This window comes from Salvelinus alpinus, chromosome 1 (assembly GCF_045679555.1).
Source record: "Salvelinus alpinus chromosome 1, SLU_Salpinus.1, whole genome shotgun sequence".
NCBI lineage: Eukaryota > Metazoa > Chordata > Actinopteri > Salmoniformes > Salmonidae > Salvelinus > Salvelinus alpinus.
This window is the reverse complement of record NC_092086.1, coordinates 43381784-43453470: the sequence shown is the minus strand read 5'-3', so window position 1 is coordinate 43453470 and position 71687 is coordinate 43381784. Positions and strand designations below refer to the sequence as shown.

Sequence of the window (71687 nt, the reverse complement as noted above, 5' to 3'; positions counted from 1 at the left end):
ATTAACGATTAGCTGCAATTCAATTAAGAGGCTGATTAGTCGTCTGCGACGGTAGCGTGTGAGTGGCAGGGAGGAGGGACGGTCGATGCTGGCTGGTTGCCTGTTGCGTCAAAACCAATCTGTTGAAAGGGATGCCTGTCCCTGGCTAGTTGCCACTCCTATCGTTTACAATGGGTGTCTCTGTCTCTTATAGCACCTCTACAAGCTCTCCTAATTTCACACTAAATGGCTCCCTCCTTCTCCTACCCTGACATTTTACACGGTCCCATCTCTCCCTCTCTTTTTCAGTATTTCCACAACTTTCTGTGAGCTTTAAGATGCCTCTGTGCTCATAAACCCTATACTGCAGATCAGGAATCCACTGCAGGCTCTGTATACAGTACATGGACTGGTTAAAGACGCACAGGGAGATACATGGCTCTGCTAAACATTATATTTATTATTTAATTGTACCGGCACACATCCGTAAACAAGATGAGTTATGCCGCAAGGCTGGCGAGGGCAGCCTGTCTGATTATATCTAAACTATGGAGGGGGAGAGGGAGGGAGGGAGACATGGCGATCTGAAACTGTAATGGGAGCAGTGTGTGAGGGGAAGACAGCCGAACGCGCTTCATTATGGCAGTCAAATAAAGGACCTAAAGCTCTGAATGGAAACACTTTTAATCTCCCTTTCTTGTCAATTTTTTCATTCTCTGTCTCCCTTTACTCTTTTTTCTCTCTCGTCACTCTTTCCTTGCCTCTCTCTCTCTTTCTTTCTTTCTTTCTTTCTTTTCTTCTTTCCACTCTCTGTGTCCTGCTTGCCCAGTAAATGGGTTTAAGTCTTCAGAGGAACAGCTGGTACCACAAAGCCCGCAAATTGCAGAACTGAGCTCTGCACTGGGACGGTTCTGCCACAGTGGGTCAGCTCTGAGGCTGCTTCCACTGGAGAGTCCTGGTCCCTTTCAACCGCACCCGTGGGTTTTCACCCCCCCCAAGATTTATGAAGAAAAAATAATAATTGATTGACATAAAAAAGGAGGAAATCAGCTCCAAGTGATTTTAATTTTGGAAATCTGTTTGCAGGTATTCCCACACATTATAGAGAGACACGTGATCATATACAAATGTAAGCAACGTTTGAAATGATTTTGTTTTATTCAAAAAATATACATCTGCTCAAGAAAAAATCGTCCCACAGCAGAATCTAGTTGATTATCCCGGTGTTAGAGCATTGCATCACCAGGCTGTGGGTTAAGACGCATGACTCCAAATACTGTCACTTAGTTTACGAGGATCTACTTTTGCGACGTGGCTATAGAAGGTCTGCCAGGACCCCTAGTGGTGTGGTGACTGTGTGTGTGACTGTGTGTGTGTGTGTGTGTGTGTGTGTGTGTGTGTGTGTGTGTGTGTGTGTGTGTGTGTGTGTGTGTGTGTGTGTGTGTGTGTGTGTGTGTGTGTGTGTGTGTGTGTGTATAGTCCTCCCTCCCCATAATTCCCTTGATGCAGTAGATTGCAACATTTCAACACTGCATTGCCTAATGCTCAAATAAATCTCCAAAGATGTTCATTTCCCAACACTTTCTCTCGTCATTAACCAGTGTCTTCTTGACCATATGTTAACACAAGAGAGGGGCAATAAGTCAGAACAACAGTGGAGTGTAAATACATCCCTATTCCATTTCAATTAGCATGTTAGACCACCAGACCAGAGTGTTTGCTCTCTAAACTTTCACATAGCAAATATAAGTAGAGGCCATTTACAGAAATACCATCAGAAATGTCGCTATAAGGGAACCTCTTATGATGAGTGTTTTGCTGTTGCTCCCTTCTTGCTGCTCTCAGATCAGTTATTAGCAGAGTGATTGTGTGAGGTAAGCCTCACTATTCACTGGCCTGTGATGCTGGCATCTCAGTACAGTTGTGCCATGACACACCAGCAGTAGCCAATTGATTTCACTGTTTCGAAGTATTGGGTTTCTTGAGGTCCAATTGAAAGCCGCAGAGATTTTAAGACACCTGTTTGTGAAATAATTAACCCCTGTAGAATTTATATGAGAGAGCATTGAGTTAGAATTACATATTCAAAGCGTTACAGGACAAAGAATTAGGCTTTTGGTTACTCTTGTTCTATTTACACATTATGCTGAATACTGGCAGTGGCTAGTCATTTCCTGATGTAGAGGTGCACACATTCAGAGGAAATCAATCAATGTTAATCAACTTGGACCTCATTTTGTAAGTTAACCCTGATTTACAGTTTCTTAAACATGTACATGCAGCCAAGATGAGTGGTCTGGTTTTAGGTTCATTCTACAGTATGCACCTGGGGATGTTGAGAATGTATGTAAGGGGCCAGAAATTGGATTTGAGAAAGAAAATATCAAAACACAAACACAACTTTATCTCCCGCAGAGATTGGATTTCCAGAGCTTCCCTTGTTGGTGACACACACGCGCACACAAACACTCACAATGAAACATTGATGCATAAGAGATGACTTATGACTCCAAAATAATTAGCCTACCTTCCTGTAGCCTACTTGAAATTATAATCACCGAAACACAATAACAATGTGAATTTCTAATGATATTTTGCTAACTGGACTGAGAACATTCACTAAGTGGCGGTTGCTGTCACCTTGTGCACTGGTCCCCCTGTCCCCAGCTATGCGCCACTGTCAGCTCTCTCTCTCTACGCACAATTATGCGCTCCATGCACACAACGGATCCCGACTCCTGTCTAGAATATCCGACAGTCTACCTTGTCTCGATGTAGAAAATTACTATACGTTACAGATTTGATACAAAATTTAAGGGACTGATCAACGTGACTTATACCAGTACATTACGCCCACCATCAGCAACTAAATTGAAAACAAATTGTTTCAATTTGTCTTTACTTTACAGTTTATTTATGCATTAGCCTACAATAATAATGTATCAGCAGTTAGGATAAAGATATATGAATAAAGTAATTTCCATACGAAGTACAGACAGTGAAATAATTTATTCCGATGTAATCTTACCATAAAATCCGCTGAAAGTTCGCTTTCGCTCCATGAGCTATGAAGGGAAGGGTACATAGAAAATAGTATTTTCAATGTGTGCCACCCTTGTCTTCTTTGATATGTTTCGATGTATTAAAATGTTTCCAGTAAAGTCCATAATGTGCTGTGCAGAGGTGTAGCGATGCTGCTTAGAAATTGTTTCGCTGGAAGATGAGAAGGAGATACAGGGTTGCGCCGCAGGAACGTGAGCGACAAAACAGTTGTAAAATCAGGATTTGAATGACGCCTTCAACAAACGTTCACCGTAAGAAATAAATTGGGAGGGGACTTGGAAGTCTTGTAACATTTATGCACAGTAATCGCTGTACTGTTGCAGCAGCAAACGCCTTTATGATGCATAAATGAATTGTATTTTCTTTTCTCATTAACAAATACAATGTGGTTGTTAATCAACTCCGGCTTTTAAATTCAATTGATACGTTCTCTTTATTTTAGTTCCTGAAGTTAGGATGTTTTTTAGGCCAATACAAAAACGTGCCACTAATTATTTGTACACTCTTGAAAAAGGTGCTATCTAGAACCTAAAATGGTTATTTGACTCTCCCCATACGAGAAACATTTGAAGAACCCTTTTCGGTTCCAGGTAGAACACTTTTGGGTTCCATGTAGAAAGAACCCTTTCCACAGAGGTTTCTACATGGAATCCAAAAGGGTTCTACATGGAATCAAAAAGGATTCTTCCTGGAACCGAAAAGGGTTCTCCTATGAGGACACCCAAAGAACCATTTTGGAACCCTTGTTTCCCTAGATTGTAGGTCTTGATGTCTACATAGCATTGCCATCCATCCCAGCCAGCAAGAGCTTGGAACAGGGAGTTAGATGGAGGGAGTTAGGGGGGTGGGCAGGGGGTTGCACTGCTGGACACTCCAAAAGGATACAGCCTCGTCAGGAATGCCCAAGAATTGACAAAGCCTTGATGTGCCAGCAAATAGTTTCCAAATTCCAAAGTGGTTAGTGATTGGGCTAATCTTGTAAAACTCCTTGAGCCCTGGTGACCTGGGCTGTTGGCTGTTTCTCAAACCATCAGGCGATCCGCAGGAAGGCAAGCAGCTCTGGAGTGTCTGGGGGTCAATGTGCTGCATTTCATGTCTGTCCCCAAAACACAAAACCACATACCACTGGGCTGAAGTTAGAAGGCAGAAAGAAGAGGGGGTGTAAGGATATCAGACACCGAAGACACTCTGAGACCAGAACGATGAGGCATAGTTTGGAACCTTGATTTACCTTACTCATACAACCCTCTCTCAGTCAGCTCCCTCCCTCCCTCTCTCCCTCTTTTCCTTATTTTTTCTCCCTCACAATTACCCACTCCACTCTATCCCAAGGAAAACAGTCTTGGGCTGAGTATGCCGGTTCTTCAACAAAAAAGAGCATGACAGTTTTGGACCCTGGACAGACATTGGTCCCTAAAGGAAGGCTTTTACTCTTTCTCCCTCTCACACTTTCTCATACATAGAATTAATTCCTCACACACTATTTGCCATTTTCCATCGCTCTTCTCTCTTTTTGTACCCTCTCAACTTTCTAATCCTCACCTTTTTAATCACCTTTTCTCATCCTCTCCCCTCCATGCTCTCATTCAGAATTAGAGATACTGATGTTCTGCAGCTGTTGTCAACAGGACCTGGTAGTCCTCATACATTTACAGAAGTCTGTCTGACCTCATCAGCCCCCAAATCCATCCTTTACACCCACTCCTCCTCCTCTCCCTCCCTCTCTCCATCCCTCCCTGGGAAATGGATTTCTCCACTGATCACTTATTTCCCAGGCAACTATGAAAGCCTCTCCTGCCATTAGTCTCTATTTCTTCAATTCTCCAGCTGCCAGGCCTTCCTGAAGTGGGCGTCAGTGAAACCACAGGCACATCCACGAACCCCAGAAGCCTTGGTGCAAAGTTGAAGTAAAATATTAACTGATGATCTGAGGGTGAGAACAAACAATATCCACATCGTTGGGATGTTCAGAATCACCCAGGATATCTTTGTACAGTGGCAAAGTCTGGCAAACTTATAGGACCGTTTTTATGGGATGCCCTGTATGCTGGTTTAGGCATTGGCACATACAGCACTGTTGTTTTAAAGTTTTGAGTGTAGACTTGACTGTCACAGAGTGAGGTCTGACTGATTCTGTGTAGTTTTTGGTGGCTGTGAAGTTTCTATCCCCATGGTCTTCAGGTCCTGATCCCTCATGATGATATCGGTGCTCCCACTTCACTCATAAACCAGTCAGCAGGCCAGAATCCAATCAACCACTTACAGAAGCAACTGAAGTCAGTCACGGGTCAGTCAAGTTTAATAATGCATAACACATACAGTAGTAACACATGGTAAATGGACACATAGATCAGTCAAATTATACAGATTAAAGGGTCTTGGTCTGCATGTCTATGCATTCTTTTTGCATTTCTATCTATTCCTTCCTTTTCCTGTTTTAGGAAGTGCTATTCTCTTGGACTTCTTGTTTAGTCATTTATCCATACATCTATGCTTTTCTTCATACACTCTCTGTGATGTTGTGGCTCATTAGATCTGCCTCAGAGTAGCCTACAGTGGCTGGGTACTAATGGAGTATGATCTCCACAGTTCACACTCGCACTCGCACTCACACACACACACGCACACAGACACACACACACTGTTTACACAGTGGGAATGAGAGAGGAGTTGAAAAGGACTGATGGCTCCTTTGTGACCACTTATGGGATCATATATTTTTAAGCTCCACTGGCGGCTTTTGAGTGTGGGAATGTGTGTGTGTGCTTGTTTGTGTGCATGCATGGATGCATGTGTTTCCTTTCAATTGGACATGAGTTCTGTGCCAATATGTTTTATTGTGCAAAATATGTTTTGATGAGGTATCTATGCAATACCAGTTGTCTTGTCATGATTTACAGTAATGAGATGAGTGTGCATTTGCATGCATCCCCTAAACAAACCACCTGAAGTGTGACAGACCCTAGAATCGAAGGTATTGAAGGGGATTGCTGGTGACAAATGAGCAATGTGATGTCATCTGACTCCCTGATGCAGAGAGTACAGATGCAGCCTGGGAACAGCAGGCCCTCTTCACACCAGAAGCTCCGAGGTTAAGACGGGAATCTGCCGAGTTCAGAGACTGGGGGGCTTTTCACTTTCATAGGCTGATAAAATATACACACGTGCACACAAATGCACAAATGCACAAGCATATACACGCACGCACACACACTGGCCTGGGAACAGTCACAACTGCTTATTATTATAGGATCCTCTTGTAGTCATATACACCCACAGTCGCCACTGCGTACACAGCACTCACACATGGGAATGTATACAGTGTTGAGTATCTCTGTTTGTAAGAGTGATTTGCTTTGATGGCCTCAAGCTGACACTGTTGTTGTTTTCCTGTTGAGATTTAGCCATTTTAGATTGAAACTAGAGGGGGTTTAGAGCTGGACCCATGCCAGTCACACAGACAGAAAGAGAGAGAGAGAGCTGGAGCTGAGCAGAAATTTAACATCCAAAAGAAAGCTCGGAATTCTGTCAACCAGTGTTTCATTTCTTTTAAGGGGAGCCACATGAGCTAAATAAAATGAGGGAAACAAGGGAGGGAAAGGAAGAAAAAGATGAGAGAGAAACAAGAAGAGCCAAGAGACATGCATAAAAAGAGGATGAACGGACATAGAGACGTGGAGAGCAAAAGATGAAGGAAGATAGAGCAAGGAGGAGGGGAGGCCTTGGGTATGCATGAGAGGAGGAAAGTGAGGGAGGTAGAGGGGAAGGTGGGCTAGTAAAACAGGATGAGAAGTCTCTCAGACAGAAAAAAGATTTCTCCTCAGGAAATTACTTTCACACAGTTTTTACAGTCTGCCAAGAAACACTTTCACTAGCTTACTGTATATGGTTTTACTACAGTAGAAATACGCTAAATTGTAAGATATGAACGTTTTGTTAGTTGATTGTAATAGGAACAACTACTCGGACTTAATTTGGCTTGTCATACTAAAGTTATTGTTTAATGTGTGATGCTGTATTGCTCATTTCTACCACACATGTTTCCAATTGAGTGCCCACTGTTGCAAGTACATCAAAATACTTGTGGACATTAAAAACTGCTTTCCCACTAGGCACAAACTGGTTGAATCCACATTGTTTCCACATCATTTCAACAAAATTCAATGCAGTGACGTTGAATCAACATGTAAAACTGATAAAACTGATTGAATTTGGAAAAAGTCATAAACGCAAAGACATTTTGGGAATGTTTGTATTTTTCCCTAAACTTTTAACCTAAATCCAATTACATATTTAACAGTTTTGTTGATATCACATTGAATTCACATTAGATGACAATTCAATTAAATGTTAATCAAAACTAAACTTTGAACTGACGTCTATGTCTAGTGGGTTATCTTTAATAAAGTCATATTGTAGAGTAGTTGTGCTGATGCTGCACTATGTTCATACAATCATCTATCCCCTGCACCCAGAGCATAAATCGAAGTTGCAGACCAGTATGCATCAGTCACCCCTGCAGACCACATCCCTCAGTTAAGATGAATTATTTGTGTGTGATCACCGGAATGAAAACAGTTTTGAATTATGTTGCATCGACCATCTCTTTAGCCGGCCAAACAAAGCAATACCAAGAATATACTTTAGTACAGCATGGGCCAAGAGCAGCATGGTCAAGGGCAGGGGGCATAATGTGTGTCTATGCATGCTTTCCAGTCCTCTACTGGTCTGTTCAAAGCCTCTTCAGCCCTTTCTAAAACTAGCCACTAACCTGTATCTCGAACAGTCAATCAAACATACGGTACAAAGCTGGTGGGATATGGAAAAATACATCAACATATTTTTCAAATACAAATGGTTAATTTCTGTATTTTCCTCTGCCACTCTTCCAGAGCTACCTTGCCAGGCGTGCTATTAAAGTGCATTAGGAGAGCTGTGGAGAGCAGGGCTGGAGTCAGAATCCCTTATGAAACCCAGATGTTCTCCGGGAACGTAGGGGACAGCCAGGGAGGGGAGGGGAGGGATGTACGAGGGGGATTCAGGGAGACCATGGTGGTGCCATTGGGGCAACGTCTCTTCGGACCCAGAGTCAAGGGTTTCCCTGCAGGGTCTGAGAATTATGCAGCTACCGCTCTGCCATAACCACACTGTGGATGGGATGGCATTGTACGTCTGTGGTAAAATAGGAAGAGGGGGATCATAGCTCTGACAGACTCAATTGGTCTCTGGTATACTGAAGGTTCCTAGTACTAGCGTATATGAACCCATTCACTGTGTCACATACATTTCCCCTTCAGATTTATTTGTCCTCTTTGTGTAGGAGGAAGAGGATCTCCTCAGTTTGACTCCCATCCAGACAGAGACAATGTGTGTGCATGTGTGTGTGTGTGTGTTTGGTTTTACTATCTTTATGGTGACCAGAAGTCCTCACAAGGATAGTAAAACAAGGAAAATTGTGGGGGCATTTCACCGGTCCCCACAAAGAACAAGGCTATTTTAGGCTCAGGGGTTAGGGTTAGAGTTAAGGTTAGAATTAAAGTTAGAATTAGGGTTAGGGTATAGGCTTAGGTTTAGGGTTAAGTTTAGTTTTAGGGGTTAATGTTAGGGTTAAGGTTAAGGCTAAGGCTAAGGGTTAGGTTTAGTGTTAGGGATTAGGGTTAGGGTTAGGGTTAAGGGTACGGTTTAGGATTAGGTTTAGGGGTTAGGGAAAATATAACTTTGAAAGGGAATCAATTGTTTGGTCCCCACAAGGATAGTAAAACAAATGTGTGTGTGTGCATGTGTGTGTGTGTGTGTGTGTCTGTGGTTGAAAGCGTCATGTATGGAAAGGTTGGGTTAGGGGGTACATACTAAGGGACTGTGGGTCAAAGTCTCCGCCCTTTGTTTTTGTTTGGACTGCACCCCTATTTCCGTGAATTCTGACCGGTCAGGAAGTCATGCTTGGCTCAGAGACAATGGATCATTGTGCTGTCCAGCCACCGCTTCTGTCAGGCTAAAACAGGAAGACTGACTTGAGTGTGCACAAATACACATATACTCAGACATGCACACTCATGCAGAGACACACATTGAAAAATTCAATCACACACACTGAGAGGCTGTGAGACTCTGAAATTCACCTCTGTGTTTTTACGAGCCAGGCTATATATAGCCCTGTGTGTCTCCGGGGTCAGATGATACACTGAACATGACTTAACAGCTGATCAGTATCGAGTCCTCAAGGTATCCTGCAATCCTTCCCCTTCCACTACTTTTCCTTCTTCCAGTACATCTTCCTTCCAGACAATTCTTCCAGGGAAATTCAGCCATAATTTAGGCATATCTTGTAGTCAGGGCTCCTCAAAGAACCAAACAGGGGGTTTCTAAAAGTTATAACTCTTTCAAAGACATATTCTCTATCAAAGGTAAATAGTCTCATATGCACTTATAGTATGAAATGCTCACTTTAACACACCAATCAACAGATACAGTACCGTTCAAAAGTTTGTGGTCACTTAGAAATGTCCTTGTTTTTGAAAGAAAAGCAAAAGAAATTGTCCATTAAAATAACATCAAATTGATCAGAAATGCAGTGTAGACATTGTTAATGTTGTAAATGACTATTGTAGCTGGAAACAGCTGATTTTTAAAGGAATATCTACATAGGCGTACAGAGGCCCATTATCAGCAACCATCACTCCTGTATTCCAATGGCACGTTGTGTTAGCTAATCCAAGTTTATCATTTTAAAAGGCTAATTGATTATTATAAAACCCTTTTGCAATTATGTTAGCACAGCTGAAAACTGTTGTTCTGATTAAAGAAGCAATAAAACTGGCCTTCTTTAGACTAGTTGAGTATTTGGAGCATCAGCATTTGTGGGTTTGATTACAGGCTCAATGTGGCCAGAAACAAAGAACTTTCGTCTGAAACTCGTCAGTCTATCCTTGTTCTGAGAAATTAAGGCTATTCCATGCGAGAAATTGCCAAGAAACTGAAGATCTCGTACAACGCTGTGTACTACTCCCTTCACAGAACAGCGCCAACCAGAATAGAAAGAGGAGTGGGAGGCCCCAGTGCACAACTGAGCAAGAGGACAAGAACATTAGAGTGTCTAGTTTGAGAAACAGACACTTCACAAGTCCTCAACTGGCAGCTTCATTTAATAGTACCCACAAAACACCAGTCTCAACGTCAACAGTGAAGAGGCGACTCCAGGATGCTGGCCTTCAAGGCAGAGTTGCAAATAAAAAGCCATATCTCAGACTGGCCAATAAAAATAAAAGATTAAGATGGGCAAAAGAATACAGACACTGGACAGAGGAACTCTGCCTAAAAGGCCAGCATCCCGGAGTCACCTCTTCACTGTTGACGTTAAGACTGGTGTTTTGCAGGTACTATTTAATGAATCTGCCAGTTGAGGACTTGTGAGGCGTCTATTTCTCAAACTAGACACTCTAATGTTCTTGTCCTCTTGCTCAGTTGTGCACTGGGGCCTCCCACTCCTCTTTCTATTCTGGTTAGAGACAGTTTGCGCTATTCGCTGAAGGGAGTAGTACACAGCGTTGTACGAGATCTTCAGTTCCTTGGCAGTTTCTCCCATGGAATAGCCTTCATTTCTCAGAACAAGAATAGACTGACGAGTTTTAGAAGAAAGTCCTTTGTTTCTGGCCATTTTGAGCCTGTAAACGAACACACAAATGCTGATGCTCCAGATACCCAACTAGTCTAAAGAAGGCCAGTTGTATTGCTTCTTTAATCAGAACAACAGTTTTCAGCTGTGCTAAAATAATTGCAAAAGGGTTTTATAATGATCAATTGGCCTTTTAATATGATACACTTGGATTACACAACTAACACAACGTGCCATTTGAACACAGGAGTGATGATTGCTGATTGCTGATGATTGCCTATGTAGATATTCCATTAAAAATCAGCTATTTCCAGCTACAAGTCATTTACAACATTAACAATGTCTACACTGTATTTCTGATCAATTTGAGGTTATTTTAATGAACAAAATATTTGCTTTTCTTTCAAAAACAAGGACACTTCTAAGTGACCTCAAACTTTTGAACGGTACTGTATGTTTTACTGACACACCACAGAAACTACAGAACCAGGTTTCACCAGTCAAAGGTGGAAGAAGAGGGGGGGATTGAACGGACGGGGTCAGAGGAACCCAGTTGAAAAGAGGGGACAATAGTGGAGTGGAGTCTTCCAGTTTGAGTCATGGGTGAGTCATAGAGACACAGGGGTTGATACCCTCTCCCTTTCTCTATATTTGGAGGTCTGGTCGAGACAGTCCATTGTATGAAACAGCCCATTGTGCGCCTAAACATGCACACATTCATGGTCCAGACACGCACACATCAAAACAGTCCTTCAACCGTTGTGCTGGATGCATTAGTGCACTGTGGTTCATTGTGTGAGACATTCACCTACACAGTATACCGAAGTATGAAAAGATGTCTGTCTAAAACAGTAACGTACAAACACAATTCCTAAATAGTGTCACTCACCTAATTATAACAGATAAAATGCACACACCACTAATACAACAGTATGTCCTGCTGTTACCCTGCAACCTCCCATCCCGTCCCCACCACACTCTTCCCATTGTTATGATCCTCATGAGAGATGACACTTCTGTGCCTGCTTGCTGACTTTATTACAGATTTAGGGGGAATCTCTTGGGCTTGTGAGGAGGGGGATGTTTGCTGCCAAGAGTCGTGAAAAATGTCCCTGTGTGACCTTTAACTGTTGACCTGTGACTGAGGGTCTAGACCACTCGGAGACATTTCTATGTCTTGCTTCTCTAATAGGCACGCGCAAATGCGTGTGTATGCCCGTGCTCACACACAGTAACAGACACACACTCATTGGCATATTATCTCTGATAAAGAGATTACCCCCCTAGATAAAGATGAGCAGAAAAAGACTATATAAAATAAATAATACAAATACTGAGCAATATTGTATGCTCCAAAAATATATATAGAGTTGAAGTCGGAAGTTTACATACACCTTAGACAAAAACATTTAAACTCAGTTTTTCACAATTCCTGACATTTAATCCCAGTACAAATTCCCTGTTTTAGCTCAGTTAGGATCACCACTTTATTTTAAGAATGTGAAATGTCAGAATAATAGTAGAGAGAATGATTTATTTCAGCTTCTATTTCTTTCATCACATTCGGGTCTTGGGTGACTTGGGTCAAACGTTTCGGGTAGCCTTCCACAAGCTTCCCACAATAAGTTGGGTGAATTTTGGCCCATTCCTCCTGACAGAGCTGGTGTAACTGAGTCAGGTTTGTAGGCCTCCTTGCTCGCACACGCTTTTTCAGTTCTGCCCACAAATGTTCTATGAGATTGAGGTCAGGGCTTAGTGATGGCCACTCCAATACCTTGACTTTGTTGTCTTGTATGCTTGGGGTCATTGTCCATTTGGAAGACCCATTTGCGACCAAGCTTTAACTTCCTGACTGATGTCTTGAGATGTTGCTTCAATATATCCACATAATTTTCCGTCCTCCTGATGCCATCTATTTTGTGAAGTGCACCAGTCCCTCCTGCAGCAAAGCACCCCCACAACATGATGCTGCCACCCCCATGCTTCACGGTTGGGATGGTGTTCTTCGGCTTGCAAGCATCCCCCTTTTTCCTCCAAACATAACAATGGTCATTATGGCCAAACAGTTCTATTTTTGTTTCATCAGACCAGAGGACATTTCTACAAAAAGTACGATCTTTGTCCCCATATGCAGTTACAAACCGTAGTCTGGCTTTTTTTATGGCGGTTTTGGAGTAGTGGCTTCTTCCTTGCTGAGTGGCCTTTCAGGTTATGTCGATATAGGACTCGTTTTACTGTGGATATAGATACTTTTGTACCTGTTTCCTTCAGCGTCTTCACAAGGTCCTTTGATGTTGTTCTGGGATTGATTTGCACTTTTCGCACCAAAGTACATTCATCTCTAGGAGACAGAACGTGTCTCTTTCCTGAGCAGTATGACGGCTGCATGGTCCCATGGTGTTTATATTTGCGTACTATTGTTTGTACAGATGAACGTGGTACCTTCAGGCGTTTGGAAATTGCTCCCAAGGATGAACCAGACTTGTGGAGGTCTACAATTTATTTTCTGAGGTCTTGGCTGATTTCTTTTGATTTTCCCATGATGTCAAGCAAAGAGGCACTGAGTTTGAAGGTAGGCCTTTAAATACATTCACAGGTACACCTCCAATTGACTCAAATGATGTCAATTAGCCTATCAGAAGCTTCTAAAGCCATGACATAATTTTCTGGAATTTTCCAAGCCACAGTCAATTTAGTGTATGTAAACTTCTGACCCACTGGAATTGTGATTCAATGATTATAAGTGAAATAATCTGTCTGTAAACAATTGTTGGAAAAATTCCTTGTGTCATGCACAAAGTAGATGTCCTAACTGACTTGCCAAAACTATAGTTTGTTTACAAGAAATTTGTGGAGTGGTTGAAAAACGAGTTTTATTGACTCCAACCTTAGTGTATGTAAACTTCCGACTTCAACTGTAGCTAGGTTGGACAACCACATATCTCAGTCATAGTAAGTACATTTTTCCTCAATAAAGCAGCTGTCAGCAAAGTCAGCGCTAGTACGGAGTGAAAAAGTTAAGTGTGTGTGTTAGTTCACTGCTGTGGGCTTATTTATGACACTTTGAGTACTGTGTGTAACGATCGTCTGTGGTGGTAGAAGGATTGGACCAAAGTGCAGCATGGTAAGTGTTCATGTCTTTAATATATATCCAAAACTGAACACAGGAACAAAAACAATAAACGATGACCAAACGAAACAGTACCATGTGGCAAAAAACACTGACACAGAAACAAACACCCACAAACCAAAAGTGAAACCCAGGCTACCTAAGTATGATTCTCAATCAGGGACAACGATTGACAGCTGCCTCTGATTGAGAATCATACCAGGCCGAACACAGAACGCCAACATAGAAAAACACACATAGACTGCCCACCCCAACTCACGCCCTGACCATACTAAATAAAGACAAAACAAAGGAAATAAAGGTCAGAAACGTGACACTGTGGTCATGTCTATGTTAATGCAGATAAAACAAAATTTTATCTGCATTAACGTTCTACTTTTTAAAATTAATCTTAGTTTAAGGAACTGTATAGTGCCATTTCATGGCATCCTTTTTCACTGGTGTATTAAAATGAGGTAACATGCATGTAAAATACATTTGTCATCCATCACCATTAGGAAAGGCAAAGAACTCACAAATGAAAAGAGACAAATGGTAGTTATTTTTCATAAACCAGGCAATGGGTACAAAAAAATACTGTGCCTTCAGAAAGTATTCACACCCCTTTACTTTTTCCACATGTTGTTGTGTTACAGCCTGAATTTAAAATGTATTACATTTAGATTGTTTGTCACTGGCTTACACACAATATCCCATAATGTCAAAGTGGAATTATGTTTTTAGAAATGTTTACAAATTAATAAAAAATTAAAAGCTGAAATGTCTTGAGTCAATAAGTATTCAACCCTGTTGTTATGTTAAGCCTAAATAAGTTCAGGAATAAAAATGTGCTTAACAAGTCATGTAATAAGTTGTATGGACTCACTCTGTGTGCAATAATAGTGTTTAACATGATTTTTGAATGACTACCTCATCTCTGTACCCCAGATATACAATTATCTGTAAGATCCCTCAGTCAAGCAATATATTTCAAGCACAGATTCAACCGCAAAGACCAGGAAGGTTTTCCAATGCGTTGCAAAGAAAGGCACCTATTGGTAGATGGGTAAAAAAGGCATTGAATATCCTTTTGAGCATGGTGAAGTTATCAATTACACTTTGGACAGTGTAACAATACCCTCAGTCACTACAAAGATACAGGTGTCCTTCCTAACTCAGTTGCTGGAGAGGAAGGAAACTGCTCAAGGCTTTTATCATGAGGCCAATGGTGACTTGAAAGCAGTTACAGAGTTTAATGGCTGTGATAGGAGAAAACTGTGGATGGATCAACATCATTGTAGTTACTCCACAATACTAACCTAAATGACCGAGTGAAAAGAAGTAAGCCTGTAAAGAATAAAAAATATTCCAAAATATGCATCATGTTTGCAATAAGGCTCTAAAGTAAAACTGCAAAAAAATGTGGCAAAGAAATTAACTTCATGTCCTGAATACAAAGCGTTATGTTTTGGGCAATTCCAACACAACACATCTCTGAGTACTACTCTTCATATTTTAAAGCATGGTGGTGGCTGCATCATGTTATGGGTATGCTTGTCATCGGCAAGGACTAAGGAGTTTTTTATTATAAAACAAAACAGAATAGAGCTAAGCACAGGCAAAATCCTAGAGGAAAACCTGTTGAGTCTCCTTTCCAACAGACACTGTGAGACAAATTCACCTTTCAGCAGGACAATAACCTAAAACACAAGGCGAAATATACACTGGAGTTGCTTACCAAGATGACATTGAATGTTCCTGAGTGGCTTAGTTACAGTTTTGACTTAAATTGCCTTGAAAATCTATGGCAAGACTTGAAAATGGCTGCCTAGCAATGACCAACAACCAACTTGACAGAGCTTGAAGAATTTTAAAAAGAATAATGTGCAAGAATTGTGCAATCCAGGTGTGCAAAGGTCTTAGAGACTTACCCAGAAAGACCCACAGCTGTAATGGCTGCCAAAGATGATTCTAACATGTATTGACTTAGGGGTGTGAATACTTTTGCAAATAAGATTTGTCTGTATTTTTATTTTTTATTTTTTCTAAAATGTCCAAAAATATGTTAACTTTGTCATTATGGGGTATTGTGTGTAAAAATCAATTTAATCAATTTTGAATTCAGACTGTAACACAACAAAATGTGGAATAAGTCAAGGGGTATGAATACTTTCTGAAGCCACTGTATACCACTTACCACAATTAGGGCAACAATTAAGTTTAAAACTACTGGAACAGTGGTGAACTTGCCTGGTATTGGACCCAAGTGTATCTTGTCCCCATGCACAGTGAGGTAGATGGTTCAGGAAGAAAATAAATGTCAGAGAGCCACAGTTGGAGAATTACAGAACTTGGTCGCATTTTGGGGTCGCCAATTCTCCAAATCTACAATTAGACGCCACCTTCATGCCAATAGGCTATTTGGAAGGGTTGCCATAAAAAGCCTTTATTGACACACATACACACACGCACACAAATGTGAACAACTGGAGTTTTCTAAACAGCATTGGTACTTGGATTGGAATTGGGTGCTATGGCCAGATGAGATGAAAACAGAGCTCTTTGGCCATGCCAAAGGAGGATGCATATGCAGGACAGAACCTCATACCTACTGTAAAATATGGTTGTAGATGTTTGATGTTATGTGGCTGTTTTGTTTTAACTGGTGCTGGGGACTTTTTTAAGGTCAATGGCATCATAAACTATACCAAGTACCTGGACATTTTAGCCAAAGAACCCGGTTGCCTCTGCCACGAGACAAAACCTGGCCACAATTGGATCTTCCAGCAAGACAATGACCCTAAGCACATATCAAAATCCACAAAGAAATGATTAATTGACCACAAAATCCACATTTTGCAATGGCCATCTCAGTCTCTGGACTTGAACACCAATCCTGAGGTTTGAATTGAAGAGGACAGTACATAATTGCAAACTGTTGGATATCAAAAATCTGGAAAGATTCTGTATGGAGGAATGGTCTAAGATTCCTCCCAATGTGTTCTTCAATCTCATGCAATTTTTTTTGAAAAAGGCTAAGTGCAGTTGTCCTCGCAAGGGGAGGGGGCACAAAGTATTGAAAACAAGGGTGCTAATAATTTTGACACTTCTCTTTTTGGGAGAAACTGAAAACTAGCTGTCATTGGTAGAGGTTTGGAACTCTCTTTCTTAATGGTCTATTAATGATGATGTCACCAAAACTCCATCCCACCAACAGGGAAAATTTTCAAGCGGTCTTTTCAAACAGCTCTTACACTAAAAGGGCATTATCATAATTTTCACAATTTCACTGTATTATGCCAACCTCAGTGTGGAGATATATATAAAACCTGGGAAATCGTGTTTTTGACTGTACTGGGCCTTTAAACAAAATGTTTTTCTCAATTGTATAAGTACCAAATAAAATATATAGCTCAGTATATGTATTATTTATTTTATAGTCTTTTTTTGTTCATCTTTATCAAATGTGCCAATAATTTCAGATGCGACTGTAACTGGTCAGCCAAGTATTGCTGTTCCATTTTCAACATTACTGGGAGTCCCTCTAATAGGAAAGAGAACATTTTCAGTATTTATTGTATGTGGCCTTGCCACAACTTTCCATTTCTGTTTGTATGCTTTTTCTCAAATGTGCCTAAACCCATTTAACACAACACTAAACATGAAAACATGAAAAGGCACATTCTAAAATCAAAATGTTTTATGAAGTCTGAGTGGTCAACAAAGCTGTCTATAAATGCAGTTCATATGTGTGGCAGTGCTTACATTTAGATAGCCATGCCTGCTACATACATCCTATAATTTAAAGGTTAATGACAACCACATGTTTTTGGAAAGAAAGTGATAAAGATATGGCTGGCATGAGGCTAATATTGAAGAAGGTGATGTTGGGTGATGCATTTGTGTGCATGTGCAAGGTGTGTACATTTTGGGTAGAGGGTTGTTTTCTTTTAGGTGTGTCTCTAAGTGTGAGTGAGGGAGTTATTAAGACAAATAAGGTCTCGAATTTCAACCCATGACCCCTCCGCAAATTCTCTAACTATACAAACTGAACCGCTAATGCTAACATGCTCCATTCTTAACTGGGCTTCATGTTACAGTCTGCGTTCTGCGCTACACAGGGCCTGATGGAAAACACAGGCAGGTCTGTGGATGTGGCTGCTCTGCTACCCATGGCTCTGTGCCCAGATCCCAGTATAGTGTTCTGTGGTTAGCAGAGAGGGAATGTCCAGGAATGGTTACTAGATCTACAAAACACAATGGGCTGAGTTGTATGGTGTTGTATGGTTTTTCTGACTGAAAAATACATTTATAGTGAGGAGAACCATGGAAGGAGAGTGAGAGAAGTTGTTCTTATATAAAGAACCTTTCTCAAACCTTTCTTCTCTCACTCAGTTGCCAGTAGTGGGACATATACAGATTACCTTTGGTCTTCACTGAAATGTTTTAGATTAATTGCATCCTTTCATCCATTTTTGTTTTTTAAACAATGTGACATTGGCTGGCTCAAAGTCTCTGATCCGTGGCCAGTTCCTTTATATTTCAGTTGGCAGCTATCAGCTTCTTAATAGTGCTTTGGTGATTAGAACAGTGTTTGAATGAACTCTGTCAAAGGAGCCACTGTTCTAATGGAAGTTCTATGACCTACACACAAAGCGGATCCCTTTTTGGTGGTATATAGAACCTTTTTTTTAAGGTTCTATAAAGAACCATACTCATATACAGTGGGGCAAAAAAGTATTTAGTCAGCCACCAATTGTGCAAGTTCTCCCACTTAAAAAGATGAGAGAGGCCTGTAATTTTCATCATAGGTACACTTCAACTATGACAGACAAAATGAGAAAAAAAATCCAGAAAATCCCATTGTAGGATTTTTAATGAATTTATTTGCAAATTATGGTGGAAAATAAGTATTTGGTCAATAACAAAAGTTTATCTCAATACTTTGTTATATACCCTTTGTTGGCAATGACAGAGGTCAAACGTTTTCTGTAAGTCTTCACAAGGTTTTCACACACTGTTGCTGGTATTTTGGTCCATTCCTCCATGCAGATCTCCTCTAGAGCAGTGATGTTTTGGGGCTGTTGCTGGGCATCACGGACTTTCAACTCCCTCCAAAGATTTTCTATGGGGTTGAGATCTGGAGACTGGCTAGGCCACTCCAGGACCTTGAAATGCTTCTTACGAAGCCACTCCTTCGTTGCCCGGGCGGTGTGTTTGGGATCATTGTCATGCTGAAAGACCCAGCCACGTTTCATCTTCAATGCCCTTGCTGATGGAAGGAGGTTTTCACTCAAAATCTCACGATACATGGCCCCATTCATTCTTTCCTTTACACGGATCAGTCGTCCTGGTCCCTTTGCAGAAAAACAGCCCCAAAGCATGATGTTTTCACCCCCATGCTTCACAGTAGGTATGGTGTTCATTGGATGCAACTCAGCATTCTTTGTCCTCCAAACACGACGAGTTGAGTTTTTACCAAAAAGTTCTATTTTGGTTTCATCTGACCATATGACATTCTCCCAATCTTCTTCTGGATCATCCAAATGCTCTCTAGCAAACTTCAGACGGGCCTGGACATGTACTGGCTTAAGCAGGGGGACACGTCTGGCACTGCAGGATTTGAGTCCCTGGCGGCGTAGTGTGTTACTGATGGTAGGCTTTGTTACTTTGGTCCCAGCTCTCTGCAGGTCATTCACTAGGTCCCCCCGTGTGGTTCTGAGATTTTTGCTCACCGTTCTTGTGATCATTTTGACCCCACGGGGTGAGATCTTGCGTGGAGCCCCAGATCGAGGGAGATTATCAGTGGTCTTGTATGTTTTCCATTTCCTAATAATTGCTCCCACAGTTGATTTCTTCAAACCAAGCTGCTTACCTATTGCAGATTCAGCTCTTTGGTCTTGGCCATAGTGGAGTTTGGAGTGTGACTGTTTGAGGTTGTGGACAGGTGTCTTTTATACTGATAACAAGTTCAAACAGGTGCCATTAATACAGGTAACGAGTGGAGGACAGAGGAGCCTCTTAAAGAAGAAGTTACAGGTCTGTGAGAGCCAGAAATCTTGCTTGTTTGTAGGTGACCAAATACTTATTTTCCACCATAATTTGCAAATTAATTAATTAAAAATCCTACAATGTGATTTTCTCATTTTGTCTGTCATAGTTGAAGTGTACCTATGATGAAAATTACAGGCCTCTCTCATCTTTTTAAGTGGGAGAACTTGCACAATTGGTGGCTGACTAAATACTTTTTTGCCCCACTGTACATACAGCACCAAAAAGAGTTTAGCTATGGTTATAACCCTTTTTGGTGCTAGATAGAACGAGTATGAAGTGTACAGGTGTACGCTCTCGTTGGTTGGCCCTCGCTTCATACTCGTCGCCAAACCCACTGGCTACAGGTTATCTACAAGTCTCTGCTAGGTAAAGCCCCGCCATATCTCAGCTCACTGGTCACCATAGCAGCACCCACTCGTAGCACGCGCTCCAGCAGGTATATCTCACTAGTCACCCCCAAAGCCAATTCCTCCTTTGGTTGTCTTTCCTTCCAGTTCTCTGCTGCCAATGACTGGAACGAACTGAAAAAATCTCTGAAGCTGGAAACACTTATCTCCCTCACTAGCTTTAAGCACCAGCTGTCAGAGCAGCTCACAGATTACTGCACCTGTACATAGCCCATCTATAATTTAGCCCAAACAACTACCTCTTCCCCTACTGTATTTATCTATTTTGCTCCTTTGCACCCCATTATTTATATTTCTACTTTGCACATTCTTCCACTGCAAATCTACCATTCCAGTGTTTTACTTGCTATATTGTATTTACCTTGCCACCATGGCCTTTTTTTGCCTTTACCTCCCTTATCTCACCTCATTTGCTCACACTGTATATAGACTTATTTTTCTACTCTATTATTGACTGTATGTTTTGTTTATTCCATGTGTAACTCTGTGTTGTTGTATGTGTCGAATTGCTATGCTTTATCTTGGCCAGGTCACAGTTGCAAATGAGAACTTGTTCTCAACTAGCCTATCTGGTTAAATAAAGGTTAAATAAAAAAAAATATATATTTTTTTTAATCTCTGAGGTTCTACAAAGAACCTTTTGGATAACCATGCAAGTTTTTTAAATTCTGGTTAGGCATGTTATACTACAAAAATTCCATATGTGTTATTATTGTGTTATTTGACAAGTTGGATAAGGCATGCCAGCTCTGGAACACCTAGTGGTCCCTGAGGGGAGAATTGAGAACAACTGATTTAGTCAACAGTTCTCAATTGACACAAGGCCATACGTGAGTCTTTCACAAGACACCGTCATTGGCCATAGTCGTAATTGACATTTAAAACATAACACAACAGGTTAGATCAACTGATATGACACTCTCACTCACGGTAAAACCACACCCCAAAATATTGAAATGAACTGCCACCACTATATTTTAATTATCACAAAAAGATAAACGAACCCTTTCCTGAACTGCAAAGAACCATTAAAGGGCACAAACCATTACCAAATAATCCTTGAGGAAACCTATTTTCTAAGTGTGTAACCCTGTTTTTTATTTTTTATTATTCACCACAGGGTTTGAACTTGTTGCCAAGAAAGTGGACTGAACTCATTTGTGTGAAGTATATCTGTGTTTTGTAATTGCTGGCTGAGCAGCCGTTGACAAAGCAAAACAAAGAAGCTGCCAGTGACAGTCACTCACCCCTCAGCAAACATCCTGTTTCCTCTGAGCTTGTGAGACCTGCCCAATCATAAAAAAATATATACAGACTATAATTGTTACTAATTATAGGACTTAGGAAATAATGTGGGTTAAGTGAGAGTGCTAACCTATTTCACAGTGCTGTGTTCTCTCACTCCAACTTTGTATAGACACCAAGAAATGCAGGGGGGTCAGCATGGGATCTTGAGAAACGCCTGCTCCTTTCCTGTTTACTCTCAGCGCTTCCACAGTTAGGCACGCATGCCTTAGTGAAGTGCATTGCCGTTTTTTGAGGAGCAGTTCACTGTGTCTCCAGGAAATCGTTATTTTTCTGACTGACTGAGCTTGGCGACAGCCAGAAGGCTAGAAGCTGCTGTGTTATCTGGACTGGAGTGAGCGGCCGCTGAGACACCTGACCATCACAGTGGGCCCTGCCCTCATCATCAGCCTCTATCTGAGAGTTAATGGCTTTTGAAAGATGGCACTACCCAGCTGACTTATTTGAATCATAAATCACTCAGTGTGAATCCATTGAAAGAGAGCCCTTCCAACTTTTGAAAACAGTGCATAATGCCCAAAGAGAGCCTCCTCTGATGGGCTGAGGAATTTTCTCTCTGTATAGATGCATCCTATTTTTCTCTCTTCTTTGTTTTTCCACATACTTCTGTTTGTTTAAATAAACAATTCCTTACACTCTGACACTCTGGATCCTCCTTGGTGTTGTTGCATCTTTTGTGTTGAGCTGAATCTAAAACAGGAAAATGCATAATCTCTTCCACATCATATGGGGACAATTAGAGGAGAATAAATTACAGAGCAAGATTTGAATTTACTCATACCACCCATCCCTCTTTTGTTCTCTGTTATCCCCAAAAAAGTGAGGAAAGACACATTCTTTGTGGGGACAAAGGGTTGATTCTGCTGCAGCAGAGCCGACAGTGAGGCCCGAGTCAGAGATAGTGCTGTGGGTCTACTGGGTGAAGGCCAGTGTGGTTGTGCTGGACTGGGACAACGCATTCCACCACTGCAGCACTGGGCTCTGGGGCTCTCTCAATGCCCTCTCTGTTTCTGTCACCTCAGAAATGACAAGAATGATGTCCCCTCTGGGCCTGGCCAGTGGCCGTAGTGCTTCTGAATGTGAGAAGCAGGGGAGGGCTTTGAGAAAATATGAAAACGAAAGAGAGATGGGGAGAGGGGAGAGGACGTGCTTAAGTTGTTTCAAACATCTATTTCTGAACATTAAGGCGCCTATGAATATCTAAAAACAAAGTAATTTATGATATTTAGATAAGCCCACTTAACGCGTACAGTTATGACTGATAGTGTGTTAACGCTTACAATTTGACAGATACTGTGTTATTACAACAGAAGTCAGCAGTGACATTGCAGAGGCATACAGGCTGGTGCGTCTGGCCTGAGCACAGTAGGGGGGTTTAAACTGGGAAGGTGTTAACTCCCTGTACTCTATCTGTGTGGTGCACTTTGTTTTGTTGTCTGTGTAAACCCTGATCAATTTTTTTAATACAATTCTAATAAAAAAGATAATTACAAAAAAAGGCTAAAAATAACATTTAATAATAATAAATAAACTGGGAATGTGTCTCTCAGTTACAGTGCAATGTGAGACAGGAAATATGGGGTGCCTGACAAACGAATGTGTCTTTCTCTTGACACACTGAAAGGAAATGTCAACCTACCCTCGGCCCCTGGGCCTCCCCTGAATAAACAAGCAGACCAGTGTCTCAGAGCTGCTGGACTGAAGAAGGGCCTACAGCACAGAAGCCAAAATAGTGGGGCCTACAAACAAAAAAACATTTCTAAGGTAGCAGCAGCCTTTCAAAAGCAATTACATAATATTGAAATGATTTGTCATTATGTATGTAAGGCGTGGTCCCTCTATTGTAGACTGCTACAGCAGTTTTAGGTAATAGGTTTTCACCATGATTCAAGATCTTGTAGTAAAAGAGAGACCATGAATGAGTCAGTGCTCAGTGGACCAGGCCAGGGTGAGTCACATGCTGGGCAAGAGCCCCAGGGTATAGTTATCTAACAAAACATAACATAGGACAAAACTGTCCTATATATTCAATATAATTAATCAAAGATGTAATAAAAACAACTGGTGTTATTGGTGTGAGCAATGGAACTTCCAAAGATATTGACAAAAGAAAGGTAAATTAAACTGAGCAACTTTGTAAAGCAGTGGGTGGATTGCTCCACCTTGTGGAAAAGCCCTTTTCAAGCCCCTCTTCAAAAGCAGCTTTAATACCTAATTGAGTTGAAGGGAGTAAACTCTAAAAGTTCAACAGCAAAAATGACTGATCTTCATGATCTTAGATCTGTATGGCCTGTTGAAAGGGAAGTTGTCCTCTAGCCAACTGATGGCTGGTTACATTTGAACTATGGTAGGCTTTCCTTTTTAACAACATTTGTTTCAAGTTAACCATACACTGTGTGCACAGGAATATCAATTTCCAAAGACCAAGGCCACTTTATTGCAGGAAATTAGCTTTAACGGTTGACTTTGGGCATGAAAACGGTCCAACTCCTTCACTTTCTCAATTTTCAAACAGAAAATGTTGCCCTTGCGTTAACCAGAGATACAGTATTTGGGTTAACCTGGCCTTAACCTAAAGTAGCAGGCTTAAAAGAAAACGCCTGAGAGGAGTACCACATCCGGTTTTCATCAGAAAAGGAAGCCTATGTTGAATTAGCTGTATCCCTGAAAACCGGATACATCCGGTTGTTGGAAATTTATCCTGGTTTGGTCATCTGGAATGATCAGGACAGTTGTGAACAATTGCTGATTGGTGGAATATGGGATGTGCAGACAATTGTGAGGAGGCGGGACTGCAAAGTTGGGGAGGGGTGTGATACTGCGTCCCAGGTACAACACAACCAGCTTCTCAACGCAATAGCATAGCCATAGTGGAATAGTAGTTGACGTTTCTATGGACTCATTCATCCTTTTATGATTGATCAAAACGAAAAGTGGAATATCAGTCTGAGGAGTTTGCTTACAACACAATCAATCCTTGACAATGAGTGGTAAGTGGGAAATGAAGATTTCTTCTTGCCATGTTTATTATTTAAACATTTTCTAAAGATGACATAACAGCATTTCTTAACTGACTTTTTCAGATAAAGTTAGATGACTCAATCGGGGGTGAAAAGTTGCGGCACTGAATGACACTTCGCCCTCCTTATTGTCTTGTCAGTCACAGTTATTTTTAGTATTGTAAGCTCCGGTCAATTAATGTAGTAAATATTCATATTGCCAAGTAGTCTGAGGGGTGTTCATTTTTATTTTGAGATGTTGTCTTATTTTTTGAGTCTCAATTGAACATGTTTTTTCTTAGTCCAGGGAGTTGGCACAACTGCTCCTCAGTAGTTGAGGTCTTTGTCTGCTATCACAGTAGGTTTTTAAGTGTGCGATATGAATCACACCAGTGTTTGCATTCTTGAGCTCTGAGACAGATTTAATGTCGTCCCTATCATTGTTTACGACCCACCAACCAACCTTGTGCAACACCAGGAGAAACTTGAGTAAATCATTGGTGCAGATAAATGCACCATCAAATGTGTTCATAGTACTGGAAGTTAATCCTACAGCCTGTAATACAGTGCATTCGGAAAGTATTCAGACCCCTTGACTTTTTCCACATTTTGTTACATTATAGCCTTATTCTAAAATCAATTAAATCGTTTTTTCCCCTCATCAACCTACGCACAATACCCCATAATGACAAAGCAAAAACAGGTTTTTAGATTTTTTTGCAAAAAAACCTTAACTATCACATTTCCATAAGTATTATTGACCCTTTACTCAGTACTTCGTTGAAGCACCTTTGGCAGTGATTACAGCCTGGAGTCTTCTTGGGTATGACGCTACAAGCTTGGCACACCTGTATTTGGGGAGTTTCTCCCAGTCTTCTCTGGAGATCCTCTCAAGCTCTGTCAGGTTGGATGGGAAGCGTCACTGCACAGGTATTTTCAGGTCTCTCCAGAGATGTTCGATCAGGTTCAAGTCTGGGCTTTGGGTGGGCCACTCCAGGACATTCAGAGACTTCTCCCGAAGCCACTCCGGTGTTGTCTTGGCTGTGTGCTTAGGGTCGTTGTCCTGTTGGAAGGTGAACCTTCAACCCAATCTGAGGTCCTGAGCGCTCTGGAGCAGGTTTTCATCAAGGATCTCTCTGTACTTTGCTTTGTTCATATTTGTTCATCTTTGCTCTGACATGCACTTTCAACTGTGGGACCTTATATAGACAGAAGTGTGCCTTTCCAAATCATGTCCAATCAATTGAATTTACCACAGGTGGACTCCAATCAAGTTGTAGAAACATTGTAGGATGATCAATGGAAACAGGATGCACCTGAGCTCAATTTCGAGTCTCATAGCAAAGGGTCTGAATACTTATGTAAAGAAGTGTTAGGTTCTTATTTTTGAGAGTAAATAACTCACGGACACTAGACAAGCTTGAACCAAGTTTAATTCTTCCCAAAGGTTCTGTACAGCAGTTATAAATAAAATAAAACATTTCTCCCATCACAGATATACAGTATATATCCCACTTAAGACACTCCTCCTTCTCTCCAATCCTTGCATCTTATGGTTCTACAGGAAAAGAGTAACAGGATACTAAACCCTTATTACTCCCTTCAGGGGATCTGACCTCACCTCCTGACCTCAACCCCTCCTTCACCTAATCCACAGATGTCCATCTGTCTCCCCTATATCGACATGTTGCTCTCCTCCCATCCACCCAGCACATTCCAAAGCCATCTGTCTTTCTACAGAGAACCATTAACTTCTGACATAAAACCCAGTCTCTTTCACAATTCTATGCTTCTTCTCTATCATTTATTTAATATCTCAATGTTCAAAATGTCAAATCCAACATAAGGTATTTCTCTTTTTTAGCAAACATTTCTAAAAATCTGTTTTCGCGTTGTCATTATGGGGTATTGTGTGTAGTTTGATGAGGGAAACAAATAATGTAATACATTTTAGAATAAGGCTGTAACGTAACAAAATGTGGAAAAAGTCAAGCGGTCTGAATACTTTCCGAATGCTCTAATGTTAAATGCAAAATAATCCCCTCCAGCTTTCCTTGGAGGACAGCCAGAAAAGCACCTCCTTTTGCTTCTTCTCACAATGCAGCAGACAATGGCCATAAACTGTATTATCAACATAGTTTGAGCCTGTTCTTTATAACACAGAATGTTGGCTCCTCTTTCAAACCAGTCCTATATTAACTTGCTTCCTCTGTACCAGGCATCACAGTATGGGTGAAGGATTATGAAACGGGACAGGAAGAGGGGCGGCCGGTGTCCCCGTTCTCTGAGGAGTGCTGTGAGGAGCTGTGGGACAGGGTGGAGGGGGTGAGGCACAAGCTGACCCGCATCCTGAACCCAGCCAAGCTTACCCCCTACCTGAGGCAGTGCAAGGTCATTGACGAGCAGGATGAGGATGAGGTCCTCAACTCCACCCAGTACCCACTACGTATCAGCAAGGCTGGTGAGAGAGAGGGAGGGAGGGAGAGGGAATGTGTGGGAGCGAAAAAGAGAGGGAGAATGAGAGAAAAATTATGGAAGGGAATGAGAAGAGTGTAAAAGGTACAGTTGAAGTCGGAAGTTTACATACACCTTAGCCAAATACATTTAATAAACTCAGTTTTTCACAATTCCTGACATTTAATCGTAGTAAAAATTCCCTGTCTTCGATAAATTGGGATCACCACTTTATTTTAAGAATGTGAAATGTCAGAATAATAGTAAAGAGAATGATTTATTTCAGCATTTATTTATTTCATCACATTCCCAGTGGGTCAAAAGTTTACATACACTCAATTAGTATTTGGTAGCATTGCCTTTAAATTGTTTAACTTGGGTCAAACGTTTTGAGTAGCCTTCCACAAGCTTCCCACAATAAGTTGGGTGAATTTTGGCCCATTCCTCCTGACAGAGCTGGTGTAACTGAGTCAGGTTTGTAGGCCTCCTTGCTCGCACACGCTTTTTCAGTTCTGCCCACAAATGTTCTATAGGATTGAGGTCAGGGCTTTGTGATGGCCACTCCAATACCTTGACTTTGTTGTCAAGACCCATTTGTGTCCAAGCTTTAACTTCCTGACTGATGTCTTGAGATGTTGCTTCAATATATCCACATAATTTTCCGTCCTCATGATGCCATCTATTTTGTGAAGTGCGATGTCTAGCAAAGAGGCACCGAGTTTGAAGGTAGGCCTTGAAATACATCCACAGGTACACCTCCAATTGACTCAAATGCCTATCAGAAGCTTCTAAAGCCATGACATTTTCTGGAATTTTCCAAGCTGTTTAAAGACACAGTCAATTTAGTGTATGTAAACTTCTGACCCCCTGGAATTGTGATACAGTGAATTATAAGTGAAATAATCAGCCTGTAAACAATTGTTGGAAAAATTACTTGTGGTAGATGTCCTAAACGACTTACCAAAAATATAGTTTGGTCGAAAGAAATTTGTGGAGTGGTTGAAAAACGAGTTTTAATGACTCCAACCTAAGTGTATGTAAACTTCCGATTTCAACTGTAAGTGAGAGGAGGCAGGGAGAGGGGATGTAGGTCGGAGAGAATGAGGTAAGGAGGGGTTTGTGCCGTGTGAGAAAAAGGTGGTTAGGAAGGATAGCAAGAGGGGAGTGAGAGACAGAGGGAGGGGAGACAGGTATGAGTAACGAGGCAGGAGATCAAGATGAAAGGAATGAAGGGGTGGCCACTAGCTAGGTAAAGGAGAGGGAGAGATAAAGGAGGAGGTAGACAGATGGGGAGTGAAAAAGACGGGGAGAGAGGAAGAAACAGAGAGATGAGGTTAGAGAGGAAAAGATGACAAAGGGATTACCTGGAACATGAGCAGCTTTCACACTTGTGTCAGTACAGTACTTACAGTGTCTCCATCTTCAGGATGTATTGTCGTCTTCATCTTATAAACTTTAATGATGTCCTAACTGTTTATCAGGACGTTTGATTGACATCCTGCATGGGCGGGGCCAGCGTGGCCTGCAGGCCTTCATGGAGTCTTTGGAGTTCTACCACCCAGTGCAATACACTCAGCTCACTGGACAACAGCCCACCCAGCGCTGCTCCATCATCTTGGGTAAGGATTTGTCCCCAAATATCCCCCTTCCACTCCTGTATGACCAGTGTTCCCCCATCCCCCATTTACCTCCATTGCTGTGTCCCCCCAGATGTGGAGGGTCCAGAGGGCCTGACTCAGTTCCTGCTGCTCGAGGTGCGTAAAATGAGGGAGCAGCTGCGGGGGAGCCGCGTGTGTGAGCGCCGCCTGTCCCAGCGTTGCCGTGTGGCCGAGGAGGAGCGCAGCCGGGCTGAACGCAAGACACTGGACCTACGACATGACCGGCTGTAGATGGAGAGGTACACCACACAGAACCACACATACAGGGCTTAAAGCACTGTGAGACAAATGACACTATGAGAAGCATTAAAGTTTGATTAATTGAACTTCACAGGTAAAACCACACAAACATCTGGTTGTTATCCACAAGGCCCAACAATGTGCAATGCACCCAAAGTGAATGACAGTATTCAGACTGGAACTTGAAAAATCGGGAATGATATACAGAAACTACATTCATGATGAGCCATGGTCCATGGCTGTCATACATTTCTTTAATAGGGATGTACAGTTTCTATGTCCAGTGTACTGAGAGCTGGCTGAATGTGTCTCCCACAGGCTGCGTCAGGACTGGGAGGCAGGCAGCAGGGAGCTGGGCCGGCTGAAGGACCTGCACCTGGAACAGGCTGTGAAATACTCTCGTGCCCTGGAGGATCAGGCCAAGGCCTCCGCACGTGAGAGAGAGCTACTGGAACAGGTATAGAGAGGAGAGGGGGCCAAAGGATCTGATGGGTTGTTGAAGGAGAGGGATGGTGACTGGGACAGAAGAAAGCAGCTGGAGAAAGATAAAAGGATGGATGGAGGTATAATTTTTTGAAAGAGCTGTTGGGACATGCCTTTATAGGAAGCCTTTTCCCTGGTAGGATTCCCTTGTAATACTCTTACTCAACCTTTTCTACAGATGGAGCAGCTGAAGACCAGACTGATGGAGGCAAAGAAAGAGACTGACATTAGTCCTGTCTCTATTGCGCCAGTCAGAAGGAACAGTAGTGTCACCCATCGCACGAACGGCACCCCCGCTGTTCCCGAGAAGAGTGAGAAGCCACGACAGCACATTGACATTCAGAAGTCAGGTCACATTGAAACACAGGTGAGAGCCACCACTCAGAGTGAATCTGATTCACCCTCTGAGTTTGTGATGTTTTCCCGCTCCGACGGTGCTGCTCTAACTTTTGTATTGTTCCGTTTTGACCTCAGGCTCTGTTGGACATCCTGAAGCAGGACCGCAGGTAGGCAGCAGAGCAGAGACACGAGCTGTGTGGCAACATCGCCAGACTACAGGGAGAGCTGGAGAGCTCTGAGGATTTCAGGGACAAGGTGAGAGCAGAGAAATAGCATATTCACACCATTCTGTCCCGTGATTCACTCTCAGAAGTCACTGAGCTGGTGACGGTTTTTCAAGTTGTCTTTGTTCAGGCTTCATAAAGTGTTAAAACATGCCTCTTGTATATCAACACAATTGTATTATTCTGTCTTTGATGGTATGGTGTGTTGTGAAGCTGGAGTCTCAGTGTGAGCAGCTGCAGCTGAAGGTGATGACTCTCCAGCTGGACTGGGAGACAGAACAGGAAAGGAGCATTTCCGACTTCAACCAGATTATGGAGCTGGAGAAGGAGAGGGACCAGGTCAGTAGGTCTGAGTAGGGATATGGGTTAGAATCAAGTAATCAATGTATGGTAAGGTTTTTGTTTCTGTTGGTTTAAATTGTTCATGGCTGTTTGGACACTGAATGCACATGCACAGAGGAATATTGAGGTCGGAGTGTTGAGTTTGAGGCCTTTTTGCTGGATAATATAAGGCCCTTCTCTGCATAGTTGCCACATTACTCACCGTAATACATAATTTTTGTCTAGTCACGCAGGTGTTTCCACTACTCAGTATCTCCCCCACTCTGTGTCTGTCTGTCTCCTCATAACTCATCTCTCTAGCACGTTCTCTCCTCCTTCCTCTGATACTGTATATCCTTCAGGCTCTGCGCAGTCGAGACAGCCTGCAGTTGGAGTATACTGACTGCCTATTGGACAAGAACTGTCTGCGTAAACGCATCGCAGAGCTTCAGGCCAATCTAGAGCAGCAGCAGAGAGAGCTGAAGAAAGAGAAGGACAGGAGCAGGGAGCAGAATTCCCCCTGTATGCACTGTGTGAGTCTCAGCTACTGTATGTACACACATTCTGTGTACACACTTTTGATTATACTTGCACAACACAAGTGTGTTTTCCCTATTCTGTCAGACATACAGTTTCACACACTCACAAAAATATGATAATCAAATTACAGTGTCGACCTGTTAGCCTTCTCCTGTACTCTTCTAATGTGATTGTCTCTCTGTACCTCTCCTAGTCTCACCTGTCTCTGTGCAACGAGGACCAGTGCTACGGGCCCTGCTGCTCCCCAGCCCTCTGCCCAACGGCACTCACCAGCTGCTCTGCAAGGTCAGAGTTCATCGCCATCTTATCATCTTCATTGGCAGCAGCTAGAATATTAGCAACATTATAGTGTTACCATCAACAGTAGCCACAACATTTATCTCTTCATAATCATGTAATAAATAGTCCTTGAGGAGTGTGGCAGTGTTGCTGTCCAACCCGTCTTTTCATTTGACTCATTCACAGAGTTGTACTGAAGTAGGTACCATTGAGCTGATCCCCGTAATAATAATGATCATTTTACTTGGCATGATTATTCATGGTCTACTTACAGAGAATATTATTTTTAGATCAGAGTGAAGCAACTCCTGTGTGCTAATTAGGTCACATTGTTGTTTTGCATAGAGTTAGAGATATGATGTTTTATGTATTGTTTATTTAACTTTTGTTTATTACCTACTTCACTTCTTTGGCAATGTTAACATATGTCTCCCATGCCAATAAAGCCCCTTGAACTGAATTGAATTGATGTTGCCAGAGAGGAATTTGTGTAACTGTCAGCATGTTGGTACCTGTAGGATAGCTTTCAGTGAACAGATGTTGATGATGTCTCTGTTTTCATTTCTGTGTCACAGTCTCCCTCTACAGACCAAACCCATGACCACTCCGAAGGTAAGCCTATATTTCAATTCAATTCAAATCAAATCAAATGTTATTTGTCACATGCACCGAATACAACAGACCTGCAGTAAAATGCTTACTTACATGCCCTTAACTAACAATGCAGTTTTAAGAAAAATACCAACAAAAATAAGAAATAAAAGTAACAGATAATTAAAGAGCAGCAGTAAAATAACAATAGCGAGGCAATATACAGGGGGTAGAGTTGAGATGAATGCAGTGTTTCCCAACCAGGGGTACTTGGCCTATCCACTGGTGGTACTTGAGAAGACTCATGAGACCATAGGCTTACTGGCAAATGCACACGAGGGGGTACTTTAAGGGTACTCTGGCCAGAGCAAATATACTTGGTGGTAGAGTAACGGAAAAAGGTTGGGAACCACTGGATTCGGGGATTGGGGTTTTGCAAGGATAGCATTGAAGAAAAGAGCATTCCTGAGTTAATCCCTCTTTTTTTTCATGTTTACTTTATTTATTCTACATTTTTACATCACTGTAGCTGATGAAGGATTAACCTTGTATTTGAACTACTGTTTGAATAAGACATGGTAGAAATAGGCATGGCCAAAACAAATGTTTTTTTTGACAACTTTGATGAGAGAGGATAGGCTTAGACTTCTAAATACTTTATTTTGTCTGCAGGTTCCCGCTCAAACTCAGAGGAGAATCTCTTGACACCAGTGAGTTGTTACATTACTCCACAACACTTTGTGACATGCCAACATATCAAAGCATCATGTCTCATCTTGCGTTCATCTATATTATATTAACAAATGTATTTTTCTCACTGAACAGTGTAGCTGTGAATACACACAGTATATGTGGATTATTGAATAATTAATCAACTTTTCAAGTTGTCAAGGAGACAATGAATAGGTTTAAATTGTGGGCCTGCATCGATACTTTAGTCATTCTCTATTTCACTCTTTGTTTGTGTCCTGTGTGTTTTACATACAGTGGACAGTGAGAGGGATGTTAACAGGCTCTCCATCTTCCCCTTCCCTCCCTGTATGAACTCCATCAACCGCAGGGTCAACATAGAGTATGTCATACCCATAGAATTAGGAATTAGAATTATTATTAATTTAATAGGATATCTATGGTCATACCATAGCAGATCAACTTTTACATTATTCTCCGATATGGAGATATCACTCTCTTAAATCCCATGTTATGCTGTAAATGCATTTAAAACTAAATAAATGATGATGAAAAGTCCTCTTTTGTGATCTTATCCCTTTACAGGTTTGACCTGGACTCCTGGGGCAGTGATGAGAATGAGAACCTCACAGGTTTGGTTTAGTTCAGTACATCCCTCCTGTCTGTCTAAGTCTGTAGTTACCTGTAATACCTGTAACCCCGGCTAAGTATAGATGTGTGTAGTGATGTCTCATTATGTTGTGTTTCAGGAGTCCAGAGTGAGGTCTCCCTGTCGAACTCCTGTAGCTCACTGCATTCTCACCTCTTCCCCCCTGACCTCGTCAACCTGCCCCCTGTCCCACCTCACAAACCCAACTACAGCAGTCTCTGGTATGTCTCCATCTCTGTGCTGCCTACATCAGGACTGCTAATCCAACATAGTGTAGGTACACTTGCTAACCCTTTATGGTGTGAGATATAATCTTAACTGTATACTGATAAGTGTAATTACCATCTCTCTTTCCACTTCCTCTTTCAGCTTCGAGCCCCTGTCCCCCGTACCTAGTCCCCCCACTACGCCCAAAAGAGGAAGAGGCAGCCTGGCAGATGACATCACCATCATTGGGGGCAACCGCACAGGCATCTTTGTTAGCAGCGTCAGAGCTGGTTCTCCTGCTGAGCAGTGTGGTCTGAAGGAGGGCAGTGAGTTACTGGAGATGAGAAACAGAGGCATACAGACAGATGGACAGGCAAACAGATAGTAGAAAAACAGCCACACAGGCCTGAGTATAACTGTCTCTCTCCTCCCTGCCCAGCTGGAGAAGGTTCTGTTTGGTGGGGGCAGTGTGCTGATGGGCCAGTGCACTGGAGAGGTGGCCCACTTCTCTCTGCAGTGGTGGACAGAGCCCTCTTCTCTCAAACACCAGACCAACACAGGGGGTGAAGTTCTGAGACAGCTTTTACAGTTGTTTTCCTTGACTGATGTGCTTTTTCAGTACAGTACACCTTTATAGTATATGGTCTTGGCCTTTATCCAGGCGTCAGACTGTTTATAGAACCAAAAAAGATAAAAGAATAGAGTGTGTGTAACTAACTGCCCACCCCTTTTCCTCTTCTCAGCTTACTCCAAGTTATGTGCCCAGCTCCCTTCTCCTACCTTCTACGGTGCTGACTCCTTCTACGTGCGCGTCAACCTGGACCTGGACCCTCATAGCGACCTGCCCTGTCTAGGGGGGGGGGGGGTGATGACATAATACACGTCACTGACACCCGTTACAATGGGAAGTACCAGTGGCGCTGCACCCTGGTGAACCCCCGCACAGCCAAGCCCTTGCAGGCGGGGGTCATGCCCAATTACAACAGGTAAGGGAGAGGTGCCACGTACTGTAATAATACCTTTGTTACAGAGTTCAAATGAACGGGTTATACAATGTAAGACATTTTAATAAGCATGAGAAGAAGATTAAACATTCCATTAATCTATAACAGACAGTTGTGCAAATGTTTAGCTTTGTTAGACTGCACTCACAGACTGCATGGGACACGTAGTGATGCAGTCCCCCTAAATCTTTCTCTATCTCAGAGCCCAGCAACTGTTATTGGTGAGGTTACGTACCTTAGCCCTGGAGCAGAAGGATTTTTTTTTTTTTTTTTGAAGTACGTCTCCTCTTGTCCCTACTGTGTGTGAATCTCTGGTAACCAAGGGTAACCAGACTACTGATTCCTCCATTCCTCACTGTAGGTATCCAAGAAGGGCTCTGAGCGTGTGCGATTGGTCAAGGCTGTGTCCCCCAGCTGTCGTGGGACTGGTTCCACCCCACAGGTCCTTTACACACTCAGCAACCGTAAGCTCCTCCCATATGACTTTATTTATATTTTTGTCCTTTGAAGACTATAGTAAGATAAAAATGCATGAATCTAAATGTGTGTGTGTGTGTGTGTCTTTGCTCAGGTCATGAGGAGCACCTGATTCCTTACAGTATGGTCCAGCCAATACAGGTCAAGACCAAACGGCCTGTCATCTTCTCCCCCTCCTTGCTCTCTCGCGGCCTCATAGAGAGACTGCTTCAGCCAGCAGAGTCTGGACTGGACTTCAACACCTGCCAACCAGGTACACACACACACACACATGCAGACACACATGGTTATTTACATAGTGTCACTACACACTCAAATTTCAGAAGCACTAGTTGCATGCTTGTTGTCCTTCTTGCATGATCGGCTGTGTTTTAAAGTAATTACTTGTAGATATGTTGTCTCTCTACCGCTTCTCATGGAGTGATGTATTTCAGAGCCAATCCAGGCCACAGAGAGAAATATTAAGAGTGTTTTCCTGCTAGATGCTTCCACCCCAGAGCAGGCTCTTGGAATCAGTCTGCAGTCTATTCAGGATGTAATAAGCCAGGTATACACTCTTTCATTCATTCTCTCTCTCGCTCTCAGACACTCACACACACACACAAACAAACAAACACTTCCCATGGGGAAAAAACTGGTTGTGTCAATTTGTATTTTTTATTTAACCTTTATTTAACTAGGCAAGTCAGTCAAGAATAAATTCTTATTTACAATGACGGCCTACCCCGGCCAAACACTCCTCTAACCCGGACGACGCTGGGCCAATTGTACACCACCCTATGGGACTCCCGATCACGGCCAGTTGTTATACAGCCTGTAATCTAACCAGGGTCGGTAGTGGCGCCTCTATAGCACTGAGATGCAGTGCCTTAGACCGCTGCGCCACTTGGGAGCCCCAAAATGTTGCTTCCACGCTATTTCAACGAGAAAATGTTTTGTAATGATGCTTAATCGACGTGGAAAACTGAATGGATTTGAAAAAGTCATCAACATAAGGGAATTTTGTCTTTTTTCATCAAACATTTAATATAAATCCAATGACATGGTGACATTTTTTTGTTGATTTCACATTGAATTCATGATAGTTGACAACTACACCTAATGTAAATCAAAACTAGAGGTTGAACTGTCTGTGCCTAGTGGGTTACCTTTCCCATATAGGTTTCTGTGTCTTGTCTCTCAGGACAAGCACTGTCTGTTGGAGCTGGGCCTGAGTAGTGTGGAGGGCCTTCTAAGGCAGGGGGTCTACCCTATCGTCATTAATATCCGACCCAAGAACAAAAAACACAAGAAGCTAAAGTAGGTGCCTGACTGACTATCTGTATTTGTGTGTGTTTACAATACACTTTTAGATCATAAGTTATTCTATGTTCTCTAATCCAATTTATAAACAGTAAAGTCTATCTATTTTGCCCCATTGACAGGAAGTTGCTGACCGGGCGAGGGGAGGATGGCGTGATGGAGGAGGTGTGTCAGGCGGACGAGCAGCAGCTGGAGACCCTACCCCTGCTCTACGACACTCTGGAACCTAGCACCTGGAGCTGCACCGAGGATCTGCTTCTAGCCATACGCAATGTCATCCACAGCCAGCAGAAAGCACTGCTGTGGGTTGAGTTGGAAAGGCTCCAATAGATCCCAATGTTATCGCCCAGTTTTATTGTTTTACTAAGCTAAATTTGATACAATTACCATATACATTTCACACACACCCATTTAGATACCTAGTTCTACCACAGTAAATATGAAGTTTCATGTTCATATGATGAATTAAACCTTACAAGCTCAGTAGTAACGTGTCTTTATATTTTAATGTTGTATTTATTGTCTACCTATGCTAAACATCAGCATTAAACAACCTTCATTAGTTAACAGAGCATCTTTTTAAATTATTGAATAATTCATAATAATACATGGAATTTGTATAGCACTTTTCTAACACCCAAAGACATTAATATTAGTAGTTGGGGTTTGCCTACATTTGCCTTTGGCCACTAGTCACAATACAATAGCTTTTGAAAGTTCTTCTAAAAATAAAAATACAACTTATGACTGCTTTATGGTTAGGAAAAACTTTGGCCTTTAGAATGTTGCTTTCAAGACAACTGGAAACTCGGGAAAATAACGAGAGCTTAAAGGTGCTGCATTGTCAACACGTCATCTGTATTGACAATACAGTATTTACTGCGATGCGGCCTCCGCAGAAGTCAGAGAAAACATATTTTTTTGCAGAGCAGCCCAGAGCTGGGGCCTGTTGCACAAAACTAGGATAAGGGATTAAGCCAGGATATCTTGGTGATCCTGGCTCAATTGATCCGTAATCCGGTTGCACTAAAGATGGATAGGGGGCAGGAGGATATGTTATGGTATAAATTACCATGGAGATTTATTCTGTGGAGCTAGCCTGCTCCAGACCAGGCTAAATTCCAGGATCTATTTAATCTCATCCCTAATGTCAGTCAGCAGTCACCACAAATGGAAACCAATAGTTATTTCACTGCTCACTATACATTGTTATCACATATAGCTAGACCCACTGTTATTATTTAAACGTTTGTGATCATTAATTTCAATGATTTTGGATAAAAAATGATTTTTAGATGATGTTGCTATCATTAGATAATTTACAGTTTCCCATAGACTATAAGGCTATATATAAAATGATAGAATATTAGGGCCACAGAGGGGAAAAAAACACAAGTCATAATATTGTAACCAGTTGTTTTAAAGGAGGACAGTTGTTAAAATGACAGATGTGGGGCATTTCGTGAAATTGTACTTCAGTATGGTTTCATAAACAAAGACATGCTGATGTGCCAGAATATTAAGTATCACATTGTCATAAGTATCAAAACTGTAAAAACAATATGTAGCTTTTCTGCAGAAAGAACCAGCCTCATAAATTTATGACTTTATCCTTTTTCTTCAGTGTGGCCCTAGTACTCTGTCATATAAACAAATACACATTCCATATGAATATAAAAACACAATGTGTAACATTATGTTCCTTTATTGAATAAGGACAAAACAAAGCAGGTAAACCATCAGCTCCTTTCGAAACTGAAGTCACAGTGACTCTACAAGATGGAAAGCACAGAATCCAAGCATATTATACAAAATTATACATACACATTCAAAGGTCTGTATATAACACACCCTGCATGTCTGCACACTAAAATAAATGCAGGACAAATCCATACACATCAACTGAACAGACAAATGAATGGATGCAGTAGCCTCCCTGCAGCCTTGTATTACACACAGTATACCGCACAAACATCATAAGAGGCCAAATTCGTCAAAAAACGAACCCAAAAAAAACCAAATTCCTCTGCCACCGCAGGACATATTTAACCAAAATTGAAAGCACACATACTAACTAAAATAATTCAACACATATTGGTCCCTCAGCAGCCGACCACTGTCGTCATCAGGGAAGATTGCCGGATTGTCCCAGTCCATGGCTGGTGGCACTCTGGGGGCCCTCTCCTTCCTCAGGCAGGCCACATTGTGGAGGACAGCACAAGCCACAGTAATATCACATGCCCTAACAGGGCTGACCCTTAATTTGTGAAGGCAGTGAAAGCGTGCCTTCAGGAGGCCAAAGGTCATTTCAACTCTGGCCCTGGTCCTGGCATGGGCATGGTTGTAGGCCTGCTGTGCTTCCTGGGGGTCTGTGAAAGGTGTCAGGAGAAAAGGCTGGCAGCCATACCCCCTGTCTCCCAGCAACACACCAGAGAATTCACCTGTCAACACAAAATCTCATCATTACTACCTCATAAACACAGTGATATTCTTGACACAGCCATGATGGTTATAAATAGGGGTTGTGTGGCTTACCTTGTGATAGGCACTGATAGATTTCAGAGGCCCGAAAGATTCTGGAGTCATGGACTGAGCCAGGCCATTTTGCCACAACATTGCTGATCACACAGTCAGCATTGCAGACCATCTGAAATCATAAGATGAAGAATATTACACCAATCAATGCACATCACTGGCAATGCAGAGTGTTCGTCAATGGACAATATCAAAAAGTTATGTTCACCTGAACATTAATGCTGTGAAAGGATTTCCTATTCACAAAATCGGCCTCATGGGCACCTGAGGGGGCTTTTATCCTTATGTGTGTGCAGTCCACTGCACCAATGACATTGGGGAAACCTGTCACACAAAGTAATGAGTATCCTACTATGTGTTAACAGTTGTCCTGTAATTTGTAGATCCTCTTACCTGCAATCCTATAGAACTCCTCTTTGATGTCACAGAGTCTTCTGTGGCCAGGGAAGGAGATGAAGACATCTGCTAATGCTTTGATAGCCAGACACACACTCCTTATTGTGCGGCAAATTGTGGCCTTGTTCAGCTGTTCTGCATCCCCCACTGAGTACAGGAAGGCTCCACTAGCAAAAAAGCGCAAGGCCACACAAACCATTTGCTCCACACTCAGTGCATGGCTCCGTGCAGTGCTTAATCCTGGGACCCAGTAGTCTGCATAGATACCTGATGCCATCTGCAGAAAACCTGTATCTTTCATATAGATGGTCATCAGGGAAGGCCAGTGGGTCCAACCGGTCCCTGAAGACCCTTTCTCGCCTGAAGGCTCTCCTCAGCACAAGTGCTTCTTCATCCACCACATCTCGCACGAATGGGCATGCCATTGTCAGAGCAGAAAGGAACACACAATTTTGGGCCTTCATATAGGCTAGTGGCCACACCTGGTGCTGGGGGGGTGGGCAAAAGAGGGCGATGCCTTATAACGATGACTTGGTTGTACTGATTGCTGGGAAAATAAAAAAAACCTTAGAAAGATGCCACCGTCCTGTGTGCTCACAATAAGAGCTCATATGTCATGGCTCACTTGACTTTACGAGAATATACCTAATTTTTATTTTGAACTGTGTCATCTTCTTGGAGCTGGGGGAGGAAAGAAAAATAATGATTAATACATTTGTGTTACAGTTAGCATACAGTGTACATTGAAGGCATATCTCACCTCCCTCTCAAGTTTTTTTATTTCAAGGTCCAGTTTCCTAATTGTCCTCTTTTTTATTTCGGACTCCAGTGCAAGATTTTCCATCTTTTTCCATCTTTTTCTTCTTGTACTGAATGTCTATGTCTGCCAGTTCTATTTGGCGCCTGAGGTGGTTGCCATACAACTTTCTGATAGCTTGTGAGCTCTGTGAACACAATACAATTAGCGCAGCTGGAATTTGGCAGGATGTGGTGTCCTTTTATTAATACGCACTATGTTGCCAGGCTGGTTTTCCCACTGTATAGCATCTGGGTCCTGTAAAAGAAATTAGATTTTTTGATTTTGATGAGGACTCCTCACCATTGTAGAGTAAATAGTACTTTCACAGTCTTAACATGATACCTCATGCCTTCTGGAATCCAGAGAGATGGTCTCCTCCTCATCATCGTCTCCATCATGTGCTGTTGCTGCTGCACTGGGGCCTTCACCCTATCACATTTAATCGGATTCATATTGAAGCTAGTAGACAAGACATGCCAGGCCTACAGTATGCCTTTGATGGAGTACTCACTGGATCAGCATCGTCTGGTGCTTGTGCTGGTGGCTCTAACAGGAACACAGTGCTGCCAGACACTGCAAGGCAATAGGTAAACCAAAGTCAGACAGTCCAAATTGATTCAATATGAATGTGGTTGTATCCCATGTAGAGATGGAAGGACATACCTTGAATGAAGCGGGTGGCATCTTGGGAGGAACCTATGCTCGTCTCTTTCCCCCCAGGGATCCCCTCTAAGACGGGCCTGCCTTTATTTAGCTCCAAGGCCATGTCCTCTGCTGGGGTAAGGTCAGCCTTTGGTGACCCACCACCCGTGCCTTGTCTGTGGGTATTCTTTTTCACTGCTAAAACAGTACAGACAATGTGTGAGCAGGCACCTTCTGGGTACAATATATGCTTGTGCTTTGTTAAATATTAGTCAGGGACCATACCATTCTGCAGAATGTTCTTGTATTTGATTTTGACCTGCTGCCATGTCCGTTTTGGCCCGTTCATGTTTAATCTACACACACACACACACACACACACACATTTAATGGAGTCACACTGCAAAAAATTACTTGGTATTTTTGTCTTGTTTTCAGTAAAAATATCAAAAAATGTATCATAGCTTTATACAGTGTGATGGAGTTACTTTACACAATTTCACTCATATCTGCAGTGCATTTCAATTAAAAATTTAACCGTTTCATAATTACAGTACAACTGCATTTTTGGAGATGTGAATTAAATATTTGAATTGTAATTGTGATGTTTCAGCGGAGCGGTGAGTGTGTAATTGTGCACTACTTACGCATTCAGGCGGTCTGCAATACTTTGCCACGCTTTTTCTCTTTGCTTTATCACTGTGGCGGTGTTGCCTTTCTTCTTAATTATATCTTTTACCTCCTCGTATGCCTCCATGAGGATTTGTGCTTCCGACGGGGAAAGGTACGCGGCTCTAGTTGCCATGGTAAATCAGTTAATCTGTGATCTGTGGCGGGGTCTATTTGAGTGAGCCGTGAGCGCGCACCTATCCAGGATTGGTTTCACCTGGCTTAATGAATCCGTGTCTGCTCATCCTGGCTTGGTCTTTGTGCAACCAATTAAGCCTGGACGCACATGTTTTGGCTTCATTGAGCTCAGCTGAGTCATTTATCCCGGATGTCTTAATTCTACTTTTGTGCAACAGGCCCCTGTTGTGAAGGAAGTTGTCAAGAAAGTGTGTTTGTGTATATCTAAGACTGGCCCCCATCTACTGTCAACCAATCAACCTTCCACTCAATTTGACCTCTGCATGCCTCTGGAGACTCCGTAATTGCGTCACACCATCCTTACGGTGCCTCAGACCACATTTTCGGAATAAGCGTGGTGATACGGCAGAGATATAATAATGCCGAGGTCAAAACAACTAGGAACTCGGAAAAATACGAGGTCAAATCATGACGTCAGTGATCTTAAGGCTAGAAAGTCGGAGCTCTAGAAAGAGGCCCGAGTTCACGAGATGGAATTCCGAGTTGGATGACCGTTCAAATCGATTTGCCCGTCGGAGCTCGTTTTTCCGAGTTCCCAGTTGTTTCCAACGGACTGAAGTCGGAAGTAGGAGATTTCCGAGTTACCAGTTTTATTTGAACATCGTATAACTTAATACATTTTTCATTAATTTTGACGTTTTTGCTTAGGAGATTTTAGTCGCGCGATTTTGCATTTGACTATGATATTTGGTGCAGTATTTCTCAAGTGACGTGCCTAGTTTCTCTTTGAGACTGCACATCATTGAAGTATCCCTACTGTTGACCAATCGCCGACGAGGGGGCGTAGACTTCATCGACCGACTTCCGCTTGCCTCTAGAGAAAAATGGTGTGCCCGAACTGCTGAAAAAAAACATGCCGAAGTCCAAAACAAACAAAAACGTCACAAAATGTCATCATAATATATTCACGAACTGTTCCGTCTGGGATGCATGCGGACGCCACTAGGCAACAAAAGAGAAAAACAACAACATGCTGGAAATGTTACATAACAAAGAGGGTATAAATAAGCAGTCAAATGAGGCTGGGATTTTGACCTCAGTCGTATGATACAGATAATACATTGTGTTCTGGAAAAGGTATGATAAAGAGAAGAGGGGGAATGCATTGATTATACTTATTATTATCTCATTCAGGTGCTGACTGTAAACCAAAAATGAGAACGGACTAGGTTATTGATGAGTTTTTTGCAATATCTAAGTTCACTGAGTTATGGTAGAGGTTGTTCAGGTTCCACTGTCTAGTTATGGTTCTGTACTGTTGCTTTGGCTTACAATTTTTTCTACCAAACTCGAGAAGTGTCATCCCTGATAACCTGGCTAATTGGATGTAAATGACGTCACGCTTGGGCGAGAATACGCCCCCTTGCTGCAGAGTGCAGATATCCATTCAGCCCCCCTCCCTCTGGTCAACAACACAAGCTGCACAGAAAAGCAAAATGGCCGATAGTAAACGAACCGACCTCACAGCGCTTTGCAACCACCAAGAGGTTATGCATGTGTAGTTTACAGCGAAAACTACATTCGTACGAAAGGATATACGTTAACTGAATTTCTCGATTGTTAACATTTCGCCTTTTGGTGATGTTATTTCTTATTTGGTTTAGCCTTGAACTACCGTTAGATTGCTAAACTAGCTTTAGCTAAATAGGTCTGCAAGAATTTCTCAAAGTACTTTATGTTTGATTCCTGAGGTGAGTAACTAAAACATTATTTCACACGATGTAACGTTAAGTTGTTCATTACAATGTTGTAAAATGTGTGCTATTTTTTTCTATCCATGTTAAGTTATAAGCGACAGCTAGCTAACGTCAGTCAGCTAAGTTAGCTACAGAGAACGTCACTGAAGTTTTATCGTAGCTTCTTTGGCCTTGTCAGTCACTTCAGTCCAAAAACGACAGTTGATTGTACAGACAAGTCATACTATGAAGCAGTATTATTGTCTTGTGTGTATGCATGAATAATTTGTGAAACACAATCAATTCAATTAACATTGCTATTAACTATTTTCGATTACCACGGAGTACTCAACTAATCAACAGTATATATGTGTGGCCGATATGTATGTTTTTTTTTTTTTTTAACTATGTATGGAGCTTAGCTATGTGAGGTGGTTAGCAAGCCGGCAGCTGTACGTCGTGTTCCCTACTAGGCTTTACCTTTTGAGCGGCAGTTAACGACGTCAAAGTCGTTCGCACGAAAGCGCTATCTTACAGCTAGTTCATGTCAATACTATTTTAACAATTTAGCTAGATAGGTTAACACACGTTTGTATCGTTGCGTGACTTTATTCTCGCGGAGTCTGTTTCGTCCGTTTTTTAAATATTTTTAAGTTTACGGTCACCGGGTGTCCAGCTTGGGGCTACTCTGTACTCGAGCTCGAGGCTGGAATAGGCCGTTGCAAACGTCAGAGCGATACCACCAGGCAAGCTTCTGCTAGCTGATTTGTATTAAGTGGCACTAGCTAGCATAATGTAACGTTAGCTATTATGGGAATTGTTTTTTATTAAATGCCGCGTATAGATCCACATATCAAATTTTAACTAGTCATTAAATAGTTCTAGTAAAAACGAACATTAGATAGTTCTTAATCTGACAATTTTGAGCGGCTTAATTTGACTGCTGGCCTTAAATTGTATTTACAGAATAGACTACTACTTCGCAATTTGGACAAGCTCTTGTCCAAATTGCCAAAATGCCTCCCATAGCGCAAACTTGCTTTGTTTACGTTTCCCATACATACACTCAAAAGACCCCACATTTTCAGCTTACTAGCGTTTTCAGTGGAGCGCTTTTGTAAAGCCGAGTCAAACGGGGACTAAAACGAAATGCCACCCCGTGATACCTGACCCATCTAGCTCGCTCTATCCTGCACACACTCAACTTCTCGCCATCTCTACTAGCTCGCTAGGCCTTGACCTACGTGACAATGAAATATTTCTACCAGCAAACGGGTTCTTTTATCTAACAGTCAGGTACTGCCCAGTCTTACATTTCCTCTCTGTTGATGTGCATGTATTACATGTTGTTTGGAGTTGTAATCCTTTGCTTGAAAATGAATCATTCAGGGTGGCTACCACAGATTGTTGCCAAGGTTGTGTCTGCTTAATTCTATAGTTCTGACAATATTAACTAATTGTGTAAGTTCATTTTAATAAACTGTTGATAAAACGTTTTTAGGCAAGTCGCAGCAAATGTATGTAACTTCATGTTGATGCCTATCGCCCAATATCAATGCCCACATCCATTTAAATGTGCCCAGATAGGAGAATCAGGAAAGGGAACAGCAGTTCATGGAAGACAAGAAAAAGAAGAAAGAGGATAAAAAGAAAAGGGAAGCTTCCCAGAAGGTATATAATATCCACTTTTCATCTGGAAATTAGGCCTACATAATTCAGAGTGCTCTGGTATGTTCCTCAAAACAGAGTTGTCTGGTGTTTGATCCAGGTTCATGGCCCATTGAAAGTCAGAGCCACACTGTTCCGTCTGTGTTTGTCGTGACAGCAATAATGATTTACTTGGCCTGCGCACCATAGTTGCTTGTGGTATTATCACTTGACATTCGTTACAAAAATGTGTTGGCTGTTTTATGGCACTGACGGTCTTCTATACTTTCAGGTGACTGAACAAAAAGTCAAAGGTACGTTTTTTTGTTGTTGTAGTCCTGTATATACAGTACCAGTCAAAAGTTTGGACACCTACTCATTCAAGGGTTTTTATTTATTTTTCTAAATTGTAGAATAATAGTGAAGACGTCAAAACGCTGAAATAACTCATGGAATCATTTAGTAATCAAAGTGTTAAACAAATCAGAATATAATTTATATTTTAGATTCTTCAAAGTAGCCACCCTTTGCATCTGACAGCTTTGCACACTTGACATTCTCTCAACCAGCTTCACCTGAAATGCTTTTGCAACAGTCTTGAAGGAGTTCCCACATATGCTAAGCACTTGTTGGCTGCTTTTCCTTCACTCTGCGGTCCAACTCATCTCAAACCATCCCAATTGGGTAGAGGTCAGGTGATTGTGGAGGGCAGATCATCTGATGCAGCACTTCATCACTCTTCGTCTTGGTCAAATAGCCCTTACACAGCCTGGAGGTGTGTTTTGGGTCATTGTCCTGTTAAAAAACAAAAGATAGTCCCACTAAGCGCAAACCAGATGGGATTGTGTTTTGCTGTGGTAGCCATGCTGGTTAAGTGTGCCTTGAATTAGAAATAAATCAACGTCACCAGCAAAGCACCATCACATCACCACCTCCATGATGCACGGTGGGAACCACGCATGTGGAGATCATCCGTTCACCTACTCTGCGTCTTACGAAGCCACGGCAGTTGGAACCAAAAATCTCAAATTTGGACTCCAGACCAAAGGACAGATTTCCACCGGTCTGTCTATTGCTCGTGTTTCTTGGCCCAAGCAAGTCTCTTCTTGTTGGTGTCCTTTAGTAGTTTAATTAAAAAATATATATATATTCATTATTATTTAACTAGGCAAGTCAGTTAAGAACAAATTCTCATTTACAATGACTGCCTAACCCGGACGACACTGGGCCAATTGTGCGCTGGTTTCTTTGCAGCAATTCGACCATGAAGGCCGGATTCACACAGTCTCCTCCTATTTGGGCTGCAATCTGAGGTACAGTTAACTCTAATGAAATTATTCTCTGCAGCAGAGGTAACGCTGGCAGTCCTCAATAGAGCCAGTTTCATCATAGCGCTTGATCGTTTTTGACTGCACTTAAACGTTCTTAATGTTCCTTATTGACTAACCTTCATGTCTTAAAGTAACAGTGGACTGTCATTTCTCTTTGCTTATTTGAACTGTTCTTGCCATAATTTGGACTTGGTCTTTTACCAAATAGGGCTATCTTCTGTATACCACCCCTACCTTGTCACAACTGATTGGCTCAAATGTATTAAGAAGTTAAGAAATTCCACAAAATAACTTAACAAGACACACCTATTAATTTACATTAATTTCAGGTCACTACCTCATGAAGCTGGTTGAGAGAATTCCATGATAGCTTTGCGCAAAGGGTGGCTACTTCGGCGTCAGGTAGCCTAGTGGTTTGACTAGTAACCGGAAGGTTGCAAGATTGAATATCCGGGCTGACAAGGTAAAAATCTGTTCTGCCCCCGAACAAGGCAGTTAACCCACTGTTCCTAGGCCGTCATTGAAAATAAGAATTTGTTCTTAACTGACTTGCCTAGTTAAATTAAAAGGTTAAAAAAAAACTTAGAATCGCCAATATAAAAATATATAAATTATTTTTTTGTTTCTACATGATCCCATGTGTTTATTTTATAGTTTTGATGCCTTCACTGTTATTCTACAATGTAGATAATAGTAAAAATAAAGAAAAACCCTGGAATGAGTAGATACACTTGTAAGTCGCGTCTGCTAAATGACTTAAATGTAAATGTCCATACTTTTGACTGCTACTGTACATCTGTAACACCCCTTCCTTTCATCAAACAAGATAATGATGAGAGGAAATAGCCAAGTTTATATTATGTTACATAACATTATGATTAGGATCCATTCCAGCTTTAACTTTATTGACTTGGTTCATTTGTTTCATTTTCCTTAAGTGCCAGAATCAACCAAGGCCAGCTCCACGCAGTCACTAGCCACTCCTGGCTCTGTGTCTCCCAGCCCTGGCCCCACTCCACCACCGTCCCCCTGCCCTGCAGCTGGGTTCGCTGTTCCTCCGGGTGGGAACAATGCAAACCGGGCGGCTGTGGCCAACGGACAGCCCCCCACCGGAACTCAGCGCTATATGCCCAGAGAGGTGCCCCCAAGATTCCGCTACCAGCAGGACCACAAAGTGCTTCTGAAGAGGGGCCAGCCACCACTGTCCTGCATGCTGCTGGGGGGAGGCAGCGGTAGGGGAGACGCACCCCCTCTTTCACAGGGAGATGCCCCCAATGCAACCACATCTGGATCCACAGGTGGGTCAACATTGAAATGAAAGGATGTGGTTTGGATCTGAAGTCAGCATTAAATTGAATATTCGTCCAAGTGTAATTAACATGCTGTTTTAACCTTCTTAACACGGTCCTGAAGTTAACAAAGTATGTTTGCTTATTATCTACAGATCCCAATCTGGGTTCACCTTCTCCTTCACCCCCTCACTCCTCACCCTCATCTTCAGTCGCTGCTTCTTCAACTTATGCAAATTCCACATGGGGGTTGGGCTCTGGCAGCCAGCCCCCTTCTCAGGGCTGGGAGAAGGTGATAGTGGATGGGAGTGACCTTGAAGAGTGGCCCAGCATTGTGGGTGGGGATAGAGTGGGTACCGAGGGAGCAGAGCTGGATGTCCCCAACAACAGCAGTGCCTCACGGACTGACAAATGCACCCAACAGCATCTGAGGACAGGAGGAGCAAGAGCTGGGAGTTCAGACAGTCCCTCCCCACCCCACTCTTCCCCCTCGTCACTCACTGAATGTGTCCTGTCTGGTGTCGTGTGGGGCTCTTCCAGTCAGCCTGGAATTGGAGTGGCCGCAGCAGCAACAGCAGAGGGGCCAGTGCTCAACAATTCCAAAGTCTCCTTTCTTCCTGGGACTCAGGAGAGCCCTCTTAGTGTGAACAGTGGGATTCCTGGTGCCAACTTCAACCCTTCAGCCTGGCCTGCCCTTGTGCAGGATGGAACGAGAGGGGTTGGTGCAGCTACCACCGAAGCTGTGCCCTCATCCATCACAACATCCTTCTCTGCCAGTACCACCCATACTCATCCACTCTCCTCTGTGAATCAAGCTAGCCATCAGCACCAACTCCATGAAATGCCTGCCAGGGATGGAGAACATCTCCATGGGGACTGGGGGGGCTTGGGGCCGGAGCTTGGAGAAGGACCAAATCAAGGAGGCAGAGACCTTGTGGACAGTGAGGTTGTTGGAGGGAGCGAGCATCTCTCTGCCTCGTCATCCTCCTCCACAACCTCTTCCTCTTCATGGAGAGCCTTGCCTCCCCCCTCTAACCTCAACACAGGTGCCTCTAAGACTGACGTGTGGAACAGAGTAGGGGGAGATGCAGCTCAGGGGGAGGAGGCAAATGTGTGGGGCTTCGGCAGCCAAGGTGAGAAAGCTGGGTTGGCAGGAGATGAGGAATGGGTCAGGGGAAATGATGTTAGCTCAAATACCCCAGTGGTATCTCAGGGAGCATGGGATGGGGCTACAGAGGAGGGTTGGGGCGGTACACAGGGATCGACAGATGTCAGGGGTTCCAGCAACCCAGCAATAGGAAGTAGCGGTGGAGGCGAGAGTAGCAGCAGCAGTGGAGGTAGCGGTGGTGGTGGTGGCGGCATATCCCAGGATTCTGCCTCACCAACATTTGCTACTATGACAACAGCTTGGGACAATCAGAAAGGGGTTGATGCTATGGGGGAATGGGCAGGTCAAGGTGGCAGAGGAAGTGGAGACCCCTCATCCTCCAGTGGAGGAGGGTCCAGGGCTGGGAGTCACAATCGGCACCAGGAGCATTCCCGCCACCGCTCCAGCAACCCACCCCCCAACCCTGAAGTGGCCTTACAGAGCGTGCTCAGCCGGTCGGACCTGGATCCCAGGGTGCTGTCCAACACCGGATGGGGGCAGATCCACGTACAGCAGAATGTGGCCTGGGACCTGGATACAGGAGCAGCCAGTCAAAATGAGGGAAGCAGTTCCCCTGCTTTTCCATCTCAGGCTGTTAATTCTACTGGTCGGGCATCTACTTACCCCGCAAGCAACAGCACAATGACTACTGATCCATCTGCTGGGGCCCATATGCCTACTACGAACACTGGTCCTGGCCCTGTATCTTCAAAGGGCGGCTGGGATGACGAGTCAAATTGTGCTCCACCATCCAACATGCGGAATTCTACTGCCTCCAGGATGCCAGTGGAAGATATTGATGGCAGCCAGGGAAAGACGAGTGGAGCCTGGGGCGACGTCAGTACTTCAGAGAGCCATGGCAAAGGCTGGGGCAGTGAGGAGCAGGAGGGAAGAGACCGCAGAGGGGGCGGAGGAAGTAACTGGAGAGATTTCGGAGAACAGGGTGGCGGAAGAGGGAGTGGCTGGGGAGGTGGTCAGGAGGAGAAGGGGACTGCAGGGGGTTGGAAAGAGATGGGTAGGGAGGGAGGTGGATGGGGACAAAAAGGGGGAGGCAACTGGGCGCAGCGTGAACCCAAGACAGGCAATGGAGGCTGGGGGGAAGGGAGGGGCAGAGGTGGAGGCAACACGGACAAAGGATCTTGGGGTAACATAGATGAGGGAGGCCAACAGAGGAGTTGGGGAAGTGGAGGTGACATGGGCGGCAAACCGCACCAGGACTGGTGCGTGAAGCCGCATTCACCACAGATACCAAACAGCCAAGCGGCAACACTGAAATCCCCAAATCAACAGCAACACCAATCACAGACCCAACAGCCACCAGGAGGCTTGGGCAGGTCAGGAGGTCCTCCCACCCAGAATCAGAACCAAAACTCGGGCTGGACTGCTGGCCCCATCCCTCAGATCCCTGTTGGGCCTGCTGAGGCCCCTGAGCTCAGCGGGTGGGAGGAGCCCTCCCCTCAGTCCATCAGCCGCAAGATGGAGATTGACGATGGCACTTCAGCCTGGGGCGATCCCACCTGCTACAACAGCAAGAATGTGAACCTGTGGGATAAAAACAGTGCCCCCTCTGGTCAGCCACCGCCTCTTCAAGGCAAAACTCAACAGGGTCCACCGACATCCGTACAACAGCCACCACCAAGGAGACAGCCTGCGATCCCAGCTAACCGGGACTCAAACCCTGGCAATGCACCTGGATTGGGTAAGCTATGCCCGATTTATTCCTTCGAAGGCTAACAACTTGCATTTCTGGCAGATTCTTTAATCTGATCTTCTCTGTATTACCAGGCCCAGGTATGTGGGGAGGGGGTGGCAACCTCATTGGACAATCTGTGGATAATGGCACTGCTTCCTGGGGGCAGACTTCTGATCCACCATCTGGCTGGGGAGACCCAGATAACTCAAGCAAAACTGCTGGTTGGGGAAACCCCTCATCTAAATCTGGTAAGACACTTCAAGGAGTTTTCATTGTAAGGCAAATGTGTTGTTGGTTGTTACTCCTTAGGACATTGCATGACCAATATTTGCATATCCCATAGGTTCAAAGTCAGTGCAAGAGAGCTGGGGCAAAGGAGAGGGCCCAGTTCCAGCCTCTCGACACTCCAGTTGGGATGAGGAGGAGGACGTTGGTGGAGTTTGGAACAGCACAGGCTCACAGACCAGCAGCAACTACAACTCTGGTGGCTGGGGGCAAGGCCCTGGGGGAAAAAGAGGCAACATCAAGGTATTTTTGTGATTAGGGTCTGCTTGCTCAATTTTGTTTTTGTATCCTAAACTGTGGAACTGAAAGACATCTTTCTGATTGAGGGAATATGTTTAGCTACATTGCATGTTTCTGTTTGTTCCCTAAAGGGTGGAGGTGGAGACAACTGGATGAACCCAATGACACGACAATTCCAAAATATGGGACTCATGGTAAGCCCTATTAATTATCGGAAGAAAGGATGGTGACATTTTCTGTTGAAGGGTAGGTAGCATAAACGTAACCACATGTAAAATATGGATTTGCATTAGAATACTCATCAAAAGTCCCAATACGAAGTTGCACCTCACTTTTAAATTTATTACATAAAACTGATCGGAATGCTGGAAAAAATATTTGCGGGGTGTGACATATTGGAGGACCTGGCAAGTCAGTCTATTCCCTATAATGCAAGCCCTCTGCCTATTGGCTACATAGCTTTATTCAAGCCTGTCTCAAAATACAACACTGCCCCTTTAAGACAAATAAGCTCTTTACCTGACTCGTCTTTTAAAGGTGTCTAGAAATGTACATGTTTTGTGCTATTGTAGGAAGCAATCACTCCCCTATTACTGACTACAAATGATCTATAACTGGGCTAATAACTGACTTGTCTAGTTAAATAAGGGATAAAAAAAATATTAACAAATGTGCACATGACTACATGAGTACCCTTATCCTACTCCTCCTCTGGTGATGTAGAGGTTAATCCAGGCCCTGCAGTGCCTAGCTCCACTCCCATTCCCCAGGCCCTCATTTGTTGACTTCTGCAACCGTAAAAGCCTTGGTTTCATGCATGTTAACATTAGAAGCCTCCTCCCTAAGTTTGTTTTATTCACTGCTTTAGCACACTCTGCAACCCGGATGTCCTAGCTGTGTCTGAATCCTGGCTTAGGAAGGCCACCAAAAACCCAGAAATTTCCATCCCATACTATAACATTTTTTGACAAGATAGAACTGCCAAAGGGGGTGGAGTTAGCCTGCAGAGTTCTGTCTTACTATCCAGGTCTGTGCCCAAACAATTTGAGCTTCTACTTTTAAAAAATTCACCTTTCCAGAAACAAGTCTCTCACTGTTGCCGCTTGCTATAGACCAACTACTGCCCCCAGCTGTGCCCTGGACAACATATGTGAATTGATTGCCCACCATCTATCTTCAGAGCTCGTGTTGTTAGGTGACCTAACCTGGGACATGCTTAACACCCCAGCCATCCTACAACCTAAGCTTGATGCCCTCAATCTCACACAAATTATCAATGAACCTACCATGTACAACCTCAAATCTGTAAACACAGGCACCCTCATAGATATTTTCCTTACCAACCTGCCCCCCAAATACACCTCTGCTGTCTTCAACCAGGATCTCAGCGATCACTGCCTCATTGCTTGTGTTTGTAATGGGTCTGCGGTCAAACGACCACCCCTCATCACTGTCAAACGCTCACGAAAACACTTCAGCAAGCAGGCCTTTCTAATCGTCCTGGCCCGGGTATCCTGGAAGGATATTGACCTCATTCTGTCAGTAGAAGATGCCTGGTTATTCTTTAAAAGTGCTTTACTCACAATCTTAAATAAGCATGCCCCATTCAAAAAATGTAGAACCAGGAACAGATATAGCCTGTGGTTCACTCCAGACCTGACTGCCCTTGACCAGCACGAAAACATCCTGTGGCGTACGGCATTAGCATCAAATAGCCCCCGCGATATGCAACTTTTCAGGGAAGTTGGGAACCAATATACACAGGCAGTTAGGAAAGCCAAGGCTAGCTTTTTCAAACAGAAATTTGCATCCTGCAGCACAAACTCCAAAAAGTTCTGGAACACTGTAAAGTCCATGGAGAATAAGAGCACCTCCTCCCAGCTGCCCACTGCACTGAGGCTAGGAAACACTGTCACCACCGGTAAATCCACAATAATTGAGAATTTCAATAAGAATTTTTCTACAGCTGGCCATGCTTTCCACCTGGCCACCCCTACCCTGGTCAACACCCCTGCACCCCCCACAGCAACTTGCCCAAGCCTCCCCCATTTCTCCGTCACCCAAATCCAGACAGCTGATGTTCTGAAATAGCTGCAAAATCTGAACCCCCTACAAATCAGCCGGGCTAGACAATCTGGACCCTCTAAAATGATCAGCTGAAATTGTTGCAACCCCTATTACTAGCCTGTTAAACCTCTCTTTCATATCGTCTGAGATCCCCAAAGATTGGAAAGCTGCTGCGGTCATCCCTGTCTTCAAAGGGGGAGGCACTCTAGACCCAAACTGCTACAGACCTATATCTATCCTACCCTGCCTTTCTAAGGTCTTCGAAAGCCAAGTCAACAAACAGATCACCGACCATTTCGAATCCCACCGTACCTTCTCCGCTATGCAATCTGGTTTCCGAGCTGGTCATGGGTGCACCTCAGCCACGCTCAAGGTCTTAAACGATATCATAACCACCATCGATAAAAGACAATACTGTGCAGCTGTATTCATCGACCTGGCCAAGGCTTTCGACTCTGTCAATCACCGCATTCTTATCGGCAGACTCAACAGCCTTGGTTTCTCAAATGACTGCCTTGCCTGGTTCACCAACTACTTCTCAGATAGAGTTCAGTGTGTCAAATCGGAGGGCCTGTTGTCCGGACCTCTGGCAGTCTCTATGGGGGTGCCACAGGGTTTAATTCTCGGGCCAACTCTTCTCTGTATACATCAATGATGTCGCTCTTGCTGCTGGTGATTCTCTGATCCACCTCTATGCAGACGACACCATTCTGTATACTTCTGGCCCTTCTTTGGACACTGTGTTAACAACCCTCCAGACGAGCTTCAATGCCGTACAACTCTCCATCAGTGGCTTCCAACTGCTCTTAAATGCAAGTAAAACTAAATGCATGCTCTTCAACCGATCGCTGCCCGCCTGTCCTGCGTCACTACTCTGGACGCTTCTGACTTAGAATATGTGTACAACTACAAGTACCTAGGTGTCTGGTTAGACTGTAAACTCTCCTTCCAGACTCACATCAAACATCTCCAATCCAAAATTAAATCTAGAATCGGCTTCCTATTTTGCAACACCGCATCCTTCACTCATGCTGCCAACCATACCCTCGTAAAACTGACTATCCTGCCTATCCTTGACTTCGGCGATGTCATTTACAAAATAGCCTCCAACACTCTACTCAGCAAATTGGATGCAGTCTATCACAGTGCCATCCGTTTTGTCACCAGAGCCCCATATACTACCCACTACTGCGACCTGTATGCTCTTGGTGACTGGCCCTCGCTTCATATTCGTCGCCAAACCCACTGGCTCCAGGTCATCTAAGTCTATGCTAGGTAAAGCCCCGCCTTATCTCAGCTCGCTGGTCACCATAGCACCACCTACCCGTAGCATGCGCTCCAGCAGGTATATTTCACTGGTCACCCCCAAGGCCAATTCCTCATTTGGCTGCCTTTCCTTCCAGTTCTCTGCTGCCAATGACTGGAACGAATTGCAAAAATCACTGAAGCTGGAGACCCATATTTCCCTCTAACTTTAAGCACCAGCTGTCAGAGCAGCTCACAGATCATTGCACATGTACATAGCCCATCTGTAAATATCCCATCCAACTACCTCATCCCCATACTGTTATTTATTTAAAAAATTGCTCCTTTGCACCCCAGTATTTCTACTTGCACATTCATCTTTTGCACATCGATCACTCTAGTGTTTAATTGCTAAATTGTAATTATTTTGCCACTATGGCCTATTTATTGACACCTCCCTTACCTCATTTGCACACACTGTATATAGACTTTAACTCTATTGTATTATTGACTGTATGCTTGTTTATTCCATGTGTAACTCTGTTGCTTTGCTTTATCTCGGCCAGGTTTACCTGGTTAAATAAAGAACATGCAGCTCTCGCTTTGATCTCAAACCAACCCCATCTGCTCATGACTGCTCATGCTGTAAACACAGTCCAGTTCAAAGTAAATGGGACAGATCCATATATGGTCTATTTGCATATAGAGCTACTGCAGCTCTGATATGTTTATGCCGCCCCGGGCTGAGTAGTGAGTGTCAATGCAATAGAATTCTACTCCGATGCGTTCTGCCTACATAAACATTTCTTGCGTAGTTTTTGTTTCGGTATATTACATTGAAAGTGGCTAATATTGCATTGATTCGATCACAATTGCCACAGTAAAGGGATACGTTGATGGTGTTAACAAGAAACAACCTTTTCTGAGTCAAAATATAAGCTGAGATCTACCGTTCAGATTTTTTTTTTTACCTACTTAAAACAACCTATGCAACATTAACCAGTTGAAAACAGTACTGTAGCGATCATGTTTGTGCAGTAAGCTATAGGCCCAATACATTATCACCACATATTAGCTTTGCTTGAATAGCCCTGCCAATGCATTTTTGTTCGGGCCATTTTAAAAATATATTTATTTATTTATCAAAGTTCGAGGTAGGCTGTATGATCACACTGGTAATAGATCCATTGTTGTATTACTTGTGAGACATAGCTGCGTGAGCACACATTTAAATAATTAGCTTTTTATTTTACTGTTCTTATGGGGCCTGCATCTGATGTTCAGTCTCAGCGGAGGGAGGGAGCAGCATACAGAGACTGCCTCTAAACATCCCTTTGGTCTCCCTTTCCTCCACTGACCAAAAAGGGACACGGTCTTCCAGCTGATTGCAAAACTCGAATTGCACCGCATTATTGCACAAATTCATGTTACTCCTATGAACAGAGGGGGAAATATTCCTCTATTAAAACGACCCAAGCTGATAATAATAACGCAACTCTCTATAGATACTTCCCTACTCATTCATTACTGCTGCATTGCATGTTTTAGCACTGAGTGGAAATGGGATGAACTCATTTCATGGCTTTTAAGTGTTGACAGCGCTGAGTTAAACTTAAACCCACTCATAAAATCTTTGCTGTATTCGTTGGGTCTCTCTGGTCATGGTTTTGAAAACTCACAGTATCAACTTTGCTGTAGCTTCCTTTTATGCCTGCTACGTTACTGCAGACACGGTCATCTGAGCCATCTGATTGGCCAGTGGTAGACATAGTGCACTTGATTTGCTCTCTGGGCCCACCGGGAAGGCAGAGATTGTGCCATAAGACACATGAAATGGTTCAAAATGGCAACAGTTCACCTACACGGCGCACAGGGCAGCTGAATTGGGTGCGTCTACCGCCAACAGTGGTAAAAATAGGAACACATTGCTTTATCGTTAGGTTTTTATTTGGCGATCGACTAGGAATCCCTTCACTATCAACTGGTCGATCATGATTGACCGATTGGTGACCACTGAACTTTCTAGAGCAGTGAAGCTCAATCTTGTGCATCTCTCTGTGGGTTGATATTCCTGTGCGGCAGTCCCGGGGAGCTGTGTGGAATGCGTGCAGTTTAGAGGGACCATTGGTTAGCACTGCTTGAGTCAGCCAGTTGCTGTCAACACCTAGCTTACAGCTACATTAAAGTAAACCACATTTTTGGAAATGCATAATGCCATCTAACCAGTTATCAAATAATGTTACCAGTATATGCAGTCATCTTAGCAAGCCAGCAATTTTATTTTATTTTAGCCTGCTAGCTAGCCTAGCCAGATAACTAGCCTAGCTAGCCAATCACCACTGTCGACATGGCTAAGTAGTAAGCCAGAGAACAACTAGTCTAGCACAGGGAGAAACCCACAGAACAGATATACAGCAGATATAAAGTAAAGAGAGCGGAGACTGAAACTTCTTATGGCTGCAATCCCGTTAACGGGATCGATATGACAACAGCCAGTGAAAGTGCAGGGCGCCAAATTCAAACAACAGATCTCATAATTAAAATTCCTCAAACATACATGTATCTTATACCATTTTAAAGGTAATCTTGTTGTTAATCCCACATGTGTCTGATTTCAAATAGGCTTTACTGCGAAAACACCACAAACGATTGTTAGGTCACTGCAAAATCACAGAAAAACACAGCTGTTTTTCCAGCCAAAGACAGGAGTCACAAAAAGCAGAAATAGAGATCAAATTAATCACTAACCTTTGATCTTCATCAGATGACACTCATAGGACTTCATGTTACACAATACATATGTTTTGTTCGATTAAGTTCATATTTATATCCAAAAACCTCAGTTTACATTGGCGCCATGTTCAGAAATGCCTCCAAAATATCCGGAGAAATTGCAGAGAGCCACGTCAAATAACAGAAATACTCATCATAAACTTTGAAAGATGCATGTTTTACATAGAATTAAAGATACACTTGTTCTTAATGCAACCGCTGTGTCAAATTTCAAAAATCTTTACGGCAAAAGCACAATATTCAATAATCTGAGAATCGCGTTCAGCCACAAAAGCAAGCCATACAGTTACCCGCCAAATTGTGCAGTCAACAAAACTCATAAAAAGCATTATAAATCTTCACTTACCTTTGCTGATCTTCATCGGAATGCACTCCCAGGACTCCCACTTCCACAAGAAATGTTTGTTTTGTTCGGTAATGTCCATCATTTATGTCCAAGTAGCTACTTTTGTTAGCGCGTTTAGTACACATATCCAAACGCTCATGCAGGTCCAGGCGAACGTCGGACGAAAACTTAAGTTTATTCGACCTGTAATATAACTTTATCAAATATTCAATAATGTTCCAACCGGAGAATATCTTTGTGTCTATAGAAGTAATGGAACGCAAGTCGATATCATGTGGAATGTGTGTGACCAGGACCTGGCTCTCTGTCAGACCACTGACTTAAACAGCTCCCATCCGGCTCAACATCACAGTAGAAACTTCATTCAACGTTCTACAGACTGTTGACATCTAGTGGAAGCCGTAGGAAGTGCAAACAGATCCATATCCTACAGTGTTTTCAATAGGCGATGAGTTGAAAATCGACCAACCTCAGAATTCTCACTTACTGGTTGGATTTCTTCTCAGGTTTTTGCCTGCCATATGAGTTCTGTTATACTCAGACATAATTCAAACAGTTTTAGAAACTTCAGAGTTTTCTATCCAATACTAATAATAATATGCATATATTAGCAACTAATGACTGAGGAGCAGGCCGTTTACTCTGGGCACCCCTGTGCACCTTTCATCCAAGCTACTCAATACTGCCCCTGCAGCCATAAGAAGTTAACAATTTACGGCTGAGTTGGCTACCAAAGTCAAAGAGCCAAGGAGAGGACTTCAGAGGGAGAGTCTGCATGCTAATCCAATAGTGATTTATAGTGCGGTAAATCCACATTGAATTTACACGGTTTCTCATCACTGCTGACTCTCGATGTACCAGTAGGAAATCGAGCAGAGATGGTCAACTGGATTTAGCCGTAGAACGATTTTAAAAAATTATTGCGTGGACGGTCTGGGGGGGCCGGAACATAATTACAAATCATTTGTAGACTGCAAATTATCCACGATAAGCCCAAACCGATCTGTTTGACTGAAACATAATCATTTCAAACCTTGCTTACATTTTTATACAATCGCATCTTTTTATTATGCTTGGGAATACTTTGAACACATTTCCAAAATTAAAAATCACTTATTTATTGGTGTTTTTACAGTCTTATGTCCAACAATGAACCATAAAAAAAATCTATATTTTTGACACACAGAACTTGGCCCAAATAAGGCCACCAGTTGGGGAACCCTGAAATAGAGCTTGCAGGCTTCACAAACAACGCTCGGCACAACACCTGGTTTCATTCTGAATCCTGCCTTCCACTGCTTATACTAAGCCATTGAAGTCCTCCGGGATGAAATGAGCACCGCATACAGTAGATGTGCGCACGGTTCCCATACTTCACCAAACACTAGGAGTTGAGGCTTTGCAGATTTTGGCATGAATTTATATGGTTTCTTATTAGTGAATGCACGTAGTATCTCACCATGATTTGCAATGTAATTACATGCTAGCTTGGCTAGTAGCTAACGTTAGCCAACTGGAACTAGCTAGGTAGCATAGATTCTCAAGATGATGTTCTGAAGAGGTTTTAAAAAAACACTAAAACATAACCGTGTTTGTAGTAATGGTTAACCAGATCGTGACTACTAAGTCTTTGATCACTCTGTTACTTTGAGTAAAAACTCAAGCTTCCCACTCTTTTAATAGGGCGAGGACTTGAGTCTTGATAAAAAGTTGGAAGGAGATAAGAGAGGGATGAACGACTACAGCGGTGAAATGCGGAGAGGAGGAAGAGGTGGCGGAGGCTACCGTATGCCCAGTTCAAAAGACATGGGGCCTGGAGACATGGGGCCTTACAGTGACAAGGTAAGAGAGTCATACTCCTGTCAAAGGGTTCAAGGTGTCCTTGAAGCTGTGCTAAGCAGTGTTTGCATGGTCTGTCGATTGGCCTAGGTGAAGGAGGCTAGATATGTTGACCCTATCATTAGCTAGCCAGCTAACATCAACTAGCTTTTTTTGTCAACCAACTTTATAGATATTTTCCTTTTATCAGCTCTCACTGTTCCTTTTTATCTTTTCATATTTAACTGTACTCTTATGTATATCGTTCCAGATGGGTGGTCATGGTTTATTTAGTGGCAGCGGTGGGATGCCTCAGTCTCGGGGAATGCGCCAGCCTGGGATGCATCCCATGAACCCCCCCCAAGGGTTACGCGGACAAGTCCCTCATCAATTCTTGTCTGCGCAGGTGCGTTGCCTGTGTTGTACCTCATGAATATGAATGTTTATTTGCAAAGTTGTTCCATGTTGGGTATGAGCAGGTGCTCCAAAAGTCAATAACAATATATTTTCTAGCTTGTCTTTAGATTACCATTTTGGAATATTGGCCAAGGTTGTCTAACAAAACTCTACCTTCTATCTATCTATATATATATATATATTTTTTTTACGTCACAGGTGCCGGGTCCCATGCTAAAGCAGATACCCTCTCCTGGCAGCAGTGTTGGAGGAGTAGGTGTTGGAGGAGTCGGAGGAGGGGTGTTCCCACCTCAGCTCTCACCACAGCAACTTGCCGTGCTTAGTAACATTTACCCTCATGTGCAGCAATTCCACCTGGTAAATATCGTCTCCGCCTCGATGTTGTGGTTCAGGCCGTCTGAACAATTTATCACAATTTTCTAAATTGCTCAGTAATTCAAATAATCTTGTATTGATTGTATATCAAGTAATTGCAACTGTAAAACTGCTACTACACTAGCTCTCTCAGTGGAATAGAATAGTAAAACTACTTTGTGCCTGTCAACTCCATACCCCCCCAGGCTTGTCAGCTCCTTCTGCAGCAGCAGCAACAGCAGCAGCTCCTGCAGAACCAGAGGAAGTTGCCCCAGCCTATACGCCAGCAGACTGATCCACAGCAGGTACTGAACGTCCCATAGTAGTGTAGTGCCTTATCACTATACCTATAGCAGTTCGGACTAATTTAAATATTAGATGCAATAGTTGTGCTAGAATTTCAGTATGAAGTAGCTTTTTAGCCAGCTTGTCTTTTAGTCTCTTGATGCAGTGTTTGTGTACATATTTTTAAATATTTTCTCTTACCCCATGTCTCCATAGCTGGCTAGAATCATGGCTATTCTACAACAACAGAGACAGCAACAACAGGGAGTGGTAGGTGGAGGCAGTGGGAGCTCCAAACTGTCCCCATCTCTTGGAGGGGCACCAAAACAGCCGATGGCAGACTCGATCCCCCACCCTGGTATGGGTGGCCCCTTGTCAGATCTTCATGCCAAAACACAGGGGATGTACTCTTGTAAGTTGCTTAGGTTTGGTCTTCGTTATTATCTCTCTAACATATCTCAGTCCAATCTGTCAGTTTAGAGCAGTGTACTCAGTATGACGTCAAAGGCAAACCATTACTAAATCATATCCAACTAATTTGTGTAAACAGTAGCTCGTATATCACTGTTGCCGTGACGAAGGTCTTTCATTTAAATCACCTAGCAGCTATTCCGTGATGTTCGATTTCAGGGGGATTATACTGGCCCAGGTTTTATCAACACAGCCATCATCTTTGCTCATGACTGCATTGAATGAACCATCTGACCATGTTTTTTCTGGTATATCAGGTCTTGCTCCCGGAGGCAATCTGTCTGGGCTGGAGCTGGGCTCCATGGTGGGGGGGGTGAAGGATGGAGGAGGGCAGCAGTCCCGCTTCAAATGGATGATGGAGGGTCACTCTCCGGCCCCCTCTCCCCCAGATACAGCCCATCACAAGAATGGTGAGTCATTAAAATCCAATGTCTTGCTAATGACATGAATAATCATACCTATATAAAGCCATAAAAGGAAAAGCCATGTCAAACTGACAAATTATTTGTATTTCTGTTTTTGTCTTGTGTGCTATTGCAGGTCCTTTACCCATGGCCATGAAAGTTCGAGAGGGCTCCCCATATTCACAGTATGAGTTGCTCGGGGTTGATGGTTTGGGAATGCCCCCTCAGGGCCCTTCTGACAACTGGCACCGTACCCCTGGAAGCAAGATGGGCACCATGACTGGGACATCCAGCTGGCCCCCAGGTAAGCTGCTTTCAGTACCCCAAGTTCCTAATGCACAATTTTGACATGCACATATGAAATATTGCAGTTGCAAAAAATGTCAATATTGCCAGGCTCAGTCTTCCCTGTGGTTTCTGCGGTGACAGAGTTCCAGCCTGGAGTGCCCTGGAAAGGCATCCAGAGTGCCGACCCGGAGTCGGACCCGTACATGACCCCTGGCAGTGTGCTGGGCTCCCATGGACCCTCTAGCCTCAGTGACTCTGACCACCAGTTACTTCGAGACAATGCAGGTACTCACTGTTTCTGTATAAGTATTGAATGAGATTAAACCTATTGGCACACCTTGGGCTGTTGCAGTGACCGTATTACTGGCGGTCACGAGGGCAGTCGAACTGCCTGGTGGGAAAAGTATCCTCCATTTGCTATTTAAGTGCTTCTTTTTTTTTATCCCGCTGCCCCTGTTTTGGTGCAGGTGCACGACAATGGTCTGTTCTAAATCAAAACAAATTTCACATATATATTATTTAGTATATGTAAAAACAAGATTAAATCAAGAATAGTCTGACGGGGGACAATTAGGGTTGCAAAGGGTCTGTAAATTTCCGGACATTTTTCATGGGAAATTGAGCCCTGGAATTTGGGGAATTTTGCTTAAATTCGTCAAAATGGTTGGCTTATAACAGTGGACCTTTTTTTGTAGGATACATATAAGGCAATTGTAGGTCTTGTGGCATATTTTGGTTAAACTATCCCCAATTCAATGGAATTGCAATCCTCTGCATGCACAGTGCATTCTTCCATCACATGTAGAGCTGATTCTCAAGATCTTGCATTCTTCCATCACATGTAGAGCTGGATAAAGTAATCCTTCTCACCCCCCCCCCCCCCCCTTAAAAGATTTAGATGCACTATTGTAAAGTGGCTGTTCCACTGGATGTCATAAGGTGAATGCACCAATTTGTAAGTCGCTCTGGATAAGAGCGTCTGCTAAATGACTTAAATGTAAATGTAAATCTTGCACACTAATGAGATGCTGTTGAGCCCACACTACTACACTGTCTGAGCCAAGTACTACATGCTTTCTGGTAAGTTTTCATTACAGTACTGGGTGGGGTGAATATATTTTATGACATAAATAATTTTTTATTAACTAGTAAGTAGTAGCCTAGAGCAAAGTGTTTAAATCATTTCTAACTTGTTAACAATTTCTGCTAGTTAGTTTTTGCTACCATGTGGGGTTTAGTTTGCTTGAGCCTGCTAACTGAGGAGTGTTAATTCACCTGTTTCCATATGTTTCATTTTAAAACCATTTATCTTACAAAGGATTTGTTTAATCTAACTGCTTAACTATTTATCTGTACATGGAATTGTATTTGTTTTTATTTACTCTTAAAAAAAATCTTTGCAGGAAAATGCCACGGGCACTATCTGATGTGTGGAGACATTTCACTGCAGCTAATGTAGAAGGAAAAGCTGTGTACATTTGCAAGTACTGTGTCCAATCATATGTGAAGAATGCAACAGATGCAGAATCATCTGGCCAAGTGCATAAAGTTTCCTCACTGCTCACAACAAGCAACCTCTGACAAAAGTACCTCTACTTCTATTCGAGGTGAAAATGACGAATCAGACACCTTATCGATAGCGACAGCTCATGGTCCTCCTGGAATCAGAAGGTTTTTTTGACTCAATGGAGGAACGTAGTCAGAGAAATGCTGATGGATGTCTTGCTCGAGCTGTGTATGCAACTGGTTCACCTCTGATGCTCACAGGCAATGTGTATTGGAAGAGATTTCTGAATGTTCTTCGCCCACCATACACCCCTCCAACCAGACATGCTTTATCTACTCATTTGCTGGATGCAGAGTTCAACAGAGTTCAAGTGAAGGTCAAGCAAATCATAGAGAAAGCCGACTGTATTGCAATCATCTCTGATGGGTGGTCAAATGTTTGTGGGCAAGGAATAATTAACTACATCTCCACCCTTTAACCAGTATTCTACAAGAGCACAGACACAAGGGACAACACAACGCATTCATCAATGACCTTGGACCACAAGGTATTTGCACTGGTGACCGACAATGCGGCAAACATGAAGCATGCCTGTTCTAAAGTGGAGTCACACCCTCACATCACACCCATTGCCTGTGCTGCTCATGCATTGAATCTGCTCCTCAAGGACATCATGGCACTGAAAACAATGGATACACTCTACAAGAGAGCCAAGGAAATGGTTAGGTATGTGAAGGGTCATCAAGTTATAGCAGCAATCTACCTCACCAAGCAAAGTGAGAAAAATAAGAGCACCACATTAAAGCTGCCCAGCAACACCCGTTGGGGAGGTGTCATCATGTTTGACTGTCTCCTGGAGGGGAAGGAGTCTCCAAGAAATGGCCATATCATAGTCTGCCGATATGGACAGCCCCATCAAGAGGATCCTCCTGGATTATGTATTTTGGGAGAGAGTGGTAAGCAGCCTGAAACTCCTGGAACCTATAGCAGTAGCCATTGCATGGATTGAGGGAGACAATGCCATCCTGTCTGATGTTCAGACTCTGATTGAAGATGTAAGAGAAGAAATCCGTACTGCCCTGCCCACTTCACTGTTTCTCCAAGCAGAGGAAACTGCAGTTCTGAAATGCATCAAAAAGCGTGAAGACTTCTGCCAGAAGCCCATACACACCGCATCGTACATGTTGGAGCCCAAGTATGCTGGCGAGAGCATCCGGTCTGGTGCAGAAATCAACAAGGCCTATGGTGTCATCACTACCGTGTCTCGCCACCTTGGCCTGGATGAGGGAAAGGTTCTTGGCAGTCTGACGAAGTACACTTCCAAGCAAGGGCTTTGGGATGGAGATGCAATATGGCAGTTGTGCCAACATATCTCATCAGCCACCTGGTGGAAGGGACTTTGTGGATCTGAGGCTCTTTCCCCTGTTGCCTCCATCCTCCAAATTCTACCAATATTAGCCTCCTCAGAGCGCAACTGGTCCTTGTTTGGGAACATACACACGAAAGCACGCAACAGGCTGACCAATACAATGGTTGAAAAATTGGTGGCCATCCGGGCAAATTTGAGGCTTTTTGAGCCTGACAATGAGCCATCCTCAAGGTTGGAAAGTGACAGTGAAGATGGGGTGGACATTGAGGAGGTCCAGGGAGAAGACATTGAAGCCTGAGAGGAAGACAACCAAAGCTTTAGTTTCTAGACTATGATTTTACAAATGTTTTTGGGAGATGCAATGGATCATTGGGGATCATTCAATATTTCCTTTTGTTGTTCAGTGAAAACATCCCATGTGAAGAGTCAATTCATTGAATTAAACTTAAATTCATAACTAAAACATTTGTATTTCTATTGAAAGGATTTAATCATTTACAATTATCTACTTATGGTAAGGTTTGTTTCTATCTCCATATTATATGGTAAATATATCCAATACAAAAAAACATGTCGTGTCTTTGGCATCGTTAGATTGAAGACTTATTTTATTAAATCAATTCTCTAATTATTATTACGTGATTTAAACAAATAATGTAAATGTAATTAACTAGGAATTTGGGGCACCAAGGATAATCTTCAGATTACAAAGTTATAATTTTCCTAATATAACTCTTCAGATATTTTATCTGATCAGTCTTCTAATTAATGAAATATTCTTTACCTCACGTTAGTCTCATTCCAAACATCATAAATTGTTGGTTATCTGCACGAACCCAGCCTTTACTATGAATCATCATACACCAATTGTCTTCATTATTTAGTTAGTTAGTAAATAAATAATCACAGAAACGCATAAACAAACATTAGAAATGGTTACAAGGAAATGATAGGGGAGGTTCCCTAGTGGGCTAAGCCGATATAACGGCTTGGTGGACAAAGGGAAGTGGGTGTGGTAAAGACAGTCACTACACAGTTGATAATTATATTAATTGAAATGCTAATCATTTGCACATGAACACACTCATTTGGGAATAATTGCAATCAATATATACTTGCTCCTAGTGTGTCGTTGTGATCTGTTGGAATCGTCAGTCCTTCTGTTGGAAAGTTCATCCGAGCGTCTCTCTGCTTCCCTGAAGTCTTTCGTGGTTAGAATGGATACTTCAGAGTACCATTCAAAAATGTTCTTATAGATTAGATGTTTTGGCGGGTGTCGGTCTTCGCGTCCCAGGTTGACAATTTCTAGCTGCAGACTAGTAATTAGTATCTAAGATTTGCTCTTATTCTGTCAGGATCGATAGTCTCAGAGTTGAACCATTTCCTACCGTGTAGCCAATGCTCCACGTTGTATGGTTAGAAATTCAACAACCATTACAACCTTAGCTTAAACTGAGGTTTTTGTGGTCTCTACTCAAACCTTTGCCCCCTCAGCTGACTGAGGTAGGCATGGTCTGAAGAGGATTTTTTCAGGTGGGGGTTTTATTCGTAACAGTACAAAAGGGCTGTCCCACGAGCCAGATCATGTCTGCTCATGGGGGCGGGCCAATGACTTAAACTTTTTAGGGAATACAATTCTCTCACATTAACCTGTCTAGCTAGCGGAACCCCCCCCACATTCCACTGAAAAGGCAGCGCGCGAAATTCAAAAAATATTTTCCCGAAATATTTAACTTTCACACATTAACAAGTCCAATACAGCAAATGAAAGATAAACATCTTGTGAATCCAGCCAACATGTCCGATTAAAAAATAAAAATAAAATAAACAAAAAAATAAATAAAAAAATAAAAAAATAACAAATATATGTTTTAGAGCGACAACACCACGTATATTTATGTTAGCTCACCACCAAATACAAAAAAGCACCGACATTTCTTTCACAGCACAGGTAGCTTGCACAAAACCGACCAAATAGAGATAGAATTAGTCACTAACCAAGAAACAACTTCATCAGATGACAGTCTTATAACATGTTATACAATAAATCTATGTTTTGTTCGAAAAATGTGCATATTTCAGGTATAAATCATAGTTTTACATTGCAGCTACAATCACATAGCACCGACGCAGCTAGAACAATGAGACCAACGTGAAATACCTAAATACTCATCATAAAACATTTATGAAAAATACATGGTGTACAGAAAATGAAAGACAAACATCTTGTGAATCCAGCCAATATTTCAGATTTTTTAAGTGTTTTACAGCAAACACTATAGCATTGTATTAGCTTACTACAATAGCCAACCACACAACCGCATTCATTCAACGCAAAGGTAGCGATAGCGAAAAAACCAGCAAAATATATAAATTTATTCACTAACCTTCACAATCTTCATCAGATGACAGTCCTATAACATCATATTACACAATACATATATGGTTTGTTCGAAAATGTGCATATTTAGAGCTGAAATCCGTGGTTATACATTGTGAAAAGGTCATTTTGCAGGGCTCTGGCAGTGCTCCTCCTTGCACAAAGGCAGAGGTAGCGGTCCTGCTGCTGGGTTGTTGCCCTCCTACGGCCTCCTCCACGTCTCCTGGTAGCGCCTCCATGCTCTGGACACTACGCTGACAGACACAGCAAACTTTCTTGCCACAGCTCGCATTGATGTGCCATTCTGGATGAGCTGCACTACCTGAGCCACTTGTGTGGGTTGTAGACTCCGTCTCATGCTACCACTAGAGTGAAAGCACCGCCAGCATTCAAAAGTGACCAAAACATCAGCCAGGAAGCATAGGAACTGAGAAGTGGTCTGTGGTCACCACCTGCAGAACCACTCCTTTATTGGGGGTGTCCTGCTAATTGCCTATAATTTCCACCTGTTGTCTATTCCATTTGCACAACAGCATGTGAAATTTATTGTCAATCAGTGTTGCTTCCTAAGTGGACAGTTTGATTTCACAGAAGTGTGATTGACTTGGAGTTACATTGTGTTGTTTAAATGTTCCCTTTTATTTTTTTGAGCAGTGTATATAGACACAACTGGGGATGCAACAGCACAGGTAGCATCATTCTCTAATATGAACAACTTTAAGGTCTAGTCCAATAGTTGAGACTGAGCTGCTAACCAAAGCTCTGTAAATTGATTGAAATGAGCTATGTTTCCCTTGTGTTCTGGGGAACACTACAATCCTGGCAGAGTTTGTGAGTGAGGAGGAAGTGGTTCGCTATTTTGCACATTCCCAGGTTGGAGGTACGAAGGGGGCCAGCCCAGGGGCATGGGCGGCCCAGGGCTCGTCAGGTACGCGCACAACGGTGGCTTGTAGGCTATGTGTGAAAGCCAGGAGATACTAAATGTGTTCTTTAGTTAATGGTCAATTACTGTGAGACCGACAGTTACTTGATTGTAAGTCACCGGTTGACCAAGTTTCATGACCTCCACAGGCACACCATATGTTGTATTGCAGTATTTCTTGACACATCCTATCTCTCTGTTGCAGGGCCAAACCCCTCCCTCAACACCTTGCTGCCTTCACCAGGTGCCTGGCCCTACAGTGCCTCAGACAACCCCCTTGGCAATGCACACAGCACAGGTAGTGACATTCTCTAATATATGAACAGCTTTAAGGTCTAGTCTAATATTTGAGAGAATGTGCTGCTAACCAAAGCTCTGTAAATTGATGATGTATTGAAATGAGCTGTTTCCCTTGGTCATTTATTTTGGTGTGTTGAAAGTTGTGCTTTTTTCCTCAGCAAAGTACTCGGAGTACAAACCCAGCTGGCCCCCAGAGCCCATCGGACACAATAAGCCGTGGAAGACCAGTCGCGTCAGTTCCCAGCTGCCACGCCCCCCTCCTGGACTGACCAGTCAGAAACAGGCCTCGACATCTCTATGGGGCAGCGGAGCCCCGCGTTTGACCAGGGGCTGGGGAGAGGGTGGGGGCAGTCAAGATTCAAGATTTGGGACAGGTAATATTATATATCTGGATCAACACTAGTGATTTTAACTGTTTCCTGGCCAACTTGATACAAAACCATTTTTATAGCTGTTGGGTTTTCAGAACTCATTGTAGTAAGATATTTATTAAATATCGGCTTTACAACAGAAAAAAGATTGAAAGACTACCCTTTGTTTCTGACTGCCCTCTCTCTCCTCCGTAGGCTCAGCGTGGAATGATGGTGTGGCCTCCAGAGGCAGCTGCTGGCTACTGCTCAGCAATCTCACCCCTCAGGTACAGATGGAGAGAATTGATAAAGATGTTAGCACTAGTACCAATGACCAGGGAGGGAATGAGCAGAAGGATGGGGGGGGGGGGGGCCTAGGGATTATGTTGTGGGTGATTTTGAATTTTATGTTTTCTGACCCATCATCGAAGTGGAATTTATCACAGATATTAAATAAAATGGCCATTGAGAGAGGGGTGGGTGTGAATTCGTGACCCAAGTGTAATTGGATTGTGAAGTTGACTGATCCATTTAATCAATTAAGGATTGCATGAATGGCGTTGGCATGAAAGGGCTGCTAAGGGAAAAACAGAATGGGGAAATGTATAATTCTACTGCCCACCCTTTTACAGTCTCACACTTCCCCACCACAGACACACTGGTATCCCACTAAGTTTTCTGTTCTCCTACAGATTGACGGTTCCACACTACGGACTATCTGTATGCAGCACGGCCCCCTGCTGACCTTTCACCTCGGCCTGACCCAGGGCAGCGCCCTGATTCGTTACAGCACACGTCAGGAAGCAGCCAAGGCTCAGGGTGCACTGCACATGTAGGCTACTATCCCTTTACACACTAACAAACACTGTGCTGCTGCCTAGTGTAATGCTAAATGCCTGTAATTAAATATTTGCAAATTTACCCTAATGTTAACTCCATGCAGCATGTTTTTTATTTTACCTTTATTTAAGATTATAATGCTGAATTGGAGCCTGATGGCCATTCAGCTAGTACAATTTCTACTACTTCACCTGTTTTACTAAAGGACACTGACATATTTTGTTTTCTCCAGGTGTGTTCTGGGGAACACCACAATCCTGGCGGAGTTTGTGAGTGAGGAGGAAGTGGCTCGCTATTTTGCACATTCCCAGGTTGGAGGTGCGGAGGGGGCCAGCCCAGGGGCAGGGGCGGCCCAGGGCTCGTCAGGAACGCACACAGCGGTGGGCAACAGCGGAGGGGGCTCCCTGGGGAGTGAACGAGCAGCAATAGGAGCAGGAAACAATTTGGGTGGAAACAGCGGTGGAGGTGTTCTGGGTAGTGTGGGGCCTTCCAGCTCCGGCTGGCAAAGTTTGGATGGTACGGGCAGCTCTCCGGAGGCCACCTCAGCCCAAGGTCCTGGGCTTGGTATTTTTGCTCAGTGGAGCGCCAACGGGGCTGGGAAGGGGGTAGGGGGTGGGGTGGGACGGGTAGAGGCAGGGAGGTCTGGGCTCTGGGGTGGTGTGACCCCAGGTTACTCCAGCAGCAGCTTGTGGGGTGCACCCCAAATGGAGGACAGGCACCAAATGGGCAGCCCAGCTGCCCTGTTGCCTGGTGACCTGCTGGGAGGAGGGGCTGACTCCATCTGACACACCTTCACATAAGTATATATTTAGACACACGACATACACTGGGAAACACACATACATTTATAAATTACTAAATATAATCACGTAAACACACACACATACATATATAAATTACTAAATATAACCACGTAAACACACAAGCAGAAATGTGAGACATGCTTACACACATTCTCATGGCCAGACTTAAGCTATTATATAAACAAATGCAGGGACTGTTAGACGTGTAAGGCCTTTTTCCACAGATGAAGATTTCAACTGCTAGACTTGAACCTGAAAAATTAGTCTGTCGGTCTGAGAGACTGGCTGGATTGCATTGTGCTTAGTAGGTGATTTGATGACAGACTTGCATACACATGCACACACCAAATACAAACTAGCCTTCGGACAGATGGGCACTGTAACAGCATTACTCGCGTCATATAGGAAAACTATGTGATGCAGGACAACCTGCAGTTTCCATTCATGCCCCTTATGGAGACTGAATCAAAACACGTGCAAACACACTGCTCTGATTAATGACAACTGTATCTTATTGTGTATGTTAGTTTCTGTTTTGTATGGTTGTTTTTATTTTGAACAGTGGAATACTGAAATGTAATTGTTCCTTTCAAATGCTGACCTCCTACTGTTGTTTTTCTCTCAATCACGTTTGTTACTGTTACTATGATAATTGTTGAAACTCTGGCAGTATGAGGCAACATTGCATTTCTCAGAGAGTGGGATACTGTGTGTGGAATACTCAGTGTGGGTATGAGTGAGAATGAGACCAAGTAATAAACCCCTGTGTGTGAATGTGAGGATAATGTAGTGTGCATGTTACTGCCTGTCATGATTAGTGTGCGAGGCTGCTTACTGAAGGTCTAAAAATGTTTTGAGTGCATTCGGTATACTGCTGACTGTGTTCAAGAACATTGGCACTAATGCTTAGTCTTTTTTTTCTCATTTTAAGATTTTTTTTTTGCAGACTGTCTTTTTTATTGTCCGAACTGCAATAATAAAAATAACAATTTTAATGATACTAAGAGCTGAAGGCATATGTATTGAGAAAAAGGACATGCCAAATCTTATCAAACTGTGGAGTGGTGGGGGGTTGTTTACAAGACACAGAAAAGAGTTACCGTGCGTTTATATGTTTTGTTGTGTATCGTTTTAAATTAAGACAGGCTTTAACACTCCTGTTCAGTGTTTCGTTTTGAGATTTTACAAAGAAATTTATTTAAACAAAGAGAACAAGATTACTAATAAAGATGAAAGTATTGGCTTCTGCTTGTCTTGTGGTCATTGAGAATTGTCCATCTATACAGAATGGCCTCTTATCCTCAGGTGTCCCAACACCGTTCACACACGGGTTCCTGTGTCCGCTCCACGTCACACACACTCAAATAAGCTGGTGTCCATCTGCTATGCCATCTTAACCAATCCTATTTACTGTACAAGCCACACAGCCTGTAAGAAGCATGCGCATCTCCAGCGATCTATCATTTGCGGTGCAATTAGTATGACAGTATGGAGTATTTAAATCCTGTATGTGAAAAAACAGATGGGCAACTTTGATGGGGGTGGGGGCCACAAAAAATCTGAACTCGTGGCTGCAGTGGCTTGCGGGTCTGAATACCGACATCCATAACCACACGTGCAGTCAGAGCCGGCCCTAGCCAATTGGGGAATTTTGTTGGGCACCCCACCTTACGAACAAAACATTTTACCATGGGGTGGGGAGAAGATTTAGCAATTTTATAACACAGTTCCTGCAATTTTACTAATTTTGCCATAGGGTGGAGAGAAATGTTTGTAGTTTTGAATATGAGAGTAAATAACAAAATCAATGGGGAAACCTGTCGGTAATTTGACCATGATTACAAGTTTAGATAGCTGGCTAGACTAATTTATCAATCTAAAAAATGTTAGCTGATTAATTGGGCTAATTGAGTGACTGTCAGTGACTGACGTAACAAGAAAAAAACTTGATGCACTACCAAATTTGGAAATTGCACCGTGTGTGTTCTACTATTCTGACTTTCAACATCAAGTTTAGACCCCAACTGAGTTCCACAAAAGGGGGGGGGCTGCCAGTTGCCCATCACTGTGCAAAACCATCAGGGTCTAGAGGTACCTTATGGGGACCTCCGCTGTTCTTTCACTTCTGTTGCTTGTGTCTAAACTCCAGGGTGCGGGACTATGGAGAACCCTTTGGTAATGTGGATGAGGACTAA

The 71687-nt window shown here is 43.0% G+C and overlaps 3 protein-coding genes and 1 pseudogene across 13 annotated transcripts in view; 2 read left to right on the top strand and 2 right to left on the bottom strand.

The window, feature by feature from the left end:
• Positions 1–3609, bottom strand: part of LOC139576963 (cdc42 effector protein 1-like) — a 10527-nt gene extending 6918 nt beyond the window's left edge. For 3 of the 4 annotated variants that reach the window (XM_071403624.1, XM_071403633.1, XM_071403641.1), the window contains exon 1: positions 3008–3607. The gene's annotated coding sequence lies outside the window, so the exon portion shown is untranslated. Of the gene's footprint in view, positions 1–3007 lie in introns of all 4 variants that reach the window. The other variant, XM_071403650.1, reaches the window with a different exon arrangement.
• A 20780-nt stretch (positions 3610–24389) lies between these two features.
• On the top strand, positions 24390–36472 carry LOC139561275 (caspase recruitment domain-containing protein 10-like; annotated as a pseudogene).
• A 1182-nt stretch (positions 36473–37654) lies between these two features.
• On the bottom strand, positions 37655–41163 carry LOC139576939 (putative nuclease HARBI1). Of its 6 annotated transcripts, XM_071403611.1 has the most exons (11): positions 41006–41163; positions 40644–40714; positions 40380–40556; positions 40228–40289; positions 40059–40145; positions 39930–39971; positions 39678–39861; positions 39563–39598; positions 38915–39464; positions 38522–38633; positions 37655–38427 (listed from the first exon to the last, which is right to left on the bottom strand). In XM_071403611.1, exons 1-7 carry the CDS (start codon positions 41161–41163, stop codon positions 39715–39717), a joined length of 744 nt encoding a protein of 247 aa, XP_071259712.1. In that variant the 3' UTR covers positions 37655–38427; positions 38522–38633; positions 38915–39464; positions 39563–39598; positions 39678–39714. The 6 variants fall into 6 exon arrangements, with proteins under 6 accessions (XP_071259712.1, XP_071259701.1, XP_071259692.1 ...); XM_071403600.1 differs by having other exon boundaries at positions 38730–39598; XM_071403591.1 differs by having other exon boundaries at positions 38915–39598.
• Positions 41164–42321: 1158 nt separating this feature from the next.
• On the top strand, positions 42322–70735 carry LOC139576924 (trinucleotide repeat-containing gene 6B protein-like). 3 transcript variants are annotated; one of them, XM_071403542.1, is made up of 21 exons: positions 42322–42916; positions 44485–44572; positions 44841–44862; positions 46818–47177; positions 47324–50014; positions 50101–50256; positions 50352–50536; positions 50665–50727; positions 58668–58826; positions 59074–59208; positions 59418–59576; positions 59780–59878; positions 60075–60270; positions 60587–60739; positions 60870–61037; positions 61163–61306; positions 67405–67497; positions 67658–67873; positions 68066–68136; positions 68542–68681; positions 68922–70735. In XM_071403542.1, the coding sequence occupies exons 2-21, from the start codon at positions 44516–44518 to the stop codon at positions 69472–69474; spliced, it is 5820 nt and encodes a 1939-aa protein (XP_071259643.1). In that variant the 5' UTR covers positions 42322–42916; positions 44485–44515; the 3' UTR covers positions 69475–70735. The 3 variants fall into 3 exon arrangements, with proteins under 3 accessions (XP_071259643.1, XP_071259635.1, XP_071259651.1); XM_071403534.1 differs by having other exon boundaries at positions 61130–61306; XM_071403550.1 differs by lacking the exons at positions 44485–44572; positions 44841–44862 and having other exon boundaries at positions 61130–61306.
• Positions 70736–71687: the final 952 nt, after the last annotated feature.

What these genes read in the sequence shown, in the direction of transcription:
- LOC139576939 (XM_071403582.1), bottom strand. Translation starts at nt 39,230, where the DNA reads ATGACCATCTATATGAAAGATACAGGTTTTCTGCAGATGGCATCAGGT. An exon ending in GGAGTTCTATAGGATTGCAG is followed by an intron (nt 38,846 to 38,914) that starts GTAAGAGGATCT and finishes TTTGTGTGACAG; the next exon opens with GTTTCCCCAATGTCATTGGT. An exon ending in TTCACAGCATTAATGTTCAG is followed by an intron (nt 38,634 to 38,729) that starts GTGAACATAACT and finishes TTATGATTTCAG; the next exon opens with ATGGTCTGCAATGCTGACTG.
- LOC139576924 (XM_071403534.1), top strand. Translation starts at nt 44,516, where the DNA reads ATGGAAGACAAGAAAAAGAAGAAAGAGGATAAAAAGAAAAGGGAAGCT. An exon ending in TGGGGCCTTACAGTGACAAG is followed by an intron (nt 58,827 to 59,073) that starts GTAAGAGAGTCA and finishes ATATCGTTCCAG; the next exon opens with ATGGGTGGTCATGGTTTATT. An exon ending in ATGTGCAGCAATTCCACCTG is followed by an intron (nt 59,577 to 59,779) that starts GTAAATATCGTC and finishes ATACCCCCCCAG; the next exon opens with GCTTGTCAGCTCCTTCTGCA.